This window comes from Larus michahellis, chromosome 8 (assembly GCF_964199755.1).
Source record: "Larus michahellis chromosome 8, bLarMic1.1, whole genome shotgun sequence".
NCBI classification, from domain to species: domain Eukaryota; kingdom Metazoa; phylum Chordata; class Aves; order Charadriiformes; family Laridae; genus Larus; species Larus michahellis.
In genome coordinates this window covers 19,700,595-19,761,542 of record NC_133903.1, presented here as the reverse complement: position 1 = coordinate 19,761,542, position 60,948 = coordinate 19,700,595, and the positions used below count along the sequence as shown (strand labels likewise).

Here is a 60,948-nt window from a genome sequence, read left to right as displayed (position 1 = left end):
CTCAAAGCAGCAAAGCCCAACCTCAGGGTCTGCTCCGTCCTGCTCTCTGGAGGCTCTCCAGGAGTCTGTCCCCCTCTGCAGCCTAAACTCCGGGACAGTTTTCAATGCCTGAGGAAGGAAACAAGGAGAAAATTCCTGCTGAGCTGAGACCAGGCAGAGGGTGCAATGCTCATGGACACAATTCCCTACAGCGTAACTGCGGGCACCCAGCTCACCCTGCCACACTGCCGATGCAAATTACCAGTTACGAAGTGGAGAAAATTGCTATCTATTTCCCCTTTCACCCATTTATTATTGCTTTCTTTTTTTATTGCTAAATAGTACTTTCAATACGCCACTGAAATAGGGTGCGGTTTCTCTTCCGTGATGCTGGCTTAGCAGATCCTGGAAATAAATCTTAAAGAATTGTCTTTTTACACAGTTTTCTGTCTGCCTTTTCCCATCACCAGTTTTTCTCAGAGTTTTCCTTGTATTTATGGGGCCTGACTTCTTAAAGCACGACGTATTTTTGTTTCCTGAATGGATTATTCCCTGCCCAAATTGAATGCAATCAGGTCATGATCACTGTTCCCTAGGCAACCACCAACAAAACTGTAGAGCTAGGATCATGAATTAACACTGTTTTAAAAAGTTTAAAAAAAAAAAAAGGTAACCACAAGGCTTAATAAAACATTTTGGAAACAAGGCATTCACACCAGTCACTGTGGAGGCCTTTAGCACAATGATCGTTGGTCTCAATGCAAGAACTAGGGGAAGACAAAATAGCACACACCAGCCTACAAAGGGAAATACAAACCAATTTGATGAAGAGGGACTGCTTCTTTTCTGTCAAAATACTGAGGGGATGCTTTGGTTAACAAAGGAATTGCCATCTGCACCTGCATGGGTTGCAGGAATAACTGGAACTGAAAAGGCTGTGCAGCGGGAGATGAGAAGGAAGGTGAGCCAATCCAGCGCACCCCTGCTGCTGCCTGCAATGCCAGAGAAAAATGAAAAAGGGCGATTGTAGAGTGCAGTGTCCTGCTGAAAGTGGTGTGGAGGGACGCGAGAACCCTGCCAACCTGCCCTGTCGCTCCTGACAGTGTCCATGTTTCAAAGAAAAATCCCAGCAACAGGCTGCAGAAACCAATCTGAACATGTGTCGTGCCTCCCAGTGCAATTTGACAGAGTTTTGGCTTTGCTGGGAGTCTTTTGTGTGCTTAGCGAATGTTAGGAAGATGTGCTGGTGTTTGGAGGGATTGGGAAGGAGCGACCAGGATGAGGGCTGTGCAGAATACCTTGTCTGGAGAAGCACCTTCCAAGCCCCAGAGCTCTGTGGTGGGCTCAGTCCCGGGGCTGATACACCGTGTGTTATTTTATTCTGCCTTCCACCGCTGCTCCCCTCATTAGTCGTACACCGTACGCACTCATTCCTTGCTCCCCACTAAGCAGTTGTGAGAGCAACTGCTGCCATTTGGCTCTTCGTTGTGTCACCTGCTGTCCTCTTCGCTCCTGTTTGTGCCGCGTGGCCGTGGTGTTGGGATGGCTCGTGGGACGGGCTCTTGAAAAGCAATGTAGTTACAGGCGAGACGTAATCCTCTCTGGGACATGAAACTGCAGGTCCCTGCTGTGCACCCACCCCGTCACCTTCCCCAGCCAACCTCCGCCTCCCCCCGCCTGAGGGGACAGGCCCAGGCTCACGCGCGCCTCCTTCACCGGCATACACGGGAGCGTGCTTGAGGTTTATAGGCGTACAACGCGCATATACACTGAATAGAGTCACTCCTCCCAGCCCTATGTGACTAACTCCAGCACTCGCTAACTGTTCTGTAAACGTCGTTCTTCAGCAGCTGTCGTTTGTTAAGTCGGACAGACGAAAAGCCGGAGCCCTGAGGGGCCGACCCCGCCTGAGGGAGGCCTGAGAAGACCCCAGGCAGCCGCTAGCCCCCGCCGAGGCGGCTCCTTCCCCCGGCTCGGGCCCAGGCTGCCCGCACCAGGCTGTTCCTGTCTCAGCGGGGCCGCGACCCGCGGTGCCCCGCGGCCGCCCCCTGACGGAACGCCCCGCCGTGGGGGTGGCTCCTGCGCATGCGCGGCCGCTCCGGGGGAGGGGGGGAGCGCGGGCGCACGCGCGGCAGGTGGCGGGGCGGCTCCTGGCGCGGCCATGGCGGGCCGGGGGCGGCAGGGGCTGGCGGCGGCGGAGCGGCCGCGGTGCGAGACGGCCGGCGCCTCCTCAAGGTGGTGGCGGTGGGAGCGGGAGCGGGGCGGCCCGGTGGGGCAGGGCGCGGGCGGGCGCTGACGGCTGTCCCCGCTGTACCCGCAGGGGGAGCTGGTTCTGCCCGCAGTGCGGGCGCGGCGTGGAGCCCGTCTTCCGCTTCTGCCCGGCCTGCGGTGGTAGGCTGCCCCCGCCGCCACGGGAGGAGGAGACCGAGCAGGCAGCGCCGGCTCCGCCGCGGCAGCAGGCCCGCAGCCCCGCCGCCCCCCCGCCGGGGCCCCGCGCCCCCGCCAGGCCCGGCGGCCGGTCGCCCCGCAAGGCGCGGTGTGTGCCGGCCGTGCCGCTGCCGGCCGAGGCGGTGCTGACGGACTGGGGCGGCCGGCAGTGGAGGCTGGTCCGGCTGCTGGAGCAGGGCGGCTGCGGGCTCATGTACGAAGGTGCTGTGGGGTCCCAGGGGGGCGGGAGCGGGCCCGGCGTTACCGGGGGCGGGGGGCAGGGGAGGGGGGTGGGCCGGGGCGGGAGCGTATCCCCGGCGGTTTGGCCGGACGCCTCGCAGGGCCCCGCTGTCCGTGCTCGGTGGCAGCTGTCGGGATGTCCCCAAAGCACCTCTGGGGTGGCAGCCACCGGGCTCCGGCGTTCCCACGCAGGGCATCCTAGCGGGGATGTTGACACCAGCGTAACGACAGTCTCCGCTCGATGTTTCACAAAATACATATCATCAGGCACTGTCCTTCCTCTTCCTGCTTTTTAGTTTCAAAGCCCAAGTGCTGCCGGCATGTACAGGAGTTCCTGTGTTGTAGGTGCTGTTGGTGTCAACTAAATACCAGTTTTGTGTTCTCAGCCTGTTTTGGAGGCCAAAAGAAAGCAGCCAGCTCATCTGGGCTGCTCCTCAGCTGTCTAGTGACTGCTGATCTTTTCTCTCCAGTCCAGTTGTAAACTTCCAAAGAAAAGGTTCCAATCTTATTCTCCATTGTTAACTTGAAAACACTACTCGGGAGGAATTTTATCCATTAATAAGCTTTGCCTGACATTTGGTTTCAGTTTATTTTTAATTACATATGCTGTTGCATAACAAAGTCTGGGCATCCACATCCTTAAGAAGACGTGATGTTAGAGAAAATTAGTGTGTTAGAATGGAGGGTGCTTTTATAGACCCACCTTTTGGGTGATGAGCAGCAGGTGACCTGTGTGTTGCCCTCAGCCTGAGAGCAGAAGAGGAACTACCCCAAGGCCAAGCAATGGGTGCAAATCTTTTCGGAGGAGGAAGGCCACCTATAACTCTAACATCCATGCAGAGCAGAAGGGACTTTGCTATCCATTACAGCATTGACAAACTACACAGTGAGCTGGAGGGAATGCTCAGTGAATGAATTTGGGGGTGCCTTTGAGATTCTACTAATGATTTGTTCTTTATGTACTGCCTCCAAAGCACCCCAGTACCATAGCCATGCCTAGATGCTTCTGTGGCTTAAGCAGAGCTGCATTGGAAGCATGTCAGGGCTGCTGTGCTTCTGGAGCAAGGTAAGAAGTATTTTGCAGTAATCTGGGAAGATGCTGTCACAGAGGATGCTTTTGCAAAGACCGAGTGAAAGAAACAGAGGATAAGTAAAAGCCAGCTGCGCAGGCTGTGTGTAATGACGCAGCTGACACTGGAAATACCTCTTTTGCATGCTCCTGTAACCACATCTGTTCTGTCCTTCCACAGCACAGGCAGCATCTGGAACGTGTCCTCAAAAGCAAAGCTACTCCCTCAAACTTGTGAGTTTTGATCTGTTTGGGTAAGGAATAGCATGTAATGTACTGTGCCCAGGGCCTGACCCATTTGACCCAAGAGTGTCTGAGGAATTCAGGGAAAGTAGTCACGGAGGCCCCTTCTAGCTTATGAGATGGATATAACTTCCTGAGAGTGTCATGCCTGGGTTTCAGAAGTTGGCCCTTCCACTAAAGGTGTGAAGAAAATAGATATGACGATTAAAATAAAAAACAGAACCAAAAAGCCTTCATCACAGAAGGGTGCCTTTTTGGTCTGCCAGGCTCAGTAATCTCCCAAACTGAATTTGGTGGTGTAAGGTGGAGATTAATTAATTGATTAATGAAAGTCAGACCTGCGTTTTTCCTGTATGGCAGGTGTGCGTTTACCCCACTGTGGTCTGGGAAGACTGGAGAGGTTAGAACTTGTTGGCTGTGCTGGGACAGTGTGATGAACCAGCACTGAGAGACTAAGGCCAGAGCATGTCTTTAAATCAAACTAATTATAGGTGGAGTTCCGAGCCAGCTTTCTAGGCACTTGCCAATAACTTGGGTTCTCCAGAAATGTGCTCTTTCCAGTAGTAGCTGTTCTGCAATGGAAAGCCAATTGATTGATTTTCCCATAACTCACAAGCCAGAGCAGAAAGACTGTTTTCTTGTCTGCTGTGGCTCTTAGGGGTCTGTGGGAAAACCAGTGATGACCAGTGGCTCTGTGGGGTCCTGGTGCCCGCTCTTGCAGGCACTTGAAAAATCCCTCTCCCTTTTGTCAGAAGAGACATTTAAGAGGACGGAGAAAGAATACAGTGTTAATGAGAAAAGACAGCTGACTGCCACAAAACTATAACCAGTAGGTGGGATGCTGTAGTCCCTTCTGTACGCAACACTCCCAACTCCTATTTTTTTGCACCTTTGGCATCTTTTGGTGCTTTGCTCGATGCTCTTCTGACAGTGCGGCCCAGCCCTTGCGGTGGCAGAGAGCTGTTGAGTGGGATGGGGTACATGAGAGAGCATTTTAGCTCCTGGGCTTGATGGCTCGGGTTGGCTCACCAGGAAAGGTGCAGAATGAATTATCCTCCGGAAGATGGTTGGTTGTGTTGTCTGGAGCCTGCTGCTGCTCCAGCTTCCTCGGCCAGCTGTGGGCAGGGCCTTTGGTATCAAACCCGCCAGGATATAAAACCGCTGCCTCCTCCCATGTGCAAACAGCATCTGTCCTAAGTGAGCTTGCAGGATGCTGAGGATGTATATACATGTGTGTAGGCAAACACATACTGACTGTAAACTATGGGTTTCAGGTCACTTGGTAACAGCAGTAGTAAAAGAACAGTAACACTGGTTTAAAAAGATGGATTGTAAGATTTCAGCACATTACCCAGACACTTGAATGTCACAAACAGAGACTTTCTTGTCTCACTTTCTGACAGCTAGAATAAAATGTTACAGTTCTTTGCTGGGACTTGCCTGTTTGCAGAAATGACCTCATCTGTGCTGTGGATAAGAAGGTTGCCTCTGGCTGCCTTTAAAATAGCAGCTTTGGGCCTAGAGCTTGCTCTAGGTTGCCAGATGGTTTGCATTTTAACCCACAGACAATCCTAAGCGGTAGTGCTTGAAATGTCCAATGTGACGCAGCTGCTCCTTTGTTCTGTGCTGATGCTCAGGGTTTTTGTGGTGGTTAGGTGCAGCATTAAATAGTGAACCAAAAGACCTGAGCTCTGTTTTCAGCTCTGTTGCTGATCTGGTATTTGATTTTTTTGGGGGGTGGGTCATTGCTTATTTTAAAATGAGTTACTTACAGCAGTCTTGCCCAAGTTTCCCTTTTCAGCAGGGTGTGTGTGGCTGAAGTAATGCTTCTCCTTCCTCTTGCCTTTAGGATGTCAAAGATGGGAAGATCTACAACGAACAGAACTTCTTCCAGCGTGCTGCGAAGGCAGGCACAGGTTGGTGCTTCTCAGAAGGGTGAGGACTAGGCTGCTTGTTAGGAGAACTGCCATCCCTCTCTCCTCAGTTTTGTGAGTCTCTTGGAAGGCCAGGCCAGAATAAACTAATCTGCTGCTTGGTTGGTGCCAGAGTGCCGAGAAGTTTGGCCAAGAGCCTGCTCTCCCAGCGGTCTCTGTACCTCAGTACACCGCAATATTGGCATTTTTAAGCTTTCTTGCTCTACCTGTGTTTTGTCTTCATCTCAGGGGTGGCTGTTCAGCCCTGCAGCCTGACCTGCCTCGGCTCCCTCTCTCTTCTGTGTCCCTTCCCCGGGCATTGCTGTCAGCTGCTGTCTGGTAGTTGCTCCATTGACCCAAAAACCTGAGCAAGACAGAGCTGACCAGAGAACGTGAGCGGGTGTTTGAGCAGGGCTGATGGACCAAGTCATAGCAAACCTGCACTTCTGGGAGGACTGTAAAAATCTGCTTCTTCATCCCTCTCTCTGCCCTTCTTGTTTTCCCTATCCCTATGGCAACCACATGCCCTAGCCTGGTGTCCCCAGCATCCTTGCTGTCTTACTCTCACTCTGCAGCGCTATGTGCATTGACATGCCAATACCCCACGGACGGGGCTGGCATTTTTTGGGGTAGAATTAGTATGAGAGAGACTTCCAGCTGAAGAGGGCAGAGCAGCCTTCGGAGAAGGGGCATCGGAGAAGGGGCATCGCTGACTGAGCTCCTTTGTTCTGGAGCTCCTTAGCAGTCTGCCACACCCTGTCGTCTTCTCTCTCCTTCTAGTGGAGAAGTGGAAGAAGTGGCACTCTGTGCCGTTGCTGGGAATCCCCAATTGCCTTGGCTTTGGACTGCATGCAGATAGCTACAGGTGAGGTGACTCTGCGAAGGGCACAGCTGAGCTCTTTTGTCCACAGCTGCCATCTTCTTGGGCTTTGCCTCTTCTCTCCTTGATGTCTGTTATTCCTTTTCTCACAGTCCCTTGGGCTCCCAACCTTATGCACTGCTTTTGTCTCATTGATTAACAAATGGTTTACCTCTCATTATCCTGTTTCCTTCAGTCCTTGTGTTGCTGGTGAAGTCAGTGCTTTTGCTGCTTCTGCCTCTCAGGCCAGGGGACACCTTATTCCTGCCTCTTAAGTTCAATACAAAGGAGAGACTCAGACTGTTATCTACAACACTAGACCACCCTGTCTCTCCTTTTCAAGGAGTTTTCTGTTGTCAAAAGTTGAGGAAATGCTTGCCCAGGTCAACTTGGAGTTGAAGGGGGGTCTAATCCAGGTGGATTGCTTGATGAGTGTCTGCTGCAGGATGGTCAAATCAGATATTGCTGTGTGCTAAGCCCTTGTCTCTTGTAGGTTCTTGGTGTTCTCTGACTTAGGGCGAACTCTTCAGTCTGTCCTGAATGATGGCTTATACCTGCTGAGGGAGAAGGCAGCTTTTCAGATTGTAGTCCGGCTGGTATGTAGAAAACCAATACTTTCTAAGCGGCTTTTTCAGAAAAGACCTGTAACTTTCTTCCAGATCTTTTAAAGGTGTTTTAAAGCTGATCCAGTGGGTTGGCTGGGATCTTTAAGTAGCATCTCTTTGTTGTAAACTTGAGTAGCATCTTTTGAGCAGTATGTCACCTTGAAGGAATTCTGGGTAAGGAGAATGAGAGAAACCTGACACTTGAACATTAGAGGCTGTGAGATAATGGTGCTTTTTGTGCTCCTCCACACGGCTGTGGGGAGCTGGGGAGGGTCCAACTCGGTGATAGCTGGGGTGCTGGAGGAGTCTGCCTGGTTCTGGTACACTCACCTCTTCTCTTTACTCCTAGTTAGACTGCCTGGAGTACATTCATGAAAATGAGTATGTGCACGGGGACGTCACAGCTGAGAACATCTATTTGAACCCAACAGACCTCACCCAGGTAGGGGACAGGAGCAGCACTGCAAGGAAATGGCAGTGAAGGTGGGCTTGTGAAATGGGTTCCTGCTGCTGGGCAGGGGAGTGGGTGCAGTCTGTGGTGCTGAAGCTGGCGTTGTGCTGCAGGATCGCAGGCTACTCTGTACACAGAATTCACACCGCGCTCTTCTTGACAACTTCTAGGTGACCCTAGCAGGCTATTGCTTTGCATTTCGTTACTGCCCTGGAGGGAAGCACGTGGCCCAGCGCGAAGGCAGCAGGACCCCTCACGAAGGCACTATAGAGTTTATCAGCCTGGACAGCCACAAGGGAGCAGGTGAGCCTGGCTCGGTTTCTGACACGAGCCAGCAAAGCTCAGCTAGAGCCATTCCTGTGGCAGTGCTCTCTGGAGCTCCCTGTTCTTACTGCTTTCCAGGCATTCACAGGCACCTGGAAACAAGTTCCTATTTGGCCTGTTTCCTCTTGCCTCTCCCTGGGTGCTGTGCTGGGACTTGCCAGGTCACATGGTGACTGCGGCAAGAGGTGCAGGGATGTTCCTGCTCCATCTGGAGCCTTGGCTGCTGCGGGCGTGTGAGGAATAGAAAACAGGGCTGCTCCGTGCTGGCTTAGCAGGGATCTGTTTCAAGCCAGGCTGGATCCCTGCCCAAAACAGATTTGCAGCAGGCTCTGCTCTGACCTTGAAGCAATGAGAGCTGTAAAGGCATTAAATTAGCCAGTTCCTCTCCTGGCTGGGTTGTAACTGTTCTCTCCCATTTTCCTCCAGAGGCTGGGAGGTGATTCCTCAACTGTACAAGTTAACAGGCTCCTAGAAGTATTGATATCCTGGAGCCCATCTTAATGAAGTTCTTGCATTTCTTTACTTCTGCTCTTTAGACTTGTTGCCCCTTCATGAGGCTGCCTGTTTTACAGAAGGGGCACCTTAAATAGAGACCGCCAAGGTTGTGCTGGAGCCCTAAATAAGGGCCTTTGGAGGAGAGGCCCGGGCCTCTTCTGAGATGGTTCCCAAACTCTTGTTTTTTCACACGTGAATATCTCTTCTTTCCCATCAGGACCATCTCGCCGGAGTGATTTGGAATCTCTGGGCTACTGTCTTCTGAAATGGCTCTCTGGCTCCTTGCCTTGGTCTGATGAGCTGGACAAAGTAGAAAGTGTGGTGGAGAAGAAGGAAAAGTAGGAGAAATCATCTGCTCTTTTGGGAAATGCTCAGCAGAAAGCAGTGAGGGAGACTTTGTGACTGAAATCACTGGGTCATAGCACGCTATTGGGGTGTGGGTAAATCCCACAGTAAAGGCTGAGCCTGGCCAAAGGGCATTTGGTGAACCCTGATTTCGGCTCCATTCAGAACGTGGCCATCTGAATTCAGCCTTTTTTTGGTTGTTTTTTGTCCCTGTTGCCAAAGACAGGTGGTTCAGGTGCCTGCTCCATTGCTTCTCACCTGACAGCACTCTGCACTGATTATTCCAGGTACAAAGGGGATGTGACATGCCTTCTCCGAGTGTGCTTCAGGCAGAGACCCATTCCAGGTATGGGCTTGGTGTCTGTGACAGTGGGGCTTGGGGAAGGAGGATTGACTGCACTTGCAGCTAGAACCTTCTCTGTGCTGTGGTGCTAATCCAGGATGACTTCCACTGGCCACAGTGAAGGAAGTCATGAAGGAGTGCATGGACTGGTTGACAGGCTCCTCCTGTGAACAAATCCCTTGTTTTCTTTACAGCAAAACAAGGAGTGCTGTTGCCCATTTTCTGTATTCATGAGCCTTGCTGGAGAGGCAAGTCTTCTGGTGGCTTTAAAAATGCAACATTTGGGGCAAGAGGTTATTTCCCCATCCTATCTTTGAGCTTCATATTAGTCTCTGGGTTTGTTTTCCTCTCTGTGGAGCTGGCCAAGGCAGGTGGGTGAGCTGTCTCCAGGGAGAGTGGGCTGAGAAGGCCCTTTGGCAGCTTCGTAAGGACAACTGGGGCTGCTGTGCTGCTCCATGCAGTCACCTTCCTTGCTTTGCAGATGCCCTGCAGAGCTACCTGCAGCAAGTCATGGCACTGGAGTATGAGGAGAAGCCTTGCTATGAGGGCCTGCGGCAGCTCTTCAAGAAGCCACTGGAAAAGATGAAATCTTCAGCTTATGACCCTGTGGATATCAAAATGGTGCCCTAAGTAAGTGTCAGTAGTTTAGACTGTGCTTGTCGCCCTGCACTGCTGGGAGCGCAGGAGCAGTGCTGGGGTGCTGGCAGTAGTAGTCGAGGTCTGAAATCTCTCTCGGAGGGACCTAGGGGCTCCTCTGGACAGGTGGAGGGAGCACTGGCCCTTCAGCATTCCCTAACTGGGGAGACCAGGCCAGTATTACATTGACCCAGGCTTAGTCTGTGTTACAGCATATGTTCCCTCATTTTTTTTTCCTGGAAATACTCATCCTTGGAGGAACACACCAAGGTTAATAAAGCAAAGGCTGAACAGGCTGCAGGCGTGTGGAGGTGCTCACAAAACAGACTGATGCAATCTTGTCTTCTTTTTTTTTTTTTTTAAAAGAACTGAGGCTCTGGGCTGTATCTTTTCAGAAAGCAGCTTGTAGCTCTGGTTTTATTGCTTCAGGCCTGTGGCAGTAAGTAGTGCCTCTCTAGGTCCACGTGCTCTGTTTTATCCATGAGGTGCCTCCAAGATTGAGGTTGGGTAGAGACAGATCTGGCTTTAGTCCAGAGCTGCAGTAGCCAAGGCCACTGGAGTAAGCAGCAAGCCCCAGGAACACAGAGATAGCTCCTCATCACCTACTTTACTCTTCCTGGGAAAGAATCAAACTTATTAATGTTCCTGTTTTGTGCCTTTTCTTTCAGACCAAGAAAACTTGCACAGGAAAAGAGCTCAAAGCTTTCTGCACTGTGAGGCCTTTCCCGCAGGTGTTTAACTTTTACTTACCTGTTTTAGAACTGAGAGAGATTTTTATAAGTGTTTTCTTCCCATTTTAATGCGACCTAATGTTGAATTTTGAGCCACTGCTGTAACAAGTTAATGTGAAGACACTCCTGGATGGCAAGCCATTGTAAGCAGTACCTGGAGAACTGCACTGTAGCCACGGGGAGAAGAGTGAAGCCTGGCACAGGAAAACTGTCAGGGACTTTTAAAATTTTTTTCCTTTAACTAGACTGGCAGTACATAGTTTTGTAATAAACTTTGGGGACAGGCACCCAAGGCTGCTGTTATTTGGCATGTTCAAGGCCTTTCTGGGGCAGCTGTAGAGTTGTGGTGGTGTGTTGAGCCCCGTGCTCCGTGTTGTGCAGGGTGTTCTCCTGGCTGCTCACATTAACATAGTGCCTACAGGTAGTACTTCATCATAAGAATTGGCTCAGAGCTAAACTCTGCCTTCATCCCCAACCGTCCCACCAGTTCTCCCAGCCCCAGGTCAGGGGGATACCAATCATTGAAGAAAGACAAAGAGCCATCTATATTAAAAAAAGTTTTATAAAAAACTCACTACACTGTGTGTATCTGAACTGTTGCCATCTGCCACAGTAACTTCTAAACAAAGGAAGAGTCATGGAGTCCAGTTCCAGTGTTAAATTCAGCAACATCTCCCAGAAGTCTTGTACCTTGGTATTTCAGTGCTCGGTGCCTGTTTGTAAAGAGGTTGTTTTCCCAACAGTCACGGGCTGAAGGAGCTTTAACCCAGGCTTGCTAGGCTGAGGTTAAACTGTTAGTGAAGCAGCACAGGTTTCATTGTTGATAAGAAAAGCATATGCTGCCCTCATAGATTAGGAGCCAGTAGCAAGGCTTAAATTCGGGCTTTCAGTAAAACAAACTGTCTGCCCTTACTCCCTTACTGCCAGTTTCTAGTGTTCAAGTGATTTGTGCTTTACTTGAGGAGACACTAATGGAAATAGCAAGGAAGACTGCAAGACAGGACATGAAATTGAGCTACAGGCTGGAGGTGGCAGTTTAACTCCACTGTTCCAGCAGAGACCAACAGTTGACAGAGCTCACCCCACTGTAGTACTGGGCAGTGAAGCGTTAAGGCACAGAAGGAGGGGTTTTCAGGCAAGGGAGACAGATGGCAATTAGAGCCCAAAGCAAATGGTGTTTAAAACCATCTGCGAGGTAGGTAAAAAAGGAGCTCAGACCTGCAGTGAGCCTTCGTTTACCCCTTGATTGTATCCGTAAAAACCTTGTATCAGTGCAGCAAGTGGTATATACATAGAAGAGGGAAGCACCAGCTGAGTGAGACAGTACCTGGCCAGAAAGAAAAGGCAACACAACCTCAAAAAGGTTTTTCAAGTGGAAGAATTCAAGCATAGTGTTACATCCAGTAACTTGACAACCAAAGTCAATTCCTTTCTTTTGTAGTGCCAGGCCTCTCAGCAAAGCAAGGGACACAAGTTCTTTTCTCTCACCAGGGAATAACTGGTGAGGTATGACAAAAATAAGCTATAAAATTTCCTATGTGGAGAAGAATCTTAATTTGCAGAGGATTAGACAATAGGGAATACTTTAAAAAGGCAGCTATCAAGGAAGGAAACAGCCCAAAGTGAGCTACAGAATTAAAAGACAGGCATAGGCAAGGTTGAGAGGAAGGGCTCTTTTTGGAGGTATTGACAATTATTCCCTATCATCCCTGTATGACTACAACAGAAATACTGTTTCCAGGAATCCTAGAAAAGTAAAGAGCAGGAAGAAATCAGAGGCTTAAGAAGCCCCAGTTCACCCTTTCTTCACTGTGTTCTGCCACATTTTTTCGCTTGACTTGCCTTCTGTCACACTTGCCCTCATTAGGCCTAGCGCAGACTGACTGTAAACACGATTCCAAGTAATGAGGCAGGCATGGCACCGCATTCATGGCACTGCCAAGAGGCAGTGCTGAGGTAGGTTTGAGAGGTACTCCAAGGCTGCCTTCTACAGAAGATGTAGGGCTGGCACTGTTGACGGAAGAGTAGCCTGAGCTCCCTTCCAGGTTAGGATTTCTGGGGGTGTGATATGCTGAAAGGCTGCAAGTGTTATCAGGCGGCTTGGCCTCCCTCAGCAGTGCCGCCTGCCCAGACCACTCCACAGCCAGGTTGTCTTCATCACTGGAGTCCTGACAGCAGTGCTCCGCAGGATCCATATAGACCACCGTCACATCCAGGATCCCGCTGGGACCTGTCACTGCAGGATGATAAAAGAAAAAAGTTAGTTTGGATTTGGGCAATGCCAAGCAGAAAAAGAGCCAGAGCATAAATCTTATGTCTACTTACACATGGAGGGGAGGGTAGAGCACTAAGTTCACCCTCATTTAAAACAGTAACTCTTTTCCCCCTCTGACTGTTTGGATAAGTACGAAGAGCTGTTTAAAAAAATGAACAGCCAGTCCCAGAGTCAGCAAAACAGATAACACAGCATTTCTAACACAGTTGGCCATTCATCACGGTTGGTCCACTATCAGAGTATCTGAAAACAGTCTCACTCTGAAATGCTAAGCGGCTACAAAACCCTTTGTCATGGGCTGAAGCAGTAGAAAGAGAACAGATAGATACCTCTAAAACAGTTTAACAGTTATAACCACTGGGGAAGGGGGAGAGCTTTTCCAGCTGGTCTTCAGCTGAAAGTTCAGGCTTCTGTTGCCTGAGAAACAGTTTTAAGCAAAGATGAAAAGACCGTTTCATTTCTCTCCTCCGCTTTTTATAAGGAGAATAAAATCCTCACCATCTCCATCTCTCTCGCCTTCACTTTCCTGATCACCTTCATAACCAGAGCAGGAATCTAAACTCCAGTCTAGGAAGTTATCTAGAAGACTTTCTTCCTGGGTGGAGAGCTCTGCTGTGGGTGTAGTCACAAAGCTGCCCCTGTCATCCTGAATGCTGTCTTCCCTCCTCCTGTGGAAAGAGAATCCAGAAGTCACACATTGAAAGCTAAGTCTGCTTTTGCAGCTCTTTTAATAGATATGTCAATGAAGATGATCACAGAAAAATTAACCATATTTAAGAATGGAACACCTCAGGATGCCAGAGAGGAGGAAAGGCTCATGCTAATCCTCAGAGACTTTACAGCAGTGAGTTATACCAGCCTTTTAGTTCTCTTTCCAGAGGGAGAGCTAAGGAAAGTCTGAATTTCCACCACATTCGTGTGCAAGGGACTGGGCTCTGGATCCTCCTGTTTCACACCCAACAACGAACAGAGCTGGCTGTAACTCATCATCTAAAAAACAAAAAGCCAGTAAGAATTAGACCATGCGATTCCCTCTGCCAGGAGGCTGTTTCTCTTTTTCTAGGAGAAACCTCTCCCAGTGAGTTCCTCCCACATGTACTCGACCAGAGCAATCATAGTGCCCGCAGATCAAATTTAAAGCCACCCCTTTATTTAGACACCCTCTCCTCCTAAAGTCTAAAGTTAGAACCCACTTCCCATTACTTGAAGTTCACTGCATCCTGCTGTATGGTAGCTTTGCTCTGGGTGTCAGACATCAGCAAATGAAGACAAAGAGCTCACCCACCTTTTCTTTGCCTATTTCTTCATACCGCTCATCTTCAAATCGTTGTTTCACTGCAGTTAAGGACACCTGCCTATAATCCTTTGGGACATCGTCATGGAAACTGGAAAAAAAGATTGAAGCCCCAGTCTTAGAGTGGATTATATGAAACAATGTTAACAAAACCTGCCAATTTAAGTACTTTTGCTGCATCCATCTCAGCTCTGTCCTAAGGCAGTTGGTGTTTCATCAGAGCCACTAAGCAGCTAGTCAGGACACTTTGGTTTTACGCATATGAAGATCTAACTCTTCTTCTGTTCCTTGAGGTAAACAAGATATTTGCCTTGTACTCTTTAAAAAAAAAAAAAGCTACTTTTGGTATTGTAACTCCTTCTGAAGCTCACCAGTAAGCCAGTTGCAGTCTTGTGAAAATAGTGCTGTTTGGCAAGCTGAAACCTGTTAAGCCTTGAGGAGCATCCCATTTTCTGTAACCCAGAGCCAGCACCAGTTGTGAGAAACAGGGCAGCTGTCCCTGAACTGGCCCCCAGACCTCAGTGACTTGTGGTGAGGGGAGGAAGCCAGTTTCCCAAAGCCACCTCCTTTATCAGGAAGGACTGACTGTATAGATGCAGCGTGTCTGCAAAAGCTGGAATCCAAGTACTCATACGCCCTCCCAAAAGAGTTCCAAAACTATTACCACTTTTGGTAGAGGCTTAGCACACAGGGCAACAGGTCTTCAAGAGAGAAACCGGTGCACTCAGACAGCTGGCTGGTCCAGGGGTGTGCTGGAGAAGAAATACATATTACCAATTCACAAAGCTTGGTAGTTCTGTAATCAGACAGATTTTATTATTATTTTTTAATCAGATAAACCATAGAATAGTTTAGGTTGGAAGGGCCTTTTAAAGGTCACCCAGGCCACCGCCCCTGCAATAAGCATGATCTTTACAAGCTTATGCATAGTTCATTCAAGTTCATAATTATCTCCAAGGACAGGTTTACCTGCCAAACTGAAGTTATACCCAAGTATAGAAATCTTCAGTCTCATTTAATCACAAAGCTTGCATAGTCTGATGCTAATACTCTTGTTCCTCATAGCTATAAAGAGGTAAAACAGACTGAATTCAACTCTTCATTCTGAAGTCTTCTACCTGTCCCCCTCTTCTCCCTGCCCCCTCACCCAGCCAAGTGACTGGGACATCTTGCCTAAAGACAAAATAACACCAAAAATACCCCAAAGGCTCCCTAAAAAGACAAGGCAGACTGACATACCACGCTGCAGTGCCACTTAAGGTAGGGTTCCTTACCTTGCCTGTGTAGTATCTTAGCCAGCAGCAGCGCTGCAGCAGCCAGCTGAGCTGGGGAATACACACAAAGGCTGGTGTTTAAGAGGGACAGTTCACAAATGAAGCTGTAAAGGTGAAGAGTTCTTCTCTCCAGCGAGACCACATTTGACAATACTTCTTTGTAGTCCACAATGGTTGGTATCTAGTGCATAAAGGAGAACAGAGGTTGGCAATAGGACACGAGCACCAAGTATTTAGAACAGTTGTTTCCAGGAGATACTGTTTTCTTTACATTACGTTTTTTTAACTACTGCACTGACAGAAACATTCTCCAGTGAAAGAATAAACGGCCTCTTAAAAGTTAAGTTTTAATCTCTACAGAAAGGCAGAGGGTTTTGTATCTGCATGCTTTGAAATGTGCATGGTCTCCACAGCTGACTGAGAACACTCGCACAGAAACCCAGCATCTTGGATAAGAAGTAGTGCTAATTACACTAGCCTGACTTCAGTAGCAGCCCAAGGCATGAAATATTCCATCTGCTTTTCAAACTCACCCTTATCTTTCCTTCTAGGGCAGAAATGATCTCACCCATCATTCTGACCAAGTCTTCATATTTGTACGTGTTGTCTGTTAGCCACACAGCTTCCCGTATTGTCAAGATCTCTTTGCTGATGAAACTGCAACATGAAATAACATTAACAGTTAGCTGCAGAAGAAAGGGAATTTGTGCACTTGTGCACTAATGTTTTTGTGGCAGATAAATGCACCCAAGATGACCAAAGAGTTAAACAACTTTATAAGGTCCTTTCCCAGGTACAGTCCAGGAAAGAAAGAACAGCAGCTTTTTTATTTATTTCATCTTTAAGCTGGAATTGCCTCCTAGAATGTTCCTAATTCCTTATTTATGAGACCTCTCCTAGGTTAAGGTGCAAGATGTTAAGGAAACTAACATAGAAGAATAATTTTCCATCACACCATGCAGTTCATCTGAGCATAACAGATTAAACTAGGTAACACCACCGCCGCAGTTGTTCCCTACAGGGTAATATGGCATGAAAGACTTCAGTCTTCTATTTAGACCTTGCATTTAGACCAATCCACCACTATGGAGTTTTTTCATATTTAAAACCTGTTCAAGGAATTACGTTTTGTGTCTCATTTATAGAGACTGTGTTTGTATGTGAATACAGCTCAAGCAACAGTCCATGTAGAAGGAAGCCAAAGATTCTTTCCAGTATTATTACTAGCAAGTACAGGAAAAAAAAAAAAAGAAAAAAAAAGCAAAGCTTGAGCTGCAGAAATTAATTTGGATGATCACAATAACCACCTCTGTTCACCAGTCAGAACTCCTACCGTGTGCAAATGACCATGCAGGCTATTCCCAAAAGTTGGAGTCGAGCCCGAGGTACAGGTCTCAGCTTCAAATAACGATCCACGCATCCTACTGTCATGTGAAGGCATAGGCTAGAAAAGTCTTTCATGGTAGCCACTTCTACCAGCCAATCAATCAGGATGTACCTAGACAGGAAAGAGAGAGACACAATCAATGCAGTGAGAAGCCATTCAAACCCATGCTGAACACTCTGCCCATGCCGAGTTACCCAGTCCCTTCTCCACTCAAGAACTCCAAGGCAAGAAATTTCACCAAAAGAATTTTCAGAAAAATGACACATTGCACCAAGATAAGGATTTGCAACCAGAGGTCTGTTATCCTCTGAAGGGTCAACAGTCGTCTTAAGTTGTCTGTGAAATAGAATTAGAAACTATCCTATAATAGGCACTTGCATAAGGAAAGGGTAGGGCGTATCAATTAGGAGGTTAAAGGCCACCTAAGGTAACTAGAGGGTGGCTATAACTCCAACTCAAACAGTGTCTCTAGTTCTTGAAGAACTTGTTAGTCTTGACAGATGCCAGACCTTACAGTCCAAAGAAAACCTCACGCACCTCGTTTCGGTTCTTCATCAGGGCTTGAAATATGGGCTCTAAAATTTCCTCTTTGCAGTGTCATGTGTTTCTCTGATCGCACATAACGCATCGCAGAAGACTAAAGCAAAAAATTCCATCCTCCAACAGACCTCATTCTAAATTTTTTTCCCTCTACATCTGTAGAGGGCAATAGGCAATGGTTTCTGCTGTGTGGCCTTACTCCTGGGTCTCAGTTCTTACCTCATTGTTTCATTCATTCCTTTCTGCACAGTGAAGATACTTTGCTTGCTGATAGGAAGGGAAGCTTGAAAGATTTGAGACACCACTTCACTGGAAGACTTTGCTTCTAATCCTAGTTGGTTTCCATTCCCACAAGCTTTGGCTAAAGCTATCTGTAGTAGAGAAAACACGAAAGAAAGTTGGTTTGGGGTTTGTTTGTTTTTTTTTTTTTTGCCAAATGCAAACTAAAGCAGCACAGGATGGTCCCGTAGTTTTCCTGCTGAAAACAGAGGCTGAACGCGACAAACTACTTGAGAGGTAACAGAATCGGTATTTCTTAGTTTGGCTTAAATGTTGGATGCACGCATTATTTGGGGCTCGGCTTTTAAGTCCATCAAAAGATGCATCCTCACGCAGGTTGTACCACAGATATGCAGTTTTTTGCAAAAAAGGGGGAACTGCAGAGTAAATACAGATATTTTTCAGCAATTTTGACCCTGCTTGTAAAGAGAGGAGTCTAAGCCTGCAATGACAGCATAGGAAAGACCAAATGCAAAGTTTTGCTGGGAAAAGTCAGGCTTACCTGTGCTTCCCAGCAGCCCTTCGCTGCATAGTCCCGTAGCTTCCTGAGACTTTGGAGGTATCTGCCAGGATCTGACATCTGCAGAAAAATGTAAACAGATTTCAAAAACCATTACCTTTACACAACAAACAGAAGGATTGTAGTACTAATATCCAGAAAAAATCCCACTGCCTGTGTGTACATCTATTATTTCAGCAACCAGGCTGTTTCTCATCATGACGACAATGTTGTTTTTAAGAAACTTTCCTCAGTTCTCACCCAAGGTCTCACAGGAAATGAGACGGGTCACTCAGGATTCCAGCATGAGAGCTTTGGCAGATTTATTAGTGACAATCTCCCCGCTCCTGTTCCCAAGTGAGCTGTTCCATTACTAGCCAGTAGTGCCTATCCCTTTAGCAGTTCGTATAAAGAACTTCTGCTTGCACCTCGACTACAACTGCTCATAGACTCATTTGCTTCAAACATCAAGGCAGACACCAAAGCCCATTTGAGAGAGTTCTCTCCTTGTTCATGAAGAAGGAGGAACAGGAATTTCTCCTGAATTCCTCCTGTATCTGAGGAACAGCAATTTCGTTCTGTGTGTGTTCACTGCACATAACAGAGGTCCACAAGTTACAGTGAAAAAAGTTGTTTTGAGACAAAAACATACTACTTACAGCAGCCTTTCTGTTACTTTCCCAAAGGAGGTAGGAGCTGTTTAAACAACCCTGCTTTGAAGATTCTTCAAACATTTCAAGGGATTCTTTTCTTTTTTCTTCATCCTAAGGACAAAAGGCATGACAGTATTTTTGCTGTCCAGCCAACTGGGTGCCAGACGCCAACGCTACAGCAGATACAGACCAGCTACAGAGTGGAATTAACTGTTTGCGAGTCCCCTCGCTCCCCTGTGTGCGAGCCCCTGGGGGCTCCCACATCCACCCAGCGCTGGCATTTGAAGATCCAGGCTCAGGAAGCGGTTAGGGGTTTTCCTCAGCTAGACAAAAGCTTTTTGGCTTCCTTGCCACTGAGGGCTTATTTATTTATATATTTTTTTTAATATGCGTTATGACTGGAAGGCTTCCTTTGAGACCTGGGCACACTGCAAGCCCATGATCAAGCCAAAATTATTTTAATTGTGTAAAATTCAATAAACTGAGTCGATAATGTTCCTTTAAACAACCAGTAAATTAAACTCATAAGAACACAAATTGCTAGGCCATTTGAGGAATATAAGAGCATTTGGCTGATTTATTTATTTTTTTTTAAAAAATCAAAGTAAGTAGCATGAGCATCACCAAAAAAGTACGCAAACACATGAAGTCAGAAACACTGCTCACCTCAAAGAGACTCAAGACCTTAGCCAAGCAATGGAGAATAGATCCTTTTTGAGCCTGAAGAAAGCATTAAGATAAAGTAGTTAAACAAAGAATATCAGTAATTTTTGATAGTAATTCCAGACTACAGTTTTGTTTGCCTTTCAATCATTCCTCCTCCTTGCTTTTCTCAATGTTTTGTTATCTTTGAGATAGTACTGAATCTCTCAGAAGAGGCAATACAGGCCTCCAGCACTCATAATATATCAAGTATAGTGTGGCAATAAATTCATTAAAATGATTGATCCACAGTCATTTTAGCAACAAAAGCATAGGAGCTCCTCAGGGAAACAGAAATATTTTTTCCAAAAGAACTAGATGCAGCTACTAACCTATGGTTACAGTCAAGGGCAGAAAGAAATCTTACTTTCTCCAACTGACACTCTGCTTTGAGACTCTCATAGACCACAGCTTTACAACAGCTTCCACTCAAGGACCAGGGAGGACGGATAAAAAGCCAGATAAATGGGGCTGCGCACACATTCAAACGCTCCGCCAGACTGAAGAAGTGAGATGCCTTTAATCCATTCACTTCTGCACGACCCTCGTCGGAGATGGACACTGAACGAAAAAGAGAGGTGAAAAATCAGAGTTTATTCACAGTGTGTGCTTGGAGTTTAATCAGGCCAAGACAGACAATAGGATACAATCAGGGAAAGACTGAACAGTGTCTTTCCTTTAGAGGTTTGGAAATCATGGAGATGGCAAAAGAAGAAAAAAATAATCTTACTACAACCAGTATTTAAGAACACATAACCCTAAGTGCTGGGGGGTGTTCTGCAAATACCAACACTCAAAGCAATGTTAATTCCTGTCGGTGTACAAATAAATTGGTCTGCAAGTCACCTGCCTCGCCAGTACCCTCTGCAAGGAGGCTCCTCCTGGCAATCGTCAGTCCCTTTTCATTACATTTATCAGCCTAGGTAAGTAGCCAAGTTGGATCAGAAGTTTACAAAGGCTAACTTCTAAACATGAATTCATAAGCTATGCGTTGACTTCTTTTCTAGAACAGCCAGGCACTATACATATATATATATATGCATATATATATATTATATTACATATATTTAACACCCAGCAGTTTAGTGGCCAGTGCTTAAGCTGCACTGAAAGGTAAAACTGAAGAGACATGGTAGTAAATGAGACCTGACCACACACTGAGGGCAGCAAGCTGGCTCTGCACTTACGGCTTTGCAAGTAGACAGTGAAAGTGCCAACTTTATGATGAGACAATTGGCCTGATCTGTATCCATAAATAAGCCTTTAGCTCATCTACATTTCCTTCCATCGTGCCATCTTCCCCTGAAACCCGAGCACAAGTTTCCACACTTACAGCCTTCATTGTACAGGTATGCTATCCCCAGCTTCACAGCAGCTTCAAAGTTACCCCTTTCAGCAGCCCTGAACGGGAAACAGAGAAGATACTCGAGGTTGAAATCGGTAGGTGCTTCCAGGCCCACAGCCTCAAACAAGTCACTTAGTGGAGGCCAGGCTGTGAATTTGGTGGTCACCAACCGTAAGCGCATATGTGCTTTCACATCACAAGTTAAACACAAGCTATGCTGAGGCTTTTCTCGCTGCAACCCTTTCGTACACAAGATAATTTGACAATTCATTGGAACTGTTTCCCATTCCCATGCAACATCCCCAACGCCAGAATGCAATAACACAGTTTTGGTTCTCATAGCCTCAAGGACATGCATCAAGCCCTTGCGCTCCTCCCTCCCAAACTCAGGTGCGCATAGAAGTCTTCTTCAGAAATAACATAATAGATGCATCAAAGAAGCAATTGTCAAAAGCAAAACTTATAGTGACATTTAAGCTGACAAATCCCCTTCAAGTCAGATGGATAAAAAGACATTCTCTATCCTTTTTAAGCAGATTTACCTTTCAAACTTCACTCATTTCAGTGCTGACATTTACCTGATTTTCAATACAGTGGTTTGCACAAGAAGTGACCAAACCAACTCAGAAATATGGTTACACTCTTGAGCCTCTGATCTCACTTGCACACTCATATAGCAGCACCAGTAACAGACGTTAGTTAATGTGCCACGTTTCAATATGGAATATTAATGCCCTTAAAGATAAATAACTTGGGTATATGCAAGGGGCCCTGCTCCAGTTGAAGAGACAGTGGTTATAAGCTGCAGCTTAGACATGAAATCAACAATTCTTCATCACCCTAAGCAAAGGCTTCTACAAAAGGGAAAGTCAGATCCCCCACTTACAGCGAGGACTGATTAGAATTCTATATCCACCTTCAAACAGGCTCTTTTACAATGTCAGACAAATTTAATTCCTAAAGCTTACCTTTCAAACATCTTCAGATTGTTTGGAGAAGGCCATATTTCTTGGAAACTTGCACATGCCCAAACACTAGCATGATTATCCACAAGGTATTTAAGATGTGAGTGCACCTGCGTAAAATAATAAATACTAAAATAAAGGGACCGACAGAAAAATAGTCCTTTGCGATCTAATTTTAGATAGGTAACTAATTAATCACAAGTTAATCACAACTTGTTACCTGCCTAATCATCCTTAAGGCAAGAGATGCCAAACTGAACTAATTTGGTCAGGTGATCCAGCAGGACAATTCCCACAGAAAATTTACAGAGAGCACTCAAATACTGGGATAGCAAAAATCTAATTAATTACTGCATGTATTCTTTGGTTTTCTTCAGGTCTGCTCTGACAGGAGAAGCAGCCTTGTCTGTGTGCAGTCCTGGCTCCTAATGGTAGAGCTCAGCCCCGGCGCGACAGAGGGGAAGTAGTAGCAGACTCACAGCTCTGACAGAGAGGATGTCCTCAGCAGGAAGGCCTTTCAGAACATGAAAAAGAACGTCCTCGGGCAGACTTAATAACGTCAGAACTCGGGGCCGTTTTCTTATCCTTCGCTTTGAAGGGAAAGAAAAACACCTGGAACACCTACAGTGAATCACTGGAAAACAAAAACATGGGACACCTCAGTTAGGGATGGAACAGTATGAGGAAAAAAGGCACTGCAGAGTGTACACACGCAGAAACACATCTTTACTTGAGTACCTCTTTATTGCAGCATAGGACACCTCTCAAAACATATTAATCATAGAGAGATTTAGCACGTGTCACATAATGCTGTAAGACTAAACCACAAAGCATTAAGTGACTCGTTCAATTTAGTCAATTAAGCTAAGAGGCTCAGAAGGGATGGCTCATGCTCAAGTCTTCTTCATCAAGGAGAACCCCTCCATGCCCTCACTCCATCATCTGACTGTGTTTAGTTAAAATGTCACTACTACAGCTTCATTTACCTCCCCCATGCCCCAGCATTTTCTTCTCAGCTGACGGCAGTCCTTGGAACATGACCAGGCAGATGAGGAAGTTAGGGCCCCCCAAATCAGCCCAAGCCAAAAGCCCATCTCTCTCAGCAGCCAGCTGCTGCCAGGGGTGCTTGTGGAAGACCCCTAAGAACCAGGAAGCCCTTTTTTTTTTTTTTTTTAAGTTTCAGCATTCACAGACTAAGGCACCTACATCTTCTGTTCCTCCTTAAGATAGAGCTTACCTTCGCTGCATTTGCCAAGAGAGGAAAGTGTTCTAACAGATGAGGCAAAACGAAGAAAAGCACGAGCACTGCTCACTGGTAGAGACTCCACGGTAGAAAACCCAATCCCTTTTCCACCTCCTGGGGACAGCGCAGCATTTGGGCTGCCACCAAGGACCTGGCCTCCAACACCCACCACAGTCTGACTAACAAACAGCAGAAATTGAAACCACTGAAAGGTGCCAGGAAGAAAAAAAAGCACATTCCCCACTTCCAGCCCACAAGTGGCAGCAAAGGATCCCCCTCACAGAGCAATGCTTGGGTAGGAGGACCCGCATCAATCCCAGCTCATGCTGAAGCTCTCAGAGCCCTACCACACAGAGATGCCAGCACTGCTCGTCTTCACATCAGCCTCCTGCAGCTCTCACGAGCAGGCCATACAAGCAACAGAGCCCCACCTCTGAGCAAGGAAAAGGCTGAATGTTTTCTTTGCAGACATGAGTGCTCAAAAAAAGTAATTTCTGCAGTGACAGCTTGAGTCACACAAATTAAAGGGCCACATAAGGGCCTCTGTCTTTATTACACAAGATTTCTTGGTTGTATTTTTCAAATCTAGTTGAAGTCTTATACAAAAAGATTATACTTGGGAATTTTATTTATTGATTTTTTTCTTTAAAAGTTTAATAAAAAGACATAGACTCCTCTAGAGAGCCCAATACCGCGCAACATGCATGTGCCAGCATTGCTTACCCTATTTTCACTGGTTCATTTCTAGCTTGAAGGTTTTTTGACTTAAATAAAAACAATAGTCAAAGTAGTAGTATAATACATATACCAAATAACCACATATTATCTATGAAGTAAACCAAGTCAGAGCTCTATAGTCTCACTGTATTATAGGGTCAAAGGCACAAGCTGAGAGAACGATGCAGCTCTCAAATTTCTTACAATGAAAGTAGAAGGCGGCTGAAAAGTCATGGTGAAGACAGAGAATTTTAACAGGGCAAATATTTTTCTCCGTGATTATTTTTCCCCTTTCACCTGCTCTTCTACTTTATGTGCTTAACTTCTGGTTATAACCTAACATATGGGAAACCTCATGATCTTATACTAATCTCCAATTCTTCACACACAACTTGAGTGAGAGATGGTGAAGCAACGCATTGCATTTCTCTTTGAGATGATAAGAGCAACAGCTCTTTTCAGCTGCAGTGAATGGAAGAAACGTACGGACTGACCAGTTACACCCTCCTCTCTCTGAGCATGCCAGCCCACAGAACCAGGATGTCTCCAGACTTATAGGCTGCGCAGACAAAGCCAAATTTACAGGCAACTTGTTCAAAATGAAGCTGCTGCATCAGACTCAATTACTCAATTCAGGTTTTTCAGTTTGCAAAGGGAAGATTACATGGGTTTTCAGCAGGATCCTTACAAGGAGCCTGCAGATTCCTAAGGGGTTCAATGACCACCACTGCGCTAATAAGGTTTTTCTGTTCCTACAAGTGCATATAGGAACAGGCTTAATGAAAGGAACCACCCACCTGATAGAAAATAACATCCAACATCTCACCAGTAGCACACACCTTAACCGTTACCTGTCTTTGATTAAGAAAGGCTATCCCCGTGAAAATAAAAACTTTTTTATGTGTGCAAGGCAGAACACTGCTACCCTTCGCATCCTCTTCCACTTTCTGGAGCAAACTTCAGCAGTATTGTTGCTATGAAAAATAAATGGCCTGCCACCCCGGTGTGCCCGTTATGCCTGTATGAACGTGGGAATGCCTGGGGAGTACGGGGTTCTTGGGCAGCTCGGGGAAGAGAAAATTCGATTTCGAAAGACAGGAAGCGGCACAGGGACATTTTCGATGTGTCGCTTCACAAAACCAGAGTGGCTTAGGCTGGGAAAGACCCCGGGAGCCCACGCAGCCCAGACACCCTGCCCGAGGGAACAGCGGGCTGCCCGGGACACCCGCGCTGGGGCCGGGGACGGAGGCTCCGCGCCCACCCTGGGCAGCCTGTGCCACCCTGAGAGCAAAAACCGCTTGTTCCTCCCTTTGAGCGCGGCTGCCCCGCACACCACCCCCACTGGGACATGGCCCCCCCTGGCCCCGCGCGGTCCGCACCGCCCCCCGCCGCCGCCGTTTGAATTTCGGCGGGCCCCGCCGAGTCGCCGCCGGCCGCCGCAGCCATTGCCATCCCCGGCGGCCCCTCAGGCCCCGCTCCCCCGCGGCGCGGCCCTCCTGCCCCCAGAGCCACCTCAGAGCCACCTCAGAGCCCCCTCAGGAGGGGCCCGGCGCGGGGAAAGGCCGCCTCGGAGGCGATGCGGAGGGAGGGAGCGGTACCCCCACGGGCTGGCCGGCACTCACCGCCTGCCTTCATCGCGGCACGTCCCCGGGGAGCGAGCGGAGCGCTCCGGCCGCCGCGCCCAGACCGGCACCGACTGAGGGGCCGCCAGGGGGCGGGGCCGAACCGGCCACCGACGGGGCGGGGCTCCCGCGGGAGGACATGCCCCCCGCCCGCAGCCGCGCCCCCCCCGGTGCTCAGCGAGGGTCAGGGAAAGCGCAGGCGGCGAGCTCCGCCCAGGCCCCGCCTCCCGAAGCCCCGCCTCCCGTCTGCCATTGGCCCAGCGCGCCTGAGCGACGCCTGCCGGCCGCGCGCACTTTTTTTTTAAACACAGCAGCCTCGGCGATTGGCCGGAAGGGCCGAGGGGAGGCGGGGCGCGTCCCGCCCCGCCGGCCGCGATTGGGCGGCGAGGATGCGAATTCGAATCGGGGCAGTTGGCGGGCCCAGCGTCTCGCGGGCACGGGGGCTGTGGCGCATGCGTACGGAGCGAGGCCCTCCCCTCGGTGCGCGGCGTTGCCATGGCAACCGGCGCCGGTGGCGCGACCGGTCCCCTCAGGGCTGCGGCCATGTCCCCGTGTCGGGGCCCGGCGCGGCGGCGGGAGCCTGCGGCCGGGGCTCCCTGCTGGCCCGGGGTCCACCGTGGGCCGTGATTCCTTCTGCCATGCCAGGCCCCAGCCTTCCCCGTCGCCGTGGTGCTGCTCACCCGCAGCCACCCGCTGTGGCGCGCAGGCTCGCCCAGCCAAGGGACACACGGCTGCTGAGGGAACGCTTGTGTCTCACCTCCACCTAATTTCATTCCACCCTGAGGCCTAAGGGTGTCGGTGCTGGAGGAAGAGCGGCATGCCTGCTGGCGGAAGGAGCAGGGCTGCCCAGGCAGAGGCCATTTCGATGTCCTGAACTGCAGCGTGGCCCTGTACCTCCACAGAGCTCAGCTCCTGTTCCTCCAGGGGCTTGCGTGAGGGTGAGGGGGAATTAGGAAGATAAATAGAAGTCAAAGTTCAAACCTGCGTCAAAGGTTTGGAGGAAAGCCCTGATCCTCAGAAGGCAAGGAATAGAGAGAAATAGAGGTATCAAAAAGGCTGGCAGACAAAGTGACGAAGGGAAAATCAGTTTTTGCTTTATCTCACTTGAAGCTGTTTTTCACCGTTTTAAGAAAAGAGCAGCAAGAAGAGGAGCTGTCATTTTGTGGGACTGTGTCATGATTTGTGGTGGCTGGAAACTTTCCCAACATTGTGTACCTTGAATAAACATTGCCAGTCCTGGCACAGGTGAGGCCTCTTCCTGGTAGTGTGCATATGAGTTTTATTTAGGGACAACCCTGGATTTCACAAGCACTTTTCATTGGTAGAACAGCAGCTTCTGGATGCTTCTCTGCACACACACCATTGCAAGGGGTTGGAAGAGCTTGGAAACCGCACCAGAGATCTCATTTTATGGCTTGGGGAGGCTGCGCTGAGGCAGTGAGATGGCTTCTCAGCTCCCACCACAACTCTGGCCCTGCTGGGACTGGCAGCCCCTCGTGTTGGTGCACGGTCCTGTGCAGTGACCACCGGGGACGAGCTGCTGTGGACGGGCTTTCTCCAGTGCCGATCCACCTCCGCTTCCATCCGTAAAACTGTGTAATATTCCTGGGGAGCACAGCAGCTGCTGATGTGGAAAAGCAGTGCCAGGAGCACAGGGAATATTTAGCTTCTTTTATTGAGTTAAGTTAATCATGCTGTCGCCTTTTGTTCCTTATTTCTTCTCCCCCTCACAGCTGTTTCTGCCAACTAAAAATAAGTTGAACGAGCAAACAAAACATGAATAATCAGCTCCCGAGAGAGAGCTAAAATACCAGCAGGAGATGGATGCTCCTTGAGTCGTAGGTGATCCACGGTGCAGAGTCCCCTCAGGTAGATCCCATTCCTTCCAGCAGCATGGGGGAGGTTATATTTGAGGGGTTATAGCCGAAACTGAGAGGGGCAGAGGGAGATGGGAGTTGAAATTTTTGGAAGCAGTAAACTTTGGTCTGTTTTGTCCTCTCTGGAATCAGATGGCAGAACATCCATGTAGTTTTATCACTGGCAGACAGAGCAGATGAGAGGCTGACCAGTGTGTGGTGGGATTCACGTCACCTAAACACGGCCATCTGTCAAGATCTTCAAAAGCCTGTGGTGTCTGCAGCCCCTGCCCAGAGCCGGCAGGTGGGACAGGAGTGGGACCTGCACCCTCTCCAACAGGCAGCCAGACACCAGGTTGGATATGCCATCCTTTGGACTTCTGCAGCTCCTCAGAAAGGCGTTACACGGTTAAGAGTCAGTCCCTACAGAGGGAAAAGCTGATTAGTGCGTGTTTTTATTGCTGTTGCCAAGTCCTGAGCTGGATTTCCCTTATTTATCATGCTTCTTTCTCCACTGAAGAACAGGCAGAGGGCTATGTTTCTCCTAAATCAGAACGTCTCTTTCCTCCCTTCACATCTGCTGGCTGTGGAAGTGAGGTTAAATATAAAGAAGATCTTTTGTTCACCTTGATTGCTATGATTTAAACAAAACTCAACAAAAGTGTAACGCCTACTTGCAATACTGCCAAACCTGTGATTCTTCTAAGGGCAAGAGATGTTGCTACACAGGCTCAAGTTTCAGTCAAGGTTTTGATCCCTCTTAAGAAGAGATTCAAGGGCCCTAGACTATGGCATCTAAGCAATATGTCCATGGTCAACAGCAACATTCCCCTGGCAAAACAGAAAATTTGCTGAAAATACCTTTTAATCAGGCAGATATCAGTTTGCACTTTTTCAGGTCCATTTGTGAGAGAAAAAGCATCAATTGCTGCACAGATTATCGCTCACTGGTGTCCTGTTTCTCATCAACTTCAGCCTTTTAAGCCTTTTCGGATGGACATTTGTGAAGTCTTTTTAGAGCTAGTCTAGTTTTCCACCCTAACATGTGCATGAATTGTGATCAGTTTCGAATGTGCAGATTTTAAGGAAAGAGCAAAGATGAAGAATTTAGTCAAATAGGACTTAACAGAAGGTGATGTAATCAAACCTGAATGTAGCCCCCCATCTGATGTCTTCAGCTCGTGAACAGGTTAACAAGCAGCTTGATTTGGACATTCAGAATGTGTTCGGTGTGGTGAACAAGTTGCAGACAAGCAAGGAAACACTAGAGGTTGCATCACATTCATTTAGATCTACAGGAAAACGACATATGTCTACACTGCACAGTGGAGCTGTGTGGTTTGCAGAGGTTCTTTCCCCCATGACTAGCATTGTCCAAGATAATTCCAGAATTGAAAACAAAATGACTGTGATGTTATAGGGCTACATGGAAGTTTAATTAGCCAAGCTGAAACCCAAGAGTAATTAGCTCAGCTGCAGCAACGTCACAGCTATATTGCCTTCAGGATCTAGCATTGCTGCAGGGTCTGGTGTGATGCCATTTTGAATACGAGGATGCCTGAGGCTAAGAAAAAGGAGTGCAACAGGGAGTCATTTTGATACAATTTTTACATAGTCCATGATTATTCAATCAATAAACACGATAGTTTTATAATGTTCAGTCAGTTGTAAAATGGTATCTTTTCTGCAGTTCACAGGGCAAACAAAAGCAGTATAGGTCATTTACTGGATGAAAGGCTGAAATGTGCTATGAATTTTCCTGGCAAATCAATCTCTGCTGTCATAAGGCTAAATTACGGAGAGTGTAGTAGAGCCAATTTTCTCTTGAAAGAGCCAATCCTCAATCAAAATAGTGGCACCAGTTTTGTAACTTCTCCTGTCTCACTTTTAAAAGGGTGATGTAACTCAGCTCTTTAGCGCACTCTTAGCACAATATAATAACTACTGGGCTGGATGAGGAAGTTGCTCTCCAAGGGAGGAAAGAGCTTCTCCAAATCTGCAAATCCAGCTCCAAATTGGGTGGAAGTGTTTCTCTAAGGTCCTTAGATGATGAGACAGCTATGGCTAATGTTTTCTGTCAGGACATCTCAGCATATTCTCTAATCCCCACATCCCTATCCTGTAGGTATTTCCACATAACGTTACTGAGTATAATTTGCAGTCCCTGCGTTTTAAGTTTGTACTAGCAGTTATTAACAATGCCGTTTGGAGGCAGTGCTGCAAATCAGCAATGAAGGACAAGGACGGAGCAGGACGTCTGTAATATCTCCATCCTTTCTCCAAAGTGCATTTCTCTTTCATAAGGAACTCGCTTGGAGAACACCCCACAAGAGTGAAAACCTTCCCTTGCAAATCAGGATATGAAACTGCCACAAGGTGGCATCAAATCCATATGGTGGGGCATCAGATCTTCAGCTGTTGGGGTTTTTTCCCAATTCTGAGAAAATCTCAAATGCACAAGCCCTAGCCCAGGAAGGAGTGCATGGCTATTTTAGAAGCAGCAGCTCTTCATTTTACAAATCTTCATGCTTAGTACTGCTGTGTGTAATTTCACTGCCTTCCACGGGTAGTACTGCTCCACGGTAGTACATGAACATGAATCAGGCTATCTGCATGAAGTAGGTTAACGCAGTGCTTTCCAAAATCCAGGTCTGTCCCTGCCAAGGAAAAGGAAGAGTGAACACGGCTTTTAACAAGAAATGGCTTGGCAGAAGAGGCCTGTGATGTGTTTCATTTTCCTGAATAGGGGGCTGTAGTTTCTGCTCGTGCTATCTGCCACCTGCCTGTGAAGTCTCAGTGCACAAGGTGTAACAAGCATAGAATCATAGAATGATATACTGGTTTGGGTTGGAAGGGACCTTAAAGATCGTCTACTCCACCCCCTGCCCTGGGCAGGGACACCTCCCACCATCCCAGGTTGCTCCAAGCCCCCTCCAACCTGGCCTTGAACACCTCCAGGGATGGGGCAGCCACAGCTTCTCTGGGCAACCTGGGCCAGGGGCTCACCACCCTCAGAATGAAAAATTTCTTCCTCAGATCTCATCTAAATCTCCCCTCTTCCAGTTTAAAACCATTCCCCCTCCCGGCGTTCTGAATCTGCTGATGGATGTGTGCCTGTGTATTGGCTCACACGAGGTCCCTGCTCTGAGAGGACAGGTTGTGCGACCGGGTAAAGCCCATGGTAGGAAGCGGTGGATGACCCAGGTGAGCTCTACAAGTGCTGCAGAAACCGGGGGCCACACTGCACAGTGCAGAGACTCTCGGCAGTGATGGGCATTGGGGGAGGCTCAGGGTGGAAGGGTGCAGTGATGCTGCAGGAAACCCATGGAAAAGGGAGCATGAGGAGTGATGCTCATGTCTCATGGGGCCTGACAGCTTTGTGTCCCATGGTGGTGTGTGTGTGAAATGAGCTCACACACACCTGGCTCAGCCAAGGTCCGGTAATGTCCCACCTCCTGTCACGGTCAGACCCAGCGCAGGCAACCCAAGGAAGAGCTGTGGAGAAGAGATGGATCTCTCTCATCTTCAGAGGTGCCGGGGACAGGCGCACTCTCAGCCTGTGCCTTTCCCATCTCCTCTGTGGTTGTGGGGCTTTGCTTTGGGGGCTCTCAGCAGGGCTTCTTTTGCTCCCACGCCATTCCAGTGGAAACTTATCACCTGCCCGGCAGACAACAGGGAGCTTGGCCAATCTCTTCCAAAGAATAGCTGGTTCTCTTTAAACTCTTGCTAAAAGAGGTGCATTTTAAACACTTGAAGAGTATCGCTTCTTAAAAACCCGCACTTGTGTGTGAGGGAGGTACCTGGAGAGGAGCCAGTGAGCCATAACTGGGAGGGAAGATTGCAAAAGGCGGGCAGACAGAGCAGTGCTGTATCTGCCAGATGAGCACAGCTGCCATAGCACACAGCCAAAGGCTCTTACCCTCACCAGACTTTCTCCTCTGGGGACTCTTGCTGATATGAGGCATTCAATTTATATCTTTTTATTTGACAAAAAAACCCACCCATGTTTTCAAGATCCTTTATGCAGATCCTCCACACCCCAGAGGCTGCGGTGCCAGGAAGGGGCTGTTGCATTGGGCCCACCATAGCTGGAGCCACCAGCATCACTGGGTAGGGTAAGCAGCAAACTGGCTCTTGTCTGTCTGAGTGCTTCTTTCCCTACAAGTCCCTAAATGCCACTGAAGACATCTGGGCTTTACCACCGCAAGGGCAAATCTTCAGAGTTAAAAGCTCCTGGGTACCGCTATAGCTTCTTTTAGGCTTTATCGTTGTCTCTGAACAAAGGGGTTGCTAGCTGGGTCTTCCTGATCTCTCAAAGCTGAAAACACAGATTCCCTTCTCTGCATGAATCCATCCCTGGAGGGTTTCTCTCACCCTCTGTTACTTGGGACGCCCCTCACTCTTTTCCCTCCACCACAGGAGTTAGATGTACCCCATCTTTCTATTCCCCCCTCGTCCTCCAAAGGACTCGGGAAAGCTTCCCTCTTTCCCTGGTGTATATCAGGGAAGCACAACTCTGGCTCCACTGGGATGGCACAGGAACATGGGACTGGGGGGACACCTGGGTCGCCAAGCTCTGCTCCCCTGTGGCCACAGCACTCATATGTGCTTGTTTGCTTCAGGAGACACCCCAGAGCTTCTCCTCTGCACATCCTGTGGCACTACAGGCCATGAGAGTCTTCAGTACTCTACTACATGTTTTATGAGTACAGTTAGAAAAACAAAAAGAAGAAAGGAAAAAAAATGTACTGAACCCATTGCCAGCCCGGTGCTTGCAGGCCAGACCGCAGCTCAGTGCTTCCCAGCAGCTCTGGGTCCCTGGGAAGCCCTGGCCCACCTTCCATGTGAACTCTTGGAATCAAAACATGAATAGCTTCTTTATAGCTGGAGCACAATTTGCCATGACTAGCTACGCATATTTATATCTATCATGTACTTTGTTGCTCCACACAAGTGAATGAAGAAACCGCATGGGTCCAGCTGGGCTGCAGATTGCTATGTACACAGCTCGTCAAGCCTGGCTATACGAGCTGCCGGTCTACGTATAGCCAAGCACTAATTCATCACAGAAGGTGGCGATCACCCTGAGTTTCAGAACACGTAAAGGAATCCTGCCCTATTTCCGTGTGCTTCCTCGCTGATTACACAGTCTCCGCCACTTAATACTGGGTGTAGGGTTGTTTTTATTTCCTGTAAAGAGCAGAGTGTTTGGCAAAAGAGGAGAGTGAGAATGACAACTGTGTACACATTTCACATATTTCTAGTATTATTTCTCCTCCGGAGAAGAACAGAGCTGTTATTAATAATCACCTCGCCAAGTTTCTGCATTGATATTTTGAAATGAGCTGGGTGTATAATTTAGGAACCACAGGCAAGGGAGAAAATGTGCTTTCAATTGAATTTGAAATGGGTGGAGAGTTGATGATGCAGAGAGATAAATGACGGCGATTCTGGAGGGCTAGAACTGTAGCGAAAAAAGAGATGTTTTCCAGACTTTGCGAAGCCAGAGGCATTGCAAGGGCTTGAGGAGCGAAAGGAGGTACAAGAGGGGGAGACGCAGGCGGAGTCCCTGTGGGTACTTGTCAGCCTGGAGCTGGGAAGGCGTTCAGCCGAGGCTGAGCATCACGAGACAGTGTCTCTCTGCACAAGCTGGACAACGGGTGCTGGAGCCGGGAGGTCTCGGGTGGCCACAGGGAAGGGGGCTGCAGTAGCAGGGCAAGGAGAGACGCAGGCCCCCACAAGACAGGGACTGGAGCGGAGCTTAGACACCGGCGCAGGCACACACATTGTCTGACATTCGCACCCCTGTGCCTGGGCAGCGTTATCCCTTACCCTACCAGACACATAGGGAAGACACAGATATAGACACTTGGCAAGTGTATTGTACCCATCAAGCATGCAGGGCACTCTGTGGAAGGAATAAGCCTTGGAGAAACACGTGTTCGGCATGTGAAGGACACAAGGTAAACTGTGGGACAGTAGAATTGCTTGACAACTTTGTCATTGTTTCCTCTCCTGTAATCTATGATCTCTTACAGAAACTAAGCTGCTGTTTGAAAACAGAGGGAAGGAATGAACTGTTTAGCCGTTATAACCGCAGGCTCTCCAGGCTGTGACTCAGAGCCGTGATGTCTGCCTGAGCCTCCCTCCAGTCAACCCGAAACACGGACCCTGAAAGAGAAATTGTGAGGGATTACTGGTTGCTCTCTATAACCCCAGCAAAATTAAATCTTCCTGCAATGAACAAAATCCTTGCCCATGGCTAACATGGCCTCTTGCCTGCATTCCGGTGCAGGCCTGCTCAGTCAACAGGAGTAGTATTTGTCGTATAACAGCAAACCCATCTCTGCCAGCCTTAGACCCACCGGTGCAAATATTCTCGGTGTGCTTCCAGCACTGCCCGACAGCTGTCAGCCGGCACTGCTCGACAGAGGACAGGCAACAAATGGGTGACAGAAACACCCTTCCCAGGTGTACACTGCAGCCACTGGCCAGCTGTGGTCACAGAGAAAATTCCTTAGCATAGAGCAACCATTAACAAACAGCAAAACCCACACGTTTCGAAACGTAGCATTCACAGCTTAGCACCCCGCTCGGACCTGGGGACCCTGGACCCTTTGGTGACCCCCTGCATCCCCCCAAGCCTGAGCTGTCCCATGCCTGTAACACACAGCCACCGTGGAGCAGCCCCGTGGGGACTCCCCAGCTGGCTGGCACCCTTGGCTTTGTGTAACACACGGGTCAGGTCCCAACACCTGGTTCTCCAAAGCTAGACCCTTGCAGGGTCTGGGAGGCTGGCAGGGTCCTCAGCACAGCCCCCTCCTTTCCTCGGGGCTCATCAGCCTGTGTCCGAGGCCAGCTCTGGAGTTGGTATACATATCGCAGCCCGGGGGTCAGAGTGCTGTGCAGGACAGAGCAGTGAGGAGCCTTGTGGGGGTCTCCAGAGCTGCCTTTAAGCTCAGGCTCTTGCCCTTGGGGCCGTTGCATGAGCTCCATTGCAGCTATGGCCATGCTTGAACCTGTCCCTGCCCAGTTCGGACCCTGACCTGCTGACTTGATTTCTTGGCTTGACCTCGGACCAAGTCCTGCTACGTTAAGAGATGCCGTACCCTTCCTTCCCAACCAGGCAATGTTTTCTCTGGGGTAGCATATGTCAAAATATAGTTTGGACGGCGATTAGAAGGCTGGAACACAATCTTCTGTGACTTGACTTGGATTAAACACAGCCCAGCCAGTTTGAGCCTTGTAAACATGGCAGCTTCCAAGGAGCTCACAGTGGTGCATCTGCACCTCTTGTGAAATACAAGCCTCAAAGACCTGCAAACACAAGGCATAAAAACACCAGTCACTTCTCAGGCTCCACTTCAGCAAAGAACAAATTTATGCGCAGCCGCAATGGAAATTCATTTCCCTGAGTTTTATGGTGCCAGGATTTCATGGTGTCTCCCATGACACTTTAGAGACAATTTTCAAAGGTAGATCTTTAGAGATCTGGATTTTTAATACAAAAAAGAAGTGGAATATGAAATGTTGAAGAATATGTTTTGAGCTCTCTGCAGGCAGAAAGAAACCGCTTTCCCTCGTGTCTTTTGTCTCCTGCAAATAGAAAATGACATGCATTAAATACAGGTCCAGATCCCCAAGTGTATTTTGCCAACTAACTGCCATCAATTTTCTTTATGGGTATATGACTTGTTTCTCCGTACTGTGCTTGCATTGCCCCTCTTCACAGCAAGCTTTGCAGAAGTGTAGTGAAGAGTCTGAGTGCTGCGTCTAATTGCAAGGAGAATGAATCATTAACACATTTCTAAATAGTTTAACTAGAACAGAAAACAGAACCAAGCTGTAAGGCCACCATCTTATTAATTAGAAAGGCAAGGGTAAGGAATTAGGCTGGCAAAAATCTCCCATATGACTTGTTTTGCAATGGAAAGTTAGCGATTGCGAAGCAAAATTGAATTGGGCAATTTATGACAAAATTATTTTTGATTTCTTGGCTTGTTTATTCTTTTTTTCAATCTGGGGCAAATAATCTGGTTTATGTTTTAGGTTTTTTTATATAATAATTTGCAGGTACACCTGCAGACAAGGGAGAAATTGCAGCTCCTCTTGGAGTCCACGAGGCAGGAGGAGGTCTGTGGCACTGTAGGACACAGACACTTTCTTTTCTTTTAGTTAATTGCCACATAAAAAGTGACTCCATTTCTCTTGCCATCCCAATTGCCTTTGTTTCAGTCTGCTTCCCAGAAATTGCCTCTCTGAGTAAGTACGAGCAAAATGTCTGCCTCCTGCAGCGAGAGGCATCAGCCGCGGGCTCAGCCAGGTCTCTCCAGCTGCAGCCCTGTCTGAAATCTAGTTTAGAAAAAAAAGAATTGGTTCCTTCTTCAGTCGATATTTCTTAGTCTTCTGCTCAGTGGGTCAGTGTGGGGGCGTTCCACACGGTCTATCCAAAACACAAACAATTATGCCCACCTGGTCAGGCTAATAAACATTTCTCCTGCCTTTGGTACAGAAAGTGACCTCCAGGACATGAGGAGATGGGTGCAGGGTGATGATTTGTCTGTCTACCACCATCCTCTCATGGCTCCTGCACCTCCCCAGTAGCCCTATATTCTTATGCCTTTTAGGCGTTTTAGCATTTAAAGAGCTGACCCGCGGGCTGTGGTGACATTGCTTACTTCCCATCGGTTTGGTGCCTGCATGCTCACAGAGGAAGTGCTGGGTTTGTCCTGCTTGGATCAACACAGCCGAGCAAACCATGACCAGAAGCGGAGAGCTTGGCACCACCGCCAGCCTCTCCATCTGAAACACAAGCAATCCCTGGGCAAATGCTGGGTACATTAGTGACTTGGGCACTCTGCGTGACCTCTGGCTTCCAGCGATGCTCCCCGGAGAGCCGGGCTTCTTCACTCCCTGGCACGGTGGGATGGGAAGGACTAGCAGAGCTCTGAGGGGAAAAGACTTTTTAGCAATTCTTTCCACAACAACTGTGGTCTTTAGGAGCTGGTGAACACTCACCTGCAAAGAAAAATGCATCTAGCAGATCTGGTTGATGCCCTTCAGTCATCCAAGCCAGCTTTGGGTTTTCCAGCCTGTTCTCGGTCACAGCAGTAGCTCACCTGAGGAGCTCGGCCGTGCCTGTTAGTTTGCAGCTGATGACTGACATCCCTCACAAACCTGACAAAATCTAAAGATGCTCGACTTGAATGGCAGGAGCAATCAAATTTCCTTTCTGCAACAACTGAGGCAGTGGAGGCGACCATAGAAGGCACAGACAACCGTATGGGTGTCTTGAGCAGAAGCTCTGGAGGTCCCCGGTCATTTGAAACCTAACCTTGCAAAGTTTTCACAGCACAGCCACACAAAGCCGGGGATGGGGAAGGGGCAGAGCTGTGCAGCCGGGATCCCAGGGAGAGAGAAGATGGGCACTGGCTGTGTAGGGATCACATGAGCTTGATCCCCACAGGAGAATTCTCTTGGATAAAGTACTTCCACTGGAAGTAGATGTGGATTTCTAAGCAAGGAAACTGTCACCCTGCTTGTTTGTACAGGGCTCAGGAAACCAGGCTTTATGTGCGTTTTCTCCAAATATGTCCCATCACACTGAAGAACATACCTGAGCCAGCCTCATGTTGTCCCACGTGTCCCACGTGTCCCAGCTCTGCAAGTCCCATCTCTTAAGATGCCACACAGGCTAGACAAGATACTGGTTTTCACCTCCCAAATCCCACTGGGTAGGAAAGTAACATTTTCAGCTTGTTCTGTGATGACTATGGTGAAGATGAAGAACAAATACCCATCCAGCCTAACTTCAGACATTAATTCAACTACCTAACCTAGGTCCTGGTGGCCACTGGTCCTGGTGGAGTCGGCAGCCAAGGGCAGGTGTGTCTGGCGTGTGACTCGGATGCCATGCGGGTGGTATCACCCTGCAGAGCTCTCCGAGAGAGGGAGCGCAGTCATTAGGCTCCAAATGCATAAAGTGGGGTGAATTCAGGCACAAGTGACACCCTTGATGTTGGAAATTAAATCTGCAGCATACTCTAATATCTTAGCTGCTGAACTAGCTTTCCTCTCACTCCGGTGTAAGTTAAATTAAAAGGCTCTTCATGCAAAATTACACCCATGTTTAATTACTCTTGTTGGCATTACAGTATCACTAAGTAGTTGTAGCTGCAGATGAGGACCCTGCTGTTCCAGGCTCTGCACAAACACTGCAGGCTGGCTCCTGCCAGAAGTGTGTGCTCTCTTGGCACTGCATGGCAATGTGATAAAGCTGTGGTCAAAATCAGAAAAATTGTGTCCTATCCAGGAAAGACAGGTTTGGAGATCACGTTTTCCAGTTTCTGCTGTAAATCAAGATATTTTTTTAACGTTCTATGACATAAAACATTTTCAAGGGACACCTGGCTTGAGAAAAGGAAGTCGCTGATATGCTTGCAATTACATTTCTGGCTTTATGAACTACAAAATTAGAAGTGATTTCTGTAAGTGGTCTGAGGGTGTAACAGAAGAAGTTGGACAAGCAGAGCCAGAGAGACAAGCACGGGAATGCATTCAAAGAGCTGCGTTAGGCTCAGCCTGCGTAACGTGTTACTGACAGCTGGCCAGGAATACGCCAAGCATGCCGCAAGGTCCAGGCAAAGTCCAAGGAATCTGCAACCCAACACCAGCAAATCTGAAGCCAGGACATCATCGGGGGAGGACGGGGAGCGTGTCTGCAACAGGAAGGAAGAGAAGAGCAATAAATACAGTTGCGGAAGCAAAAAGGCTGATGGAGGGCTTTGGAAGATAGGGAGTGACTGGCCAACAGGGGACAGGATGGAGAAGGGACAGCCTGAAGGACAGCAAAAAAAACAGGAGACAGGAACAGGCAGTGGAAGGAGAGAGAAAATAAGTTTGAACTCAGTTTCTAATGTTACTCCTTGTGGATAAGAAAAGGGGTTTAGATAAGTGCTTGCTGTAAAAGTCTTGTTGTCCTGCTGCTATGAGACTGCATGCTCATGGGAACATGTGCCCACTGTGCTTAGTCCTACAGGCTCATCACCACACTCTGTGTTTGTGACACACGACAGTCCTTCCTCGTCCTCACCTGGGAGAGCAGGTACCAGCAGAGAGCTCTGCTTTCAGCCCACAGTGCCGGCTCTCTGCCATCCTGAGCACCTCCAAGGGATGATCCAAACTTCTTCCCAGACCCTGGACCCTGATGGCACGAGGAGGGTGAAGAGTCAGGCTGAATCCTCTGAATGGGCCTTCTGTGGCATTGCCTCGGTGCTACCAGCAACTCCATGGTTAAACAGTATTACCCTCTTCTGATAGCTGTCTTCAGTAATTATAAAATTTCATTTTCTTTGTGGTAATGCTGTGATTTAGTGAGCTGGAAATATTCCCAGAGAGGAAAGAAAACTGTACTCCAAAGACATTTATTTTAATTGTTTTATGAGGCACCCATAGAAAATGACACTAAGTTATCTCTAAAGAGGCAACGTTAAAGCATGGGAGCTTCTCCTCCCAAAGAGGCACCTCATACTGAATCTCTGACAGACCCACTTTGCCTCTAATGTGCTTTTTCATGCTGCTGTATGCTCTTTGCAGCTGATTGATAGGTTTATTTTCTGCCCTTAGCGTCTAAGATGACTGTTAGTCAGCTTGGCTTGGACTTTCCCAAACTGAGATAAGAGCAAAGTTGCCAGGAATCCAAGTGATCTCGGAGAAGGGTACTAAAAAGCCTGACTCTCCTGTCACTTTTAGTGCCGAAACCTTGACGAGCTGCTGTCCTGACCACAGACTGACTAGGAGGGACTGCTGAAAGAGCTGCCAAAGCCTGGCAGATGTGTGGCATTGCACTGTGCCCAGGGAGTCAGGCCTGACACTTCAAATTGGGGTTCAGCTGCTGAGTTCTTGAGCTGTGCCAAAGGTTTCCAAGGGATAAAGCTTTCCTGATAAAGCTTTCAGGATATCAATCTGGAGACATTTCCAAGAAGGACATTGAAGTGGAAAAAAAGAGCCAGTGGAAGAATAAAAAGTTAAGGTTAAGACAGAAAGGCTTCAAATGCTCTGGAGTGAGCACTTCACTTGCAGGACCACTGTGAGGCTGTGGCAATAGGCCTCCTGAGCTGTAATTGCAAATGCAATATGGCTTTTCAAGACGGTCTTAGGTCCATGCTAGGTGAGAAACCAGAGAATAAATTCCTGGGATGTTGGGTTCATCACGCAACCAGTGGACGAGTTGGGTGAAGTGGCTGTGGCCTCCTTCAGTGCTCTGGGCTGTCCTGGGGAGCCACAAGCAAGTCCATGGCCGCATGAGCCTTCACTTGTGCACAACACAGGACCCAACCAACCTTGCTTCAGTGAAGGCGGACCTCATGTGAAGTGCTCCAAAGAGTTGTTTCAATGCACACAGGGAGTGGTAACTTTATTAACCAGTTTTACTTCACTGAACAGTCTCTCCATAATCACAACTGGTACAAATTGCATTCAAAAGAGCGTGTTAAAGTCATTAACTGAAGATTGGGTGAGGAAGTTATCCATTCCCTGGTGATTAACCAGCAATTTCCTATCCATCAAGGCCCAGCACTGTGCTCTATTAGACTTTATGAAACATGCAGGGTGTGCGTATGCAGAGAACACAGTAATTGCTTTAATTACAATTCTTTTGATTAGTAATCTTTATTCACTGTGGAGAAGGTTGCCTGCTTCTGCATTTGTGGAGAACAGATTTCATCCCCTCCTTCTCAGGAACATGTTTTGCATGAGCAACAGCTCTTCGGATCCCTTTCACTCTTCCCTGCACAAGAGCACGAGCTGTTTGCGTGTGTGTGTTCGCATGGTGAGAACTGTCGTGTTTTGCTCCTTTCTAAGCTCCCTGTGATATTCTGCATCTTTGTAGCCACAGCACAGATGAATTTTCAGAAGGCAGCAGGCAGACTTCTTTTCTCCTGCCTCATCTGTTCTCAGACAGACTCATTAATGTTGCTGCTGTCTCGCACTTCAATGCTTTCTTTAATCAGATCATACCAGTCCCGGAGGACACCTATTTCAATTGCTGGAGCAAGCTATTACATTTCCAGAGCTCACATCTGATAGGAAGGATCATTCCATGCCATTGAATTAGGGCAGAGGTAGGGACAGTGCTGTGTGGTGTGTTGGAAGAGTGCAGGACCTGTGTGGAAGGAGAGTGGCAGAGCTATGGATGGCACTGGGGTGAAGGGAACAGATTTGCCTTCCAGGGTTTGTTGCCAGATTCTCAGTAAATAATTTTACTTAAGAGTTCTGGAGTTTAGGTTGTAGCGCAAGAAGAGCCTAACCAGAGGGGCTGGGGTGACCTGGCAGTCCCAGGCACGTGGAAGGCAGGGAGCCCAGCAGCTCACTCGCGGATCCCGGCAATGACTGGAGCAGAGGGAGCTTCTCTTTTCTGAAATCCAATTTTGACCTCGTCACCTCAGGTCCTCCTTGTCAGCTGGTGTTCCCCAGGATGTCGCACCTCATGTGAGCAAAACATCAGCATGGGACATCAGAACTGAGCGCAATAGGGGACAGTGGCAAACCTGGACCACCACATTGGAAAGAAAAGAGTGGGGGTAGGTGAGGGGGATGGTGTCTCACTCGCTGCCCTGCCAGGTCTCAGACCAAGACACATGAGTAAGGTAGGACACCATGCAGGGGCATGCTTGCATACGTCTCGTACACATGTAAAAAGACCCATCTCAGTCTTTTGGTCATGCAGTTGAGGCATGGGACCACCAGCATCCTTTGGGTGACCTGTGCACACACCACCACGTGGCTAAGGGTTGGCGATTTGTCCTCACTGAAAGTCACCCAGCGACATTTTGCTGATGTAAAGATGGAAGCCACTGTGTCAACCCAGTGCTCCAAGGGTACAGAAAAAGCAGGATATTCAAAACCTGTGACATGCTCCAAAGTGGTGGTCTGAGAACCCAGGTACCACGCTGGGCCATGGCTGGTTGTGCACAGGTACTGGTGGATTCATACCATCTGCAAACACATGGAATAAGTCAAAACCTTGCCTTGCATCTGTTAGCTGCATCATGAGGCTAGCAAAACCCAGGACTTTGGGGAGACTTTATCACCAGACAAATAAAGCTCTTTATGTACATATTACCTCCAGAGAAGCATATCTTAGGGGCAGAGAGACACTACACATGACTAAGTGAGTAGTAGCCATGTAACAAAGTATATACTGGATTCATATCTGAAAATGTTTGTACTGTAAGATGTGAGAAAAGCTATACAAACAGGGCATCGGTTCTCTTCCAAGCAGGGGGAATGTGGTGCCTGTGAAACCCCACGCTGTGCGGCTAAACTGCGGGCTGGTGCAAGAGGGCAAGGAGATGAACTTGCTCCAACTCCCTGGACTGTCAGGGGCTGTCAGAGATGTCTGGTTTCATGTACAGCTCAAGCCAGAGAGCGTAAAGTCAAGGAAAACGTGTTCATGAAAAACGAAAAAGCATTTAATGCAGGTACTAGAGAGATGAAAAATTAAGTTATCAGAGAAACAAACCAGGACATTGCCAGGGATGGACACTGCAGACGGCTGGGGACAGAGCATGTGTGATTGTTGAGGCAGAAGGCATCTGTGACACACTCCGTTTACAAAACGGATATAAAATACAAAAAAAGGATGGGAACCCCTGCTGCAGCCAAATAACACTATCGTAACAACCTGCGTAGGCAGAGTGTTCCCACGTTGATTGAAATCAAGCCAGGTCAATGGGATTAACAACCTCTGCTTGGGAATGTACCAAGGGAACTCCGCATGACTGCAAGCAGGCTGAACCTCCTCCGTTTTCAGTTTCGCCATCAGGAAGACCGCCTTGCTGGCAGCACGGCATCCTCCGGCGGAGCCACTGCCATCCCAAATCGAACTCGAAGCTGAGAGCACTGCTGGTGCAGCTCTCTGCTTCCCTTGGTCCCCTCAGGGGGTCTCTCATCTAATCTCATGCCAAAATCTGTGCTATGTTTTCAGTTTGAGATCTGGCAGAGGCAGCCCCCAGTTCAGGCAAGTGTAGGGCTCCCAGTGAAAGCATTCATCTGAGCTGTTCCAGCTGGAAACCCCAGATCCAGCACCAACAACTGGACATCTGTGGCCCGGGCACGGGCAGGACCTCAGGCACTCCCAGGAGATCTCAATGTATTCTGTGTTTTAGGTGGGATTGCTGAATGCATGCCATGCTGCCTGACAAGCCTGAGTTCACTACCACCATAGCACAAAGCAGGTTTTGTTCAGAAACATCTGGCATGAGAGTGCAGCTCGGGCCACTACTCTTGGCGTTGTGCTCTCATCCCTGGTAGCAGTTGGTAGCAGCACGCTCCAGCCCAGGTTCCAAGGGACACGAAAGTGATGGCACAATAAACATTCTTGAGGCCGTGTTAAATATCAACTTGACATCCTTTTCTTAAGCAAGAGTAAAAACCAAGGAAATAGTGATGCTGAGGATGTCAAGATGAAGATAAATACAACACTGTAGCTCCTGGGATGGGTGATGGGCTTAGCTTTTCCTCAGCAAGGTTCAAGTGCCGTCGGAGAGGGTAATACAGAGTCACTCACAACTTGCCCACCTCTCCTTCCTTCTGCGCTTGGATCAGCAGGGCCTGAGGCAAACAGATGGGCTCTTCAGTCGGTCGCTCATCCCAGCATCAATTCTCACTCCGCTGAGCCAGGCACCGCTCGGCATGGCAGGCGTGCAGCCCAGAGACAGACGCTGATGGATCTATTTACACTCCAGTCCAGATTTAAAGCTTTTTGTCTCTGCGACCTGAAGAATTGGAGATTAAGTGTTTTAATTTGGATGTAAACTTAGAGTTTAAGGGAGAAAGGCGGCCTCTAGAACAAGAAGTGCGGGGCTGAGCCGAGCCAGAGATGAAGCATTGGTGCAGCCCTGTCCCTCCCCTCCACCCAAGGAAACTGTCTCTGACTCCATCGGACAAACTTCGGAAAAAGGCAGGACCCACAGATCCAGTGTCTCCTGAAACTGAACTTCTCTTATGTCTGGGATATCCATCGAGACACGCTCAGGAAAGAAACACTCACGGCTGACCTGTCCCTCTTCCATCTGAGGAGCACAATAGGGAAGAGTGATAAAGGAGCAATGGGAGGCTTTTAGAGAGCTATTTTTAGCCTTCCCCAGCCAATTGAAAAGCTTTACAAATTGCAAGTGAGGGTTGTGCCACAAAAGCTTGCTCTGTGTCGCTCCTGTCTCACAGGAGAGCACAGGTTGGGAGAGGCAGAAGATGCATTTCAAAGGCCAGCGCAGACGCTCTGCCAGCTACCAAGCAGAGATGGCTTTCATTTACGATGAATCATCACCATACCTTAGCACGGCATCCAAAGGCTGTGTTTTAAATCATCATCTGCTGACACAAGGCACTGCAGTCCCTGCCCTAGAGCTCAGAGCTTCAGCAGGGGATCTCAGGATGAAAAGCAAAGGCTTTGGATAAGTCACACATGTGATCTAGAGCAAAAATGGGAACCAGTTCCAGATGTCCAGTTTTGAAGGCAAAGCATCTGTCCTAAAGCCATCTTTTGCCTCCAGCAGGAAAGTTTCTTATATTGACTTCATGGAGAAATTGTACCCTTCACAAGGTGCTAGGGAACAGCAGCCTCGTTTCTTAGAGAGCAAAACTTCCATGTCAGGTCCTCAGATCTCTCTCTCTTAGCCAAAGGCTGTTTTTCATCTTGGTTTTGCTTGACTGTTGCACAATGCTTAAGCAAGAGGGCAGGAAGATTCCTGTTCTCAGAGAGAAACCAAGTGGAATGTCAAGGGGAACATCCCTGCAAGCCTAGCATTGAATGTAAATATGCATGAAACCCCAAGGCTGAGTCCTTTCGTCTCAGAAGATGTTAATAAAAATTTACCCTTCAGCTCACAAGCCTGCAAACCAATGAATAATAGCCACATCCTGGTAAATTCCGAAACATTTCATAATAGAAACAGAGGAACCTTCTGGGCACTGCATATTTTCATTAAAACACGCAGGGAAAAAACAGTGTTTTTTACTGAGACTAGGAGCGTCCTCCTTCCGAGGTGTGTCTGTACCGTTGTGGTCTGCGTGCTGAGGAGCAGCAGCCTGGGAGAGCCACTTCCTCTTGAACCCAGGCCAGGTGAGCTCTGTGGCAAAGAGCAATTTCTTCAGTCACAGCACAAAAGTCCGAGAGCACTGGCTGCCTCCCAGAGCGATGGTGTTATCCTGTGTGAGGGCACATGTGCCTACTGGGAGTTCAGGTCTGGTCACAGCTGAGGTTTATGCCTGCAGAACTTCCCGTCAGAAGGCAGGAGCCTTCCTCTACTTGCAGAAGAACGGAAGAAAATCACAGAGCAGCGTAATGGAGTCTGAGCTGTGGACTGTGATCCCCCCTCTCCATGAGACAGTTTCTGGTTACAGCTTTGCCCGCTTTGTAGGCACTGGTCTCGCTCCCGATGATGGATGTACTCCACCTGAGATGTGTAACTGGAGGAGGGAGTAAACAAACTCGACGTCGGAGCCAGGGGATGTTCCTTCTTCAGCTGTCTGAAATGCATAAGGTGGCCTACAGCTGCCAGGGAGCCTCTTGGGCTCCGACACAGCTCCCATAAATCAAGAGGTTTTACAGCAGGTCTCAACGTCCTCGCCTGGGCTCCAGTGGTGGCTCTGCACTTATGTTCCTGTGCTGGAACAAATTTTCAGTGGTCACCTGGTGGTGTCCTTCTTGGAAGCATCTTGGCAGACAGGGACATGAGGATTGCCTCTTGGGAGGCTTGTGTGACTGACCTCAGGCAACCTTCACCAGGCTCTGACGTTATCTCCCTGCAGGACCCCAGAGTTATGTTTCACATCCAATGGGACACACAAACCTCTCCTCTCCTCTCCTCTCCTCTCCTCTCCTCTCCTCTCCTCTCCTCTCCTCTCCTCTCCTCTCCTCTCCTCTCCTCTCCTCTCCTCTCCTCTCCTCTCCTCTCCTCTCCTCTCCTCTCCTCTCCTCTCCTCTCCTTTCTAGTTCCAACCCCCCTGCCCCGGGCAGGGACACCTCCCACCAGCCCAGGTTGCTCCAAGCCCTCTCCAGCGTGGCCTTGAACCCCTCCAGGGATGGGGCAGCCACAGCTTCTCTGGGCAACCTGGGCCAGTGCCTCACCACCCTCACAGGAAAGAATTTCTTCCTAACATCTCATCTAAATCTCCCCTCTTTCAGCTTAAAACCATTCCCCCTTGTCCCATCAGTACTCTCCATGATCCAGAGTTCCTCCACAGCTTTCCTGTAGGCCCCCTTCAGATACTGGAAGAGGCTCTAAGGTCTCTCCAGAGCCTTCTCTTCTCCAGGCTGAGCCCCCCCAGCTCTCTCAGCCTGTCCTCACAGCAGAGGTGCTCCAGCCCTCTGATCATCTTCATGTCCCTCCTCTGGACCCACTCCAACAGCTCCATGTCCTTCTTGTGCTGAGGACTCCAGAGCTGGACGCAGTACTCCAGGTGGGGTCTCACCAGAGTGGAGCAGAATCACGCCCCTCAACCTGCTGGCCACGCTTCTTTTGTTTTGACAAACACTAGCCCATATGTTTTCTCAGCAGGTCCACCTCTGGTGTACTACAGCCCATAACACCAGCGCCCCAGGAGAGGAGTAAATGGAGCTGCCCTCCTGGTTTTGCAGCTCCTTGCTTTCCCAGACTTCAGACCGCAGCAGATCCTTTTTATCTCCGGAGAGTGTGTCCCTGAAAGTGAGTCTGGGCTGTGCTTGGAGCAAAGCTGCCGGCAGGGACCCGCCGCAGGGGGGAATTTAGTTCCAGCGCACACACTTTTAAATAACACCTTTTATTATTTAATTTATCCTCTTTTTTCTTCATCTTTTAATAAGAAGTGAACAGTTTCGTGAGTCTTTTGCTTCTCTACTGATGCTTTCAAGAGCCTCTTGGCTAATGAGGGTTTGACGTTGACCCTGACTGGCTCAATGCCCACTCTGGTAAGTGGCCCCACTGACGGCTGCCTGGATTCCTCCTGTGCCAAAGGCTCGAAGGAAAGAAACTGAAAACCAGCCACTGCATGGGTATTCAGTTACTTTTACCAAATCCTTACAGCTAAGGTTTTCACATACTATTTGGCAGGGCAGGCATGATTCTGCCCCCAGCCCAGCCAACCACCAGGGTGATCAGAACAGGCCCCAAAGACGCTCGTGGAGCTGGTGACTCTGCAGGTGTGAGCATGGCCTGGGGAGAGGGGGTGAAGGGGTGGAGTGGGACTTGCAGAACACATCTTCTAATCCCCACATCTCTCAGTGCATAGAGTGACCGTGGGCAAATCACCTCTTCTCCAGACCCCACTCAGCCCACTCGCAGGACGGGCTGCATGGCTCTGTGGGGATGCTGGGGAGACAGCATGCTGCTGATGGGAGCTGCTGGGGGCTGCATGCACGTGTTGGACCAGGGGATAACAAGTGTTGGTGCTTTCCTGCACCTGAGAAACCGTGTGGCCTCATTTGCTGTGAGACATGTTCAGTTCCCCAAATCTTACTTCACTCATGCTCATTTTCATATATTGCGGCACATCTAGAAGACCCTAAGCTCTTCGGCACAGAGACATCTGTCTCATCTGAAATAAAGCTACACCTTAGGTGCTATTTTAATAAAGAATAAGACCAACTACTTCTATGGACTTACAGCGTATAACTGAAAAGTCTTAAACGCTTGAAGCTGCAGGCCAGCACACCTACTGATTTCAATTTTTTTATGGCAGAATTCACACCAGCCTTTTGTTTTTACTAAATTATCCTGGGCTGCTTTGTGGGGTTTGGCTGTTAACACATTCTCCCTCCTGCTGAAATGAAGCATTAGCATTTCTCCATGCCAGCGAACCTCAAAGAAACAAAGACATAAAATACAGACGCCTCCATGTATATTAAGCTAGTGTTGAGGAAGAATGAAATGTGAGTGCTGGGAGAGGACAGGGGTTCATGAGTGGTCCCTGGAGTCAGAAATCCTGTTAAATCTAGTTTATCCAACAAATACACTTAAGCACTGCACCTGACCCAGAGCTTGACTGTGCTGAAAACAAGGCTGGCTCTTGAGCACGCAGAGGAGAGCAGCCTGCTCTTCAGCCATGAGGGCTGGAGAACTGCTTAGACATATAAATGGTCCATGCATAAGAGACGAGCTCAAGCAGCTTGATGTCAGATTGGAGGAAAGAAGTTCTTTCCTGTGCTTTCCATTGTCTCAGTTGAGGCATCTGGTAGCACTTCAGACTGGGGCCGTTGTACTGCTTCTTGGAAGTTTGGGGCTTTCCTTTAAAAAGAGGAGGGAAACTGTCCCCTTTGGGGATGGGAGACGACTCTTGGGGAGCCACACGGTTGTGGCAAGGGATGCTCCCCCCTCTGACTCCTGTCTCACACATCCCTCTGCCGGCCCCAGCCCTTTCGCAGGGGATTGCCTGCCCGTGAGCACACTGGGGTCCACAGGAGCTGTCGGGGCAAAGGGGCTCAGACAGGGCTTGGGTCAGGGCGTCACACTGTCCACGGGCTGCTCTGGCTGCATGTGGCCTGGGACTGGGCTGGACCCTGTCCTGGACCTGTGCTGCACTGGGGAGGCTGGTGTTCGCCAGCTGGCTTGTCTGAGGCCCTGCTCTTCTTAGCTGATGCCCTGTGGGGAAATAAGCGAGTAGAGGTAATAAATCACAGAATTGTAGAATGGTTAGAGTTGGAAGGGACCTTAAAGTTCATCCGGTTCCACCACCCTGCCCTGGGCAGGGACACCTCCCACCAGACCAGGTTGCTCCAAGTCCCCTGCCCTTGAACCCCTCCAGGGATGAGGCACACAGCTTCTCTGGGCAACCTGGGCCAGGGGTCACCACCCTCAGAATGAAAAATTTCTTCCTCAGATCTCATCTAAATCTTCCCTCTTCCAGTTTGAAACCATTATCCCTCATCCTATCACTACGTGCCCTTGGAAAGTCTCCCCCCAGCTTTCTCGTAGGTCCCCTGCAGATACTGGAAGGGGCTTTAAGGTCTCCCCAGAGCCTTCTCTTCTCTTCTCCAGGCTGAACCCCCCCAGCTCTCTCAGCCTGTCCTCACCAGCAGAGGGGCTACAGCCCTCCCAGCGTCTCCGAGGCCTCCTCTGGCCCTGCTCCAACAGCTCTGTGTCCTTCTGCTTTTGGTGCCCCAGAGCTGGAGGCAGCACTGCAGGGGGGTCTCACAGAATGGAGCAGAGGGGCAGAATCTCCCCCCCTCGCCCTGCTGCCCACGCTGCTGGGGATGCAGCCCAGGCTGTGGGGGGGTTCTGGGCTGCCAGTGCACATCGCCAGGACATATCGAGCTTCTCATCCACCAACACACCCAAGTCCTTCTCCTCAGGGCTGCTCTCCATCCATTCTCTACCCAGCCTGGATTTGTGCTTGAGATTGCTCCAACCCACGTGCAGGACCTTGCACTTGGCCTGGTTGAACTTTATGAGGTTCGCACGGGCAATGAGAGAGAAACAAGAAGTAACTAAGTGAGTAAAGGTCCTTCCCTGAAACTATCTAGGGGGATGGAAGAGAGAAAGGTTAACAAACGTCCCTGAGGCTCAGTCACTTCCTTCTGCTGCTCCTCTTCTGCAGCAGCGGTTCCCTGTGGAGGCAGCTCTGCCCACAGCAGGTCTGGGCAAGGGCGGCAATGGGCATGCGGGAAGGACTGACAGCCACAGCGCGGTCAGAAAGCACGAGGCAGCCCTGGCCAGCCTGCATCAGGAGAAAGTGGAAAACTACAGAACCATCTGAAGAGCTTTCTATAGCCCCAAGGAGGCCAACTAGGCAATCTTTACAGCCATGTTACTATAGCAGCCCTGATGGTAATTTACCATCACATCTCCTTTTCTCTTCTTCACACCCCTTTCACAACAAAAAAATGAGATTAGTCTCATCTTCCCCAATTACCTCGCCATGTTCCCTTCGCAGCCTTTTCTAGAAAAGCCTCACAACATCCCTGTGCAGCTGAGAACCCCGTATTGTTCTCCCCCGGCGCAGGAAGGAAAACAGCCTGTGCCAGGAGCATCCTATGGGGACGAGGACAGTGTCACAGGAGAAGACACGTGGCCCTTGCATGACGGGCTCCCATGGCGTGGTGCCTTTGCTGTACTAGCCACAGTTTTGGCAGGAGCTTTTTGGATGAGCAGGAGAGAAGTTTTGCTAGAGGTGTGGGCAGGAAACACTCCTTTGCCTCAAACCCCACAAATCTATTGGGATTAGGAGTAAAGCCATAGACCAGTACCAGATTTCCACTCTCTGTTTTTGCTAGTGATAATCAGTTTTAACTTAACTGATTATATGTTCTTATCTGGAGAGAAAAATAAGGTTTGGAGTCTGGTCCCACCTGGGAAGCTCAGTGAAAGCAGAGGATGGGGTTCGGGGTCTGGTCCCACCTGGGGAGGCTCAAAGAATATTCAGTGCCTGTCAGAAAGCAGGTGCTGAGCACTCGGTTCCACGTTGCTGCCCCATTGCTGCCCACGCTGCAGGACACCCCATGCCAGTGTCCCACCTGCCCGGTGCCCGTGGGGCAGGGAGCGGGTCAAGGTCCTGCGGGACGCCCAGCGAGGTCAGCCATGCTGCAGCCCCTGCGGCTGCCCGCCTGTGCCAGGAGCGGGGCTCTTCGTGGTGGCTCACCATTGTAACTTCTGCAACTGGATTATTTTCTGTACTGATGGAGCTACGAGCTGCGACCAGAAGCCCATGGTAGATCGTGCAGGATGGTTGGTGCAGGAGATGTGGTGCAAGCCAGCCCAACCCAGGCTAGTCCCACCACCCCACCATCCTCCTTCCTCACCTACAGTCCCGGCATAGACCTGGAGACCACCCAGAGACAACCCTTTACTTTGTGCTCCTCTCCAGTCCCTTCCTATGTCATGGAGGACTCTGGAGCCTCCCAGAGATATCCCCAGTGTAACTGGTATTCAACATGCTCTTTCTTCCTCAATACTTTTCCTTAATCCTGCACCCGGAGGGGAGACGGGAGTCCTCCCTTCTCTGTTGATGGTGCCTAAAGAAGAAAGGCTGCTCCCACTGTGCTTCCTGCACAAATCAACCTAATTATCTGTTCCAGTGGCAGCTAATGAGCTTAAAGCTTTCATGGCCAGCACCTCCTTCCCTCCCTGTGGGAGAGGCAGCTTCAGTCAGGACTATCCTTAGCAAAAGAGCTTTGACAGCGGCGGAGGGACAGGAGGGAAAACCTTTGGGGACCAGAAGAGCATCGCTGGTGTTGCTGAGGCTGCTGAACACAGAGCTGTTAGTCACGGGTAGGGCTCTCTGTGTGCTGGAAGCCCCTGCTGCTGAGCGGGGCTGGCGCGAGCGTGACGTTTGCACTGGTGCAAACAGGTTTCTGGGTTGCTAGGAGTGACTCACGCGTATGCATGGACCGTGTCTGCGGAGAGGCACTAATACGATTTTCTCAAACTATGATTGGTTTCCCAGTTTCTAAAAAGTCCGTCTGGCAGACTGGGCCCCCTTCCAAGGTTTCCTGGAAATATGAAGACGTTAAGAAGGTGCTGCTGTCAGAGGCGTTGAGTCAAGATCCAGCCCATCGCTCAGTCCAGCGTTGGCTGGCGCTGCCGGGCCAGGACTGCGACTTTCCACAATGAAGTAAAAACCACAGCGCCAGATCGCTTGCACACATGGGGCTGAGGAGCTCATGGCTGAATTCCAGCTTGGCTGGTTCGTCCTACACACCCCAGCTTATTTTCAATCCAGCACCAAGTTTATCCTTCGCTTCTGGTCCTGAGCTGTTGTGTAATGTTAATTAGCGCATGCTGCCATACTCCTCCCACGTTCACAGATGTATTTTGGGACCGAGCGAGGTGATTTCTGCACACAGAATGGGAAGTGCTTGGGCACTTTTGATTTAAAAGGCGCCGTGTCATGGAGGGATGAGGGCAGGAGATGGGGTGATGCTCACAGAAGGTGAGTTAGGAAAGAAGGATGCAAAGACTTCAAGTGATAGCTTCATGCCGTGTCTGCCCCCCGGCTACTTGGCACATTATTCATTGCCTTTATTAACTCTGTGTTAAATTGCCCTTCTTTTCCTTGAAATTTTCAAGAGGTTTATTGTTTCCTTTTGTCTGCTTTCTTTTTAAAAGGACTTCTAGTAAAAGTAAAACTTTGGGAGATGCTAGCCTGACAGCCCACAGGAAGAGAGCATCCATTTGTTCCCAGCACAGGCGCTGGGCACCGCTAGAGGAAAAGATCCCCATTACACTTAAACACAGAGCCTGGGCAGCGCGGCCACACTCTGCCTTCGCCCTGAGCTCCGGCACAGACAGCGCTATCTGCCAATTCAGCTGTGAACATTTGCCATTAGGAAATGGCCCAAAATCACCAAATCAGTTCCAGGCCAACCAGCCAGCGGCCACCCACCAGGAGATCACAAAGCTCTTCCCTGTCTGACCCGCCATCCACGCTGGGGACTTCTCATGATAGCCCTGTTCCCTGCACGGCTCCCTCTGGCCATCCAGTGTCCTCCACCTGTCGTTTTGGCCATTTCCATTAGGTCTTGATGCTCATTTGGGAAGCACCTGGTGGGCTCTCGGGGATGCTCAGCAGGGCAGGGCAGTGCTCGGGGTGATCTTCCAGCAAGGCCACCCCAAAGCAGCATCAGCCGCCCGGCGGGGGCAGTGGTGGGTGGATGGGGGTGTGTTTGCTCCATGCACACTGGTTTATTGGTGCTGTGGCAGCTCCATGGCCTGAGAAGACGCTCCTGCTGCAGCAGGGGAGGATGTCCAGTGTGCTGCTCACACTGCTGTCACTGCTCACTGCTCTCACTGCTTACACTGCTCCCACTGCTCCCACTGCTCACTGCTGTCACTGCTCACACTGCTCACACTGCTCACTGCTTGCAGTGTTCCCACTGCTGTCACTGCTCACTGCTCGCAGTGCTCAAACTGCTCACACTACTGTCACTGCTCTCACTGCTGTCACTGCTCCCACTGCTGTCACTGCTCAAACTGCTCCCACTGCTCCCACTGCTGTGACTGCTCACACTGCTCTCACTTCTCACACTGCTGTCGCTGCTCTCACTGCTCACACTGCTGTCACTGGTCACTGGTCCCACTGCTCCCACTGCTGTCACTGCTCAAACTGCTCTCACTGCTCACACTGCTGTGACTGCTCACACTGCTCTCACTTCTCCCACTGCTGTCACTGCTCTCTGCTCACTGCTCCCACTGCTCACACTGCTGGCACTGCTCACTGCTGTCACTGCTCTTACTGCTCCTGCTGCTCTCACTGCTCCCACCCCTCTCATTGCTGCCACTCCTCTCATTGCTCCCACTGCTCCCACTGCTGTGACTGGTCTCACTGCTCGCACTGCTCACACTGCTCACCCTGCTGTCACTGGTTACTGCTGTCACTGCTCCCCCTGCTGTCATTGCTCAATGCCCGCACTGCTCTCACTGCTGTCACTGCTCCCACTGCTATCACTGCTCACTGCTCTCAGTGCTGACACACTGCTCACACTGCTGTCACTGCTCATGCTGCTCAAACTGCTCCCACTGCTGTCACTGCTCACTGCTCTCACTGCTCTCACTGCTGTCACTGCTCACACTGCTGTCACTGCTCACTGCTCACGCTGCTCACACTGCTCACGCTGCTGTCACTGCTCACTGCTCACGCTGCTCACGCTGCTGTCACTGCTCACTGCTCTCACTGCTCTCACTGCTCACACTGCTCACACTGCTGTCACTGCTCACTGCTCTCACTTCTCACTGCTCACGCTGCTCACACTGCTCACGCTGCTGTCACTGCTCACTGCTCACGCTGCTCACGCTGCTGTCACTGCTCACTGCTCACACTGCTTACGCTGCTGTCACTGCTCCCACTGCTGTCACTGCTACCACTGCTCACACTGCTATCACTGCTCGCATTGCTCACACTGCTGTCACTGCTCACTGCTCGCACTGCTCCCACTGCTCCCACTGCTCTCATTGCTCCCACTGCTCACACTGCTGTCACTGGTCACTGCTCACACTGCTCTCACTGCTCCCACTGCTGTCACTGCTTCCACTGCTCCCACTGCTCACTGTTCGCACTGCTCATACTGCTCCCGCTGCTCACTGCTCTCACTGCTCACACTGCTGTCACTTCTCCCACTGCTCTCATTGCTCACACTGCTCACACTGCTGTCACTGGTTACTGCTCCCACTGCTCCCACTGCTGTCACTGCTCTCACTGCTCCCACTGCTGTCACTGCTCGCACTGCTCACGCTGCTGTCACTGGGCACTGCTCTCACTGCTCACACTGCTCTCACTGCTCACGCTGCTGTCACTGCTCACTGCTCACACTGCTGTCAGTGCTCACACTGCTGTCACTGCTCACTGCTGTCACTGCTCTCACTGCTCCCACTCCTGTCATTGCTCACGCTGTTCACGCTGCTGCCACTGTTCACGCTGCTTGCACTGTGCACACTTTTGTCACTGCTCCCACTGCTGTCACTGCTCAGTGCTTGCACTGCTCACGCTGCTGTCACTGCTCCCACTGCTCTCACTGCTCCCACTGCTCACACTGCTGTCACTGCTCGCACTGCTCACACTGCTGTCACTGGTCACTGCTTACACTACTCACTCTGCTGTCACTGCTCACTGCTCTCACTTCTCAGACTGATCTCACTGCTCCCGCTGCTGTCACTGCTCTCACTGCTCCCACTGCTGTCACTGCTCCCACTGCTGTCACTGCTCCCACTGCTCCCACTGCTCTCACTGCTCAGACTGCTGTCACTGCCCAGGCTGCTGTCACTGCCCACTGCTGTCACTGCTCACACTGCTGTCACTGCTCACTGCTCGCACTGCTCACACTGCTGTCACTGCTCACACTGCTGTCACTGCTTGCTGCTCATGCTGCTCACGCTGCTGTCAGTGCTCACGCTGCTTGCACTGCACACACTGCTGTCACTGCTGTCACTGTTCACACTGCTGTCACTGCTCACTGCTGTCACTGCTCACGCTGCTGTCACTGCTCCCACTGCTCACTGCTGTCAGTGCTCATGCTGCTCCCACTGCTCACAGTGCTGTCACTGCTGCCACTGCTGTCACTGCTCACTGCTCACACTGCTTGCACTGCGCACACTGCTCATGCTGCAGCAGCGTCACGTGGCCATTCAGGCACCTGCTGTGGGTGAAAGCATGTTTTTCTCTTGGGATTAATTTTACTGATTAAAAATCAACATATTATAACAACAATCAGAAACATGGAGTGCTACCGCTGCTAGGCCCTCTTCTCACAGACACACCGGCCTCAATGCACGCTGCCTTCACCAGCCCAGCAAGTGGAAATAGATCTTTTAACAAGTTCTCAATTAAAAAAATTTCCATTTATGAAGTGGCGAGGTGCTGGCTCCAAAGCTGAGGGGACCCTGGGGGGGCACACATCGTCACAGCCTTGTCTGGTCAGTTGGGGAGGAGGTGCAAATTGCAGCTGGGGTAATGAACCAAGAGAGAGGCAGGGTCCCTTATGACGGGGTTTTAGAGGACCGAACAGATGCTAGTTTACCTTTCTGCAGGGATTTAGGATCATAGGATCATAGAATAGTTTGTGTTGGAGGGCACTTTTAAAGGCCATCTAGTTCAACCCCCTGCCCTGGGCAGGGACACCTCCCACCACACCAGGTTGCTCCAAGCCCCGTCCAACCTGGCCTTGAACACCTCCAGGGATGGGGCAGCCACAGCTTCTCTGGGCAACCTGGGTCAGGGCCTCACCACCCTCACAGCCAAGAATTTCTTCCCAATATCTCATCTAAATCTCCCCTCTTCCAGTTTAAAACTGTTCCCTCTTGTCCCATGGCTGCCATCCCTGCTCCAGAGTCCCTCCCCAGCTTTCCTGGAGCCCCTTTAGGGACTGGAAGGGGCTGGAAGGTCTCCCCGGAGCCTTCTCTTCTCCAGGCTGAACCCCTCCAACTCTCTCAGCCTGTCCTCACAACAGAGGGGCTCCAGCCCTCCCAGCATCTCCGGGGCTCCGCACCCTCTGCAGCCCAGCTTCAGGCACAGCAAAGCCTCCACAGCTTCTGCAGGAGACGGCTGGATCCAGAGGAACTGGCATTGCCCGGCACCCTTGGAGCAAGGCTGCAGTCCAGCCCTCCTGACGTGTGTGGGTGGTGTGGACCTCTGCCAGAGCCAAGGTCTGCCCAGCGTCTCCTCAGCGGGGAGAGCTGAAGCGAGGGGCAAGGCCAAGCACCGAAGCCTGGCAGCCGGACTGCAAGAGCTGCAGGGGCATCCACAGGCACCGGCGAAGGAACCTGGGTGCTGCCAGGGAGCGCTGGGCTGGGCACCGGGCAGTGGGGCTTCGGGTTTGCTGGTGAACTGGGGCACGCTGGTGACTCACAGTCACTGTCTGTACCTGGCAGTGACTCATCTCTGATGTGACACAAGCTGTAATAAAATCCCGGCTTGTTTGTCAAGAGGGTTTTTTTACCCTGCTTCCCACCCCCACTGCAGGGTTAAGGACATCATTTACCAGTACGGGCAGCAGCCATCACAACAACAAGGCTACATACACAATTAAAAGCTTATTGGGAGCTTCCTGTCTGCTGGCCAAGGATCTGTGAGGCTGAAAAGGCAAAGATTAGAGTGAGGCATGGTTAAAATGCCATTAAATGAGAACAAGCCCAGACCCTGCTGAGCCTGGGATTGTGTCTCTGTGTGTGCAGTGGGGAGGGAAAGCCCCGTACTCCCTCCACGGCTCAGATCTGCAGCCGGCTCTGCCTCAAGAACAAGCAAGGCATGCCTGGCCGGAGACAGACCACTGGATTATCCCTGGGGTTTTGCAGTGGAGAGCGTGCTACCACCTTTGCTGAGCACCACCAGCCTCCCAAAAGGGCTCATGTGGTCTCTTCCAGCTGTTTTCCGGGAGCTCACGGCTCTAAAAGTTCCAGTTTCTGCCTTGGGCTTTGGCTTGCTCCTTCCCTCTCCCCAGAGCTCTCTGTCGCCTCCTTCAGCCACCCTTCAGCCTTTCAAGGACATGCTTCTCTGGGCGGATGGGCGTGCTGGGCTCTCTGGCTCTCCCTCCCAGAGAACGCTCTGACCTCTTCAGGGAGAAAATACATTTTATCCTACCACTTTCTTCTTCACAGCTCTCCTCTTCCTCACATCACAGTAAGTGTCCACCCTTCCTACACACGCCTTTATTTCTCTAACCACAGATACTGCGTTCCTCGGATGGGATGCTCACTGGCATCTCAGCTGGGCCCAAGGTCCATGCTGGAGCAGAAGATGTGGCCTGGGAGATACCCACTTTGACGCAAAACAAACCAGTGTTTTTTACTGGGCACCCACAAAACACTGTCGTGCTGCTCTTCTGCAATGCCAGTGGCTGAAAGCGAGTCACACTTAGAGGATGCGAAGTGTTAATATCCCAGAGAAACTCCTCCAGGGAGTTTCTACCCCAATAGAGTGACTCTAAGAAAATTCCGCTGGGGAGTACTGAAGGAGAATGGGATTTTTGGCACTGCACAGCCTCTTCCTGTTAATGTTCCCACAGGGGATAGTGTAGATCATTGTACTTAAAAAATAAATGCTACTGATGTGTCTCCTAGGAGGTGCAGGAGTGGGGCCAAAGCACAAGCTGCAGCCACAGAACAGGTTGATGGCCCCATCCCAAGGGCTTCCCACCAAAATCGACCACCAGGTACAGCCTATGGACAGAGGGAGTAAAACAGCAAGGGCTCGGTCCTGCTCAGCACCTGCAGCTTCACAGCAGCCGCCTCCGTCTGCGAGTCTTGTAGGTGATGCAAGAAAGGCAAGCGTTGAGAAAAGATCCAAAGAACAATGGGGCAGGTTTGGCTATGTACGGGGACGTTCTCCAGAGAAAGGGGAATAATAAATTCTACAATTGTTTCCGTTAGGGTACGCGTCCCCTGCTAGACGGGCTCAAACGAGTCTCTGTATCCAGAAGCAGCCCTCTAACAAGACAGAAGAATTCCCGTCACCATGTGCAGTAACAAAAGCTGTGAAGTCCCCGAGCCAAGGGACACGGTGCAGCAGCCCTGGCTCCTCTGCCCGACCCAGCTCTTCTGCCCGCCGCCCGCATGGGCAGCGCTCACATCCTTGGGAGTCCCTCTCGGTGCCGCCTCTGTTTAACACTTGCTATCTCACCCCTAAAAGGTCAGTCCAAGGCTTTTTTGGACGTGATGTTTTGAAAATAACCCTCAGATTGATGACATCTTGTTGCCCTATTTTTATCTCCTGTTTACAGGGCAAAGGCTGTTCACTGCTTCATCCTCTTCTGTCCTTCTTCTACATGCTTCCGCTTTTGGTGTTTTACTACTCCATTTATAATTAATTTAGCCTATATTTTTTGCTCAAAGGGTGGACAGAGGGTTCAGGCCCTTCTTAACCTCTTCAGTGTTGCTTTCTCTGCAGTTAAGACCCTGTACATTAATACTAAGGTTAATGCATCCTTAGAGGGTGACAGACAACCACGCGTAACCACAGCTTAAGGTCCTATCCCTCAGCCGCGCAAAGCGTTGCAAGGGCAAAGAGCGTCTTTAACCCTGTTGCTGTTATTCCCTGATGAGCTGCCTGGTGTTCATCTCTCTTGGTTGGCTCCTGCGGCGGAGGACAGCGTGTGTTCGATCAGTGACTTGGCCTTCCTCGAGATGCACCAGCTTCTTAACGCAGGGTAACTTCACTGCCGGCGATCACCCCTCTATAGCTTTGGAGAGCTGAATTTGGTGTGGTGCCTCTCCTCAGAAGCTTGTGGTCCTGGGCTCTTCACAAAGTCCCTCTGTGGTTCAAATTGCAAAATTTCCTTTGGTCCTGCTGTGGAGTTGCTCTACCCATGCAGAGTGGATATTCGCCACTACTCTTTGCTGCTTTTCCAAGACTTTGCTACTCTTCCAAGATACTCTGGGGATCCAGAAACCCCAGACAAGTGCCCCCAACACACCTGATTCCAACAAATTCCCAAATGGAAAAAGAGCAGACGCCTGAGCAGCTCTGGCCGTATGACCACCCTGCGTACAGGGATGAATTTGGCGCACAGGTGCACTTCTCAGGGGTAGTAGGCTATGTCTCTCAGCGAAACGGATCTGTTGTTATTCTAGATCAAATCTGGAAGAAAAGAAATTTGGCTGGCTTTCAAATATGAGGTTCTCTGGACAAAACCCATGGACTTCATGATTTGTGTATATTCTTTTCTTATCCTTCCCTGGTGGGTCACTCGTTCCAGGTGTGTTGCTCCAGCCACTTCGGATGGCAAATGGAAGTTGTAGTCTGCACGGGGGTTCAGCCTTCAATTTTGGGACTCCTTTAAATCGTCTCTGTGCATGACATTACTAGTGTTTTCCTATTCTTCTTGCAATAAACGTGAAAATTCTCTTTCACTGTAGCGGCACTATGAAGTTTGACTAAACTCGTTGGATTTAAGTCTGTGTGATGACCTGGCACCACGAGGTATTCACTGTTCAGACCTAAAAATCCTTTAGTAAAGACAGTCGGCTTCTGTATATCCTGCTGCTGAAGACACATTCCTGCTGCTGTAAAGGTCTTCAGAAAAGGGAGACAGCAGAAAGCTATAGACAACAGAAACGTTGTGAAGATTGCTCTGCTCTGTTGTCTCCTAAGGAATGAGCTCCAGTGAAGCTGGAAGGCATGAAATCTAAACCTGACAAAAACAGTCTCATGACATCCAGCTATGCTCACTCCATCCCCTGCCATGTGGTACTGCAGGAGGTAATATTCGGCAGAAGCTCCAAAAAAACCACGGCTGACCTTTATGTGGAAGTGGTGCAGTGGTGCTGCAGGACTTCCACAGCCAACAGCAAGTTTAAAAACTTTCTCATTTCTTCCTGAGTTGCAAAATGCCTCAAAAGTCCTCAGGTTCTCACAAGGAGAGGGGGAGGCTGCTGGCTGGGGAGAGACAGGACAGCAAGCGGCATGGGGTAAACCTACCGAGCGTGCCTCCAGATTTGAACATTACTCAGCGGCTGAAATTTTTAAATGCGTCTCAAAGTACCAGAAATCGCTGGCAGAAGCCTCAGAGGCTGCATTTTAGCTCCCGTGCTTGGTGCTGGCATCTCAGGGCTGGTTTAAACTGAGAACTTCTCCGTGCTGGCTCCGGAAGCACTTGCTGGGAGAACCACCACCAGGCTGAACATGAAGGTGGAAGCACAGACTGAGCTGGCTGGTCGGATGGCCGAGGTTCTGCCTACACACCGCATCTGATGAGCTCAAGCAGGTTCTGCACGCCAATACAGAGCAGAGCTGGCACCCACGGACACATCGCTGTGTAGAGCCGACGGCATAAAGCAAGGATGAACATCGTGCCTTGGGGAGATGCTGAAGTGGGACCTGCCACCACCTCCATGACTCTTGGGTCACATCTCCTGATATTGCCCCAAGCATGACACATCTGCTGGGGAGAGGAGCCCCATGGGACCATGCTGACTGGCTCAGCTCCATCCAGACAAGCAATATCTCTCCCAGTCCTGCCCATTCCCCCATGTTTCCCATCACCCCAGGAGATGCTGGGAGGACAGCATAAGCCAGCCCAGTTCAGAGCAGCCCTGCAGCTGCTCTGCACTGACTGTACTGCCGGCACGGTGGGATTTGGTCATGACGGCAAGGCTCTTGACTCCTTCTCGTGATCCCGATCCACCCCAATACGGTCTGTTCCAAAACCGAAGTATTTATTTTTAATGGCTTTAATAAATCTTAGATCATAAGAAAGGCAGTCACGAGTGGATTCAGACAGACCCTTTCTAAAAAATGCCATCCACCATCAGGTCTCCTGCCCTGGAATTGCCTTCATATTGTACAAGGCTGGACATCCATTTTGAGAGGTGGTAGCATGCTCAAGGTCTCAGCTTCTGCATTATGGACCCCTGCAGCTCAGAAAACATTCAATACCAAACTCAAGAAAACAATTTTCATCCTTAATTTCTAACTCCAGATGTTTCTGTGTTCAGAAAAGCCGGAGTAAGTTAAGCAAAGGCAAAATTGCAAGGGGTCTTGCTGCTGTGTAGCATTTGGTTATTTTTATTACAGATTGGTCGAGTGACTTCAAAACCCACATGAGCAGTGGCCAAGCTGACGATGTTGTCCCTGCAGGTCCCCTTGGGTTTGGCAACAACCTCATGGCAGGCCTGATTTTGTGCATCCCACCTGCAGGAGAAGGAGAAGCCACGCACCAGTGTGGCTCTGTGGGTTGATTTTCCCCTGCTCTCTGCTCCCACCTTGGCCTCCCCATGACGTAAATATCCAAACCCAAAAACCATAAAAATGCGGTAATTTAGAAATCCCAGTTGGGTCCTCTTAGGTTTACGCCATGGGTGCTTCCTTCCTCTGGTCTCTTCTAAGGTCGCTACTTCCCCGTGGGACCACCTGTGTCAGGATGCACTGTAGCATGTGTGAAACACCAGGGCAGATGCAGTCCCACCAGCCAGCCCAGCTCTCCAGGAGAGGACGGACACAGGACGACAGTGATGTGACGCAGTACTACTGTGGGATTTCCAATTATTTGTATTAGTTCAACCTGCTATACCCTCAATTTTTTTGGTCAAACCGAAAATCTCAATGTAAAGATTTGGTAAGCCCAAGCATTTTTTTAATGCTGGAAAGTCAACACTTTGAGGGAAGAAGAATTTCCTGACCCTTTTATCCCCACAGGGTCCCTGCTCCGAGGGGGGGTAGGCTGTGAGCTAACCCAGTT

The 60,948-nt window shown here is 49.6% G+C and overlaps 2 protein-coding genes across 3 annotated transcripts; one reads left to right on the top strand and one right to left on the bottom strand.

Moving 5' to 3' along the window:
• The first annotated feature begins 2,088 nt into the window (after nt 1–2,088).
• Nucleotides 2,089–11,234, top strand: VRK3 (VRK serine/threonine kinase 3). 2 transcript variants are annotated; one of them, XM_074597353.1, is made up of 13 exons: nt 2,097–2,214; nt 2,300–2,628; nt 3,897–3,949; nt 5,808–5,874; nt 6,652–6,736; nt 7,224–7,326; nt 7,685–7,777; nt 7,957–8,089; nt 8,823–8,943; nt 9,238–9,296; nt 9,488–9,664; nt 9,775–9,923; nt 10,598–11,234. In XM_074597353.1, exons 1-12 carry the CDS (start codon nt 2,141–2,143, stop codon nt 9,921–9,923), a joined length of 1,443 nt encoding a protein of 480 aa, XP_074453454.1. In that variant the 5' UTR covers nt 2,097–2,140; the 3' UTR covers nt 10,598–11,234. The 2 variants fall into 2 exon arrangements, with proteins under 2 accessions (XP_074453455.1, XP_074453454.1); XM_074597354.1 differs by lacking the exon at nt 9,488–9,664 and having other exon boundaries at nt 2,089–2,214.
• Nucleotides 11,207–25,579, bottom strand: CCNF (cyclin F). Its single transcript, XM_074597352.1, has 17 exons — nt 25,456–25,579; nt 22,353–22,507; nt 21,877–21,983; nt 20,897–20,964; nt 19,931–20,124; nt 19,528–19,581; nt 18,868–18,972; nt 18,212–18,289; nt 17,650–17,801; nt 16,837–17,001; nt 16,037–16,160; nt 15,504–15,684; nt 14,894–14,981; nt 14,221–14,320; nt 13,795–13,925; nt 13,434–13,603; nt 11,207–12,896 (listed from the first exon to the last, which is right to left on the bottom strand). The coding sequence occupies exons 1-17, from the start codon at nt 25,466–25,468 to the stop codon at nt 12,433–12,435; spliced, it is 2,349 nt and encodes a 782-aa protein (XP_074453453.1). The 5' UTR covers nt 25,469–25,579; the 3' UTR covers nt 11,207–12,432.
• Nucleotides 25,580–60,948: the final 35,369 nt, after the last annotated feature.

Excerpts from the sequence above, each read along its gene's own strand:
- VRK3 (XM_074597353.1), top strand. The coding sequence starts at position 2,141 with ATGGCGGGCCGGGGGCGGCAGGGGCTGGCGGCGGCGGAGCGGCCGCGG. Across the intron at positions 9,297-9,487 it reads CAGGCAGAGACCCATTCCAG|CAAAACAAGGAGTGCTGTTG; the intron begins GTATGGGCTTGG and ends TTTTCTTTACAG. Across the intron at positions 9,665-9,774 it reads TGTGGAGCTGGCCAAGGCAG|ATGCCCTGCAGAGCTACCTG; the intron begins GTGGGTGAGCTG and ends CTTGCTTTGCAG.
- CCNF (XM_074597352.1), bottom strand. Across the intron at positions 17,802-18,211 it reads AGGGCTGCTGGGAAGCACAG|ATAGCTTTAGCCAAAGCTTG; the intron begins GTAAGCCTGACT and ends TCTCTACTACAG. Across the intron at positions 15,685-16,036 it reads CCCTAGAAGGAAAGATAAGG|ATACCAACCATTGTGGACTA; the intron begins GTGAGTTTGAAA and ends TTTATGCACTAG.